General features: G+C 37.8%; 2 protein-coding genes and 1 long non-coding RNA gene across 4 annotated transcripts; all 3 read left to right on the forward strand.

The window, feature by feature from the left end:
• Nucleotides 1-942: 942 nt before the first annotated feature.
• On the forward strand, nt 943-45035 carry mta1 (metastasis associated 1). 2 transcript variants are annotated; one of them, XM_026285909.1, is made up of 18 exons: nt 943-1254; nt 13247-13314; nt 14345-14438; nt 27055-27181; nt 30041-30104; nt 30590-30707; nt 33455-33557; nt 33790-33889; nt 35625-35813; nt 37282-37356; nt 37435-37493; nt 37612-37739; nt 40136-40284; nt 40543-40732; nt 41585-41674; nt 41756-41908; nt 43494-43648; nt 44213-45035. In XM_026285909.1, the coding sequence occupies exons 1-17, from the start codon at nt 1227-1229 to the stop codon at nt 43601-43603; spliced, it is 1845 nt and encodes a 614-aa protein (XP_026141694.1). In that variant the 5' UTR covers nt 943-1226; the 3' UTR covers nt 43604-43648; nt 44213-45035. The 2 variants fall into 2 exon arrangements, with proteins under 2 accessions (XP_026141694.1, XP_026141695.1); XM_026285910.1 differs by lacking the exon at nt 943-1254 and adding an exon at nt 13004-13145.
• A 1715-nt stretch (nt 45036-46750) lies between these two features.
• tmem229b (transmembrane protein 229B) lies at nt 46751-56324 on the forward strand. Its single transcript, XM_026285911.1, has 2 exons — nt 46751-47163; nt 54498-56324. The coding sequence occupies exon 2, from the start codon at nt 54533-54535 to the stop codon at nt 55088-55090; it is 558 nt and encodes a 185-aa protein (XP_026141696.1). The 5' UTR covers nt 46751-47163; nt 54498-54532; the 3' UTR covers nt 55091-56324.
• A 1425-nt stretch (nt 56325-57749) lies between these two features.
• Nucleotides 57750-59585, forward strand: LOC113117909 (uncharacterized). The gene is made up of 4 exons (XR_003294228.1): nt 57750-57819; nt 58211-58270; nt 58441-58695; nt 58783-59585. It is a non-coding gene; the product is annotated as an uncharacterized LOC113117909 (long non-coding RNA).
• The last annotated feature ends 12504 nt before the right edge of the window (nt 59586-72089 follow it).

Below are 72089 nucleotides of genomic sequence, written 5' to 3' on the forward strand. Positions count from 1 at the left end.
ATAGCATTCAAACCAATTGGCAGCCAACTGATTTTCTCAACATTTATGTAAAAATCCCTATAGCTGGATTCAAAATCATACTGTCCGAACAGGTACAGTACTGAATTACTTTGTGACTGTAAAAAAAAAAGTATGTGATATATTATGAATGTAGGGCTATGAATGAAATTCATACTAAATTTCTGGCCTCATGGGATACTGAAGAATTAGATATGCACTTCTTGATATAAGTATTGGTCATCCAGTTATTTTTTTCAAATGTATATACAGTACCATGAACTCATACCTAGGCCTACTATTCTTTTCATATATTTTTCACCTTTTATAGGAAATAGCAATAGCCAATTATACAATGTATGGGTCAAAATGAGCAATTGTTCTTTTATGCCAAAAATGATTTTGATATTAAGTAAATATAATGTTTCATTAAGATATTTTGTACATTTCCTACGGTAATTACATCAAAACATAATTTTTGATTAGTCATATGCATTGCTAATGACTTCTTTTGGACACTTTTAAAGGCACTTTTAATTTTTTTTGCACCCTCAGGTTTCATATTTTTTTAAATATCTCTGCCAAATATTGTCCTATCAAACCATGCATCAATGTGAAAACTGCAAAAACTACAAAACTTATCTAAAGAGAAAATAATCTCAGCACCAGAATATTAGAGAATGGGCTCTTTCGGCTCCTAACGCAACATTGTGGTAGCAACTTTTCACATTTTCTTCTAGTTATTTAGACAAATGTTTCTCCATAGAGAAGGATGTCTTTCCTTGTTCTGTTATGCTAGTTTAGGCTATATTTTTGTTTCAAACTCAGTCCGGGAGCAACAGTTGTTTATTTGTTTCATTTCGCCTCTAGTGGGTCCAAGGTAGTACAGCAATGGTTCGGTCATCTGAAGTAGGCGGGGAAACGCGAGTGATGCTGCCCATTCAGACCCCTTCCCCTCCCTCTGGCGCTCTCTCCAGCCCCGTGGCCCGAGTCTCTGGATCCCGCTCAGTTGGGAAGGTGTTCCTAAACACGCGGGTGCTTCTGAACGCGATCGCCCACACCGCCCCGTAGAACGCGGCCGCAGAAAAATATGTGCACTGTCTCTTTAAGATCCCTTCACTGGTCCGCGTCGTATTGATCAATCCACCATTTTCCAGCGCGCAGCACTCAGCGGCGGCGGCGGAGAGAGAAAGCCCTACCTGGAGACGCCAGGCAGGACCGGGGCAGTCATGGCAGCCAACATGTACCGGGTCGGAGGTAAGAGATCACGCTTGGTAAAAAAAATGTCGTACCCTTTTTTGTGTGTCGCTCTTGTTGACGCTTTTTCGCAACAAGCCTTAGCAGTTTTAGGTCTGTCCTTCCTCTTTTATTTTTTAAAGTACTGTAGGACTACATAGTGAGGATGATGATGGTGATAGCGAACAGCGAGATGAAGATTAACAATCTCGTTGCGGGACCCCGAGGATGTTTTTAGTACTAACTCGGGCAACAATTATTGCCGTTAGCATGATGCAGCGCGTGCGAGTGTCATTGTGTTCGTAACAAGCGGGTAACTCTTGAAATTTACACAGAAGAGACGCGTTTGAGCTTTTAAAGTTGAAGTTTGGGCAGCACGCCACACTTAAGACACTCAGACGGCTCGGAAATACTCTGTTTGGACTGGATAAGACTGTACGGGGTCACATCTTTGTCTTGCATTTGACTTTTTATAGATATTGGATGTAATCGATGGAGGGAGAAAGTTTTGGCATAGACGTCAAACCTAGATTGAGTCCAGTAGTCATGGAGAAGCTTTAGTGTATGGATGGATAAAAAAAAAAAAAAAAAATATATATATAATGCATTGTGGCAAAGAATGAAATTAACTGAGATTGTATATTCCTCAAATTGATCTATTTTCATAAAGAAAGAAGATGCAATAATGTACTGCTCTTATTATAAATATGGGTCACATTTAAAAAGGGGTTCACAATTATCTGTAATTACCTGAATAATCTATTATGGCAGAAGCTAAGGTACCTAGGCTATTTAAAGGAACGGTTCACAAAAAAAACCTTGCCTTTTACTCACCCTGATGTTTCAAACCTGTATGACTTTCTTAAACAGAACACAAAAGGAGATTTTGGGCAGGATGACAGATTCAGTCACTATACAGTGAAGGTGAATGGTGACTGAGGCTGTCGTTCTGCATCCTTTTGTGTTCTGCAGAAGAAAGCGAATCATACAGGTTTGAAAGATCACGAGGTTGAGTAAATGATGCCTGAAGTTTCATTTTTGGGTTATCTATCCCATCCAGTGATTGCATTTGGCTCAGAAACTGATTCCCTGTTGGTATCAGTTATCCATTAGGATCCCGGCTATGCTGATTCAGTAAGAATGAATGTGTGCTTGCAGTGTCCAATGTGTAATTATTGGTATAATGAGAGTATTGGGAAGTTTACTATTGAGGCTGGAGAGCTGATGAACTTGGTCTAACCTGAAGAAAAGCTGATCTTTGATCAGGAGCGATTCTGCTTCACAGATCTGCTCGACAGCCCAGGCATTCCTAAATTAATTGTTTCGGTTTTTAAACATTTTCTCAAGTATGAAGTGTACTGAATACAGTTTTAAAGTGGTTTGTTTTTAAAGAGTATTGTGGTTGTTTACTATATTTATGAAAGTGCAATATACTGGTATGCAGTATCCATCTTGCAATGCAATGCACTTGACTGAACTTTTAATTTGCAGTGTTTCAAATGAGTAGAGTAATATCTACCAACATTTTTACCATCTTTTAAAGGAGTCTACCCAAAAATGAAAATTCATTATCTGCTCATCCTAATATTGCTCCGAACAAAGAATTTTGTGGAAGATGAAGATGATTCTCTCATAAATTTTGTCCATCCATTGAAAGTCCATCCATTTTGCAACCAACGTTTTGCTGCGTCAAATAATTTCCTAAAAACATTGAACAAGTAATCCGTATGAATTAAGAAGTTTAATCAAATCCTTCTGAAGATGAACAAATTTAATTTAGGGTTTATATAAAAACATTGATCAGTGAATATACATGCACCACATCACCTCTTTTGAACTAACCTCATTCAGAATTAGTAAATTATTTATAATTTTTTTTCTAGTTGAACTAGGCCTATCCCTCTAGAATGATCTTGTCTTTTTTTTTTAGGATTTAATTTAGACATAATTAAACATGGTCATGTGACAACAGTGTATCATACCATGTTATGAAATAGTTGGCTTTAAATAACGCATACAAAAAAAACTAAAATCCAGTATTGGGCCTGTACTGCTCAGTATGCAGTGCACTATATTCTAAACAGGCCACTGTTCTGGCTGGAAATCCTGTACAGAGATGAATCATGTGTTTGTAAGTGTTCGTTCAGGACTTTAAAATCATTGTGTAAATATCTGTTACTCTGTTAAACGCTCCTCCCTGTGTTTGCAACATCTTTTTGGCTGCTGAGGCTGAAAATGACCCCAGGCGCTCCATCCAACACAGTGTCTCCAAGGGCCTCCATACCTCTGGCTACTGCATCACCTGATACATATCGACATCTCCTGCGCTCTCTCTCCATTTCTCTTTTTCTTTCATTGCTCCAGCGTGGACCAAAAGAAGCACATTGACCAATCTCGGATTGGAACAAAGCCAGTTTTGCACTGTTTTACACCTCCAAGTTCAGACCTCTGCTGTGCACCCTACACTTAGCGCAGCCGTACTAATAGCTGATTGCTGAAATGCGGCATGACTATCATTTGGATCTCGTTAAAGCAGCCCATACACCTTCCCGCGTTGAAGCGTTCAGAATTCTCCTGATGCCTCCAATACAATCATCGTTTTCCTTTGAGTGGATTTTGGGGTATTGAATTTGGAAGCAGAGCAAAGCCTTAGCGTTCTTTTTCCTCCTTTGTCCTCCCTCACACTTGGAGAAGGTAGTCGGCCTAAATTCTCTCTCATTGAGCTAACGGCTTTTCTCTGGCTCTCTTTTCTTCTCCCAGAAGGGAGGCTTCTCCCAGACTCCAGCGTAGAATAAATGTGCCAAGAAAATCAGAGAAAAAAAAAAAATTCAAAACAGACCACCATGAACGGCCACAGAGACGATGGAAATGGGCTGAATCACATTGCGATCGGTGGCGTTGAACTTGGGATGGGTCAGATTTGAGTGTGGTGACATGAATGAGAAATGTGAGCCAATGGGCAGGACGCAGTTAGCAGATATACAGTATTTGGGAAGCTTTGCCAGGTGTTCGCTATCTCTAATATGTGTCTGATCCGTGCGGGTGTTCGCCTGCGGTTGGTCATGGGAGTACTTGATGTATGATGCCACAAAGCGAGAGGATTTCAGATTTTTCTGTCTGGTACAACAGTTGAAGCCTATTACGAGGTGTAGTTTGAAAATGCATTTGTTCCCCATCTACCTTGGGGAAAATGTGGTTGCTTTAAAGTTTTGAAATTTAGAAGCTTCTGTAAATCACTGGCCAGCAATCTGGAACTGAACTTTCATAAAGGGTCAATGGAATGATGCATATTTTCTATGAATCTATTCAAAATACTAGAAAAATGTGTGAACAAAAAGAGATGTGATTTGACTACCAATCAAATTAATTAATTGTGATTTTAATTAATAAATTCTAATTGATGATATTTGTAAAAATATATATATATATATTTTTTTTTACCATGAATTATTATTATTTTTTTATTATTAAAAAGTATGTTCACATGTATGCAAGGTGTTTTTTTTAATTCTTAGAATGATTATACAAAATGTTCTTGAAAAGAGTTTTGCTTTATTGTGGCCATATCTCTCTCTCTCTCTCTCTCTCTCTCTCTCTCTCTCTCTATATATATATATATATATATATATATATATATAACTCATTGATCCATAAAGCTTGAAAGATTTTATCATTCAAAAGTTCTACTCACAACAGGTGATAATTCTTAATTTGACATTGTGTATTGATGATCAATTCCGCAGAATTTCTCCACGATGCAATAAACAGAAAAAAAGTTCCTAGATTTTTCCCGGGCCTGTTCATTCGGTGTTCTGAGTTCTGTAATATTTAAATGCAGGTAATGATGTCATTACAGAATGTGCAAGTTGTCTTTGCAGAGCAAAGCATCAGTCCAGGCTGCTCTGAGCAATGCGGAGAAGCACCTCCCTAGGAGCAGTTATCTCTCTAGTACAGTTGTGTGATTGACAGTTAAAACAGCAAAATTATCATTTATTCAATAGTTTCTGAGCTGGCAGAGACTTTTTAACGAGATGAGTGGAATGGTGTTGTTTCTGAGAAAATGCTCGGAGGATTAGCTAACTAACCAGTTTCTAAAATACAATTCAAGTTTATTTGTATAGCGCTTTTCACGATACAAATCGATGATAAGCAGCTTTACAGAAAATGAAGTTTCTACAATATTTAGTAGTAGCTTATCAGTGGTGACGAGGTCAGTTAATGTACATGTCAGAAATGTGCGAAAAAATCTATTAAAGACATTATCAGACAATGAACAATATTTACAGCAATTATTATATGATGCAATTAAACTAATAGCAATATTTGTTAGTTCTGTATGTTGTTTCGGGGTTGGCATCATCTTAGGTCCTCTGAGGGGTTGGCATCATCTCTTCTCAGGTGTTCTGGATCCAGACTGAAGCTTGTGTAAATCCTAGTGCCAAAAACAAAAAACAAATACAGACATAATTAGTGTAACTGCTGTTCCTACCAAGCAAAATTGATTTGTTTAACCCAAGCTAAAGAATAATAATGTGCTTTTGATAAGATATAACTGCAGTCCAAGATTTCGAGATGCATCATTTGAATGCTTGGCCAAAGAGATGTGTTTTTAATCTAGATTTAAACAGAGCGTTATCAGGAAGGCTATTCCAGAGTTTGGGAGCCAAATGTGAAAAAGCTCTACCTCCTTTAGTGAACTTTGCCATCCTAGAGACCCTAGAGAGCATGATGCATTGTAGTGTGGTATAAGGCTAGTTGTCTACACAGGAGCTAAACCATTAAGTGCCTTATAGGTAAGTAATAATTTTGTTACTGATACGGAAATTAATTGCTAGCCAGTGCAGAGACTGTAAAGTTGGGGTATTATTATCTTTTTCTTGACCTGGTAAAGACTCTAACTGCTGCATTTTGGACTACCAGCTTGTTTATTGAAGATGCAGGACAACCACCTAGCAGTCTAGAAACAGGTAACATTTTTCGTAGCTTGACAGGGTTTCTTAGATGGAAGAATGCTGTTTTTGTAACATGGGGAAATATGATTAAAAAAAAAGACAAACAAACATCCATTACTTTTGTGGTAGCTTTATTTTATGATAAAGTGTTTAAATTAGGGATGTTCATTTTAACCGGTTTACCATTAACCGACCGTTAAGAATTTTGACCGATTAATACAATCAGTTAAACGGTTTAAAAAGTCAGTAATTTTTCAAAATATTTATAAAGGTTTGCTGCATCGTTAAAATAGGCTATGCTACACGCATAATTTTATTGTATTTTTTTTGAGAAAAATTCTTTTCCGTAAGTTATTATTCAAGTAAAATATATTTCTCGTATAGGCCTATTTATTTGTGCTATATAGCCTAGCTTTAATAAGAGCTTATGAAGCTCAGTGCTTTGTAATTTCTGTCCTAATGACTGTGATGAACAATGATACATTTTAGATGTCTTTCTATCATGTTGCACTGGGATGTTCCACCAATGGTGAAATCTAATTGGTTCAAATCATGCCAGTCAAAATTTATCCCATTTATTTTCTACTGCACAATCCTGGTCATATTATTTCAAAGAAATACATTATTGCTGTGCTTTTGAAATAACTTTCCTTCTTGGTTGACATCAGCTGTTAATTTTGTCCCTTCATTCAGCTTTTTTGCTTTTAGTGTGAACAGAAAACGGGTTGCTACTGAATACCTCTCTATTTTGGGGATGTTGTGTCAGGACCTTCGTGTACAGTATATGTAGGTGGGACAATTACAGACCCTGCAATTTATTGCAAAAAGCCTTGTTCTCTTTCCTTTAGAACGGTCTGGTCTAAACAACCACAGAGACATATAAACACAAATATCACTGCAGAAATCTATTAGCTCTTATAATCTGGAGACTAGTTAAGTGCTTTAATAAAAATTCTGATATCCCTTTTATACTGAAAAGTTGCTGGTACTGGTCCAGGAGCCAGTGCTCAGCCAGGGAACATTTGGACATTTCTCAAATTTGTTCCAAAAGTGTATTTTCAGAAAAGTTGCTTGGTTACTTGAAAGACTAGTCCAAAAAAAAAAAAAAAAAACCACCTAGTAACATTCTAGTATAGCCTACGTGTTTGTAAAGGTTGGGCTATTTTTTTTTTTACTTAATATCTTAACACCTCTTTTGGGGTGGGACGCTCAAGAAAACAGGCCAAAGTGATCACCATGTTTTACACATAGGCCTGATTGTTGCTTTAATGGAACTTCAGTGCTGAAATGATCTAAAGGATTCACTTCCAGAATAAATAATCAATAAATCTTGATAATTTTCTCACCCCATGTAACTCCCAAGATGTTTTTCTTTTTTCAGCCAAAAATAAATGAAGGTTTTTGGGGAAAACCTTCCAGGATCTTTCTCCATATAGTGGACTTCAAACTGCCCCCTGCACAATCCTATCTGAGGATTAAGAGTGTTATCTAGCGAAATGGTCATTTTCAAAAAAACATTTTATATACTTTTTACATACAAATGCTCATCTTGCACTAGCTCTGTGATGTGTGACTTCACGCATTATGCAATAACGTTGAAAAGCTCACACATGTTGTAGACAGTTCTCTGTCTACTTTGGTTCAAAAAGGTAGGGTAGGACAAAAAAAACGCTGCAGTCACTTCCCCAATGCGCCATGTGTGACTTTTCAAATGCGTGAAGTCCGGGATGTAAAGTTAGTGCAAAATGACCATTTGTGGTTAAAATGTGTATATGAAGTGTCAATTTTTCTTTTAAGAAAATGAGCAATCATTTTGCTAGATAAGACCCTTATTCCTTGGCTGGGATCAAGTAGAGCCCTTTGAAGCTGCACTGAAACTGCAGTGTGGACCTTCAACCTTTTAAAGTCCACTATATGGAGAAAAATACTGGAATGTTTCCCTCAAAAAACTTAATTTCTTTACCATTGAAGAAAGAAAGACGTGAACATCTTGAATAACATGGGGGTGAGTAAATTATTAGAATCTTTGTCTGGAAGTGAACTAATTCTTTAATATTAGAATTAATAAATAGAAAGAAATATGTGTAAATTTTATATACCGTTCAAACGTTTGGGGTCAGTAAGACTTTGCTAAATGACAGTATACATTTATTTCTTAATGACGCATTAAACAATAATAAAGTTCTCTGTCACTATGGTGGATTTCTGTCGACTACATTGTATATAGATCGGTGCATATGAGAGTCGGAAAATGAACGGGCTTGCGGCAAAAGTGAAACCAGAAGGAACATGGTTTCTGAACTAAGGTGTCTTTTGTGCTAATACTGTCAAAACACACAAGGTTTACATATAGACTCAGCTGGTTATGTCTAAAATGAAAGTAAACATATGAGGGGGAAAAAAGGATATGAACCTGTATATTAGATACATGCAGGTCTAAAGAGAGAGTATTAAAGTAAGCCAACTGTCATTAAAAGGGTTTGTCCACCCTAAAATGTAATTGTTCTTTATTTACTCTCTCAAATGTTGTCCCAAACCTGTATTGATTTCTTTTTTTTGCTGAATGCACAAGAAAATGTTTTGAAGAATGTGGGTAACCAAACAGTTGCTGGTCCACATTGAATTTGATAGTAGCAAAAAATACTATGGAATTTCCTGTGGATCAACAATTTTTTGGTTTTCCACGTTCCTCAAAATAGCATTTATGTTTGGCAGAAGAAATACAGGTTTAAAACCACTTTTGAGTGTGTAAATGGTATTAAAATAAAACTGACAGAATTGACAGACAGATGACAGCATTTTTATTTTAGGGCTCCTTTACTATTACTATTTCTTTAACATAAAACAACAAACATCAACATTCTTGACTGAAGAACTTTAATACAGTTGCTTTAGGAATCAGTTTATTTAGTGTTTTATTTCATTCAATTTCTCGAATGCTCCTGCTAAATACACCTATTGTACCTGAAAATAAAGCAAGTTTTGTTTGTATATTATGTATAGTTGCAATGTGTTTTTTGTTCTTATTTTTTTTTATAACAGATGAAATGACAACAATTATCTTTGCCCACTTTGACCTAAAAATCTGCCATTCTTTTTTTATTTTGTTACCTTGAAAGGTTTTGTCTTTATAATAGGGAAATTAGTTGCTCAGACAACTTGATAAATAGTAAAAGCAACATAACAAAGAATCGTGATTAAAATCTTGCTATGATATTTATTCCACATCGCCCACCCCAATCATATTTGATCATTGTTTAAAACCAGGTTTAAGCATCCTGTGTGTCCCGGCCCATTGACGTTTTGTTCCTAGGTGGAAAGATGAGCAGTGGTTCTGTATTTTTGAGAGAAGGTGTTGTATAACCCGAATCCCTGAGCTGGAGGCAGAGAGCAAGAATAACCTAAGAGCTGCACTAATGCTCTGTGTATGTGTTTGGCGCATAAGCTTGAATTAACTGGTATTGCCATAGTAACGGATGTCTCGTGGGTCCCGGTCTGATTGTCCTAAGACGGGGATTGAATGGCCTCTGTGCACTCCGAGGACCTGTGCAGGCTGGGCCATGGAGACCTCTTCCTCCGAGTCCAACTCGGGGCAGCCCACACTTCCTGAAGTCCAGCTTGATTGCATATGTTCTTGTGCAATTTCTTTGATTCAATGAGATCGACATGTTTGTGAATTATAATTTTTTTTTTAATGGAAATATATTACATTTTTAAGAGTGTTCATCCATTTTTGAATAATTTTTTGGCTTGTTTGTTGTATCTCTTGCTCTTTGTCTGTCTCTCTTCACTCAACTTCCTCTGGCCTGGTTAGACTAGTGCACTTAAATCTCTCTCTCATTCTCTTTCTGTCTGTCTTTCTTTCACCCTCAGTCTGAGTAAGGCCCTGCAACATGCACGGATTGGATCGCAGGATATTTGACTGCACTGTGATGTCACAGGCTTGTCGTGTGCTGATTGGTGGGGGGATGGGGGCACAGCGATCGCTGTGGGCACAGGCAGCCTGAGATGGCAGGAGGGTTGGCAGAAGCTGTGAGAGACAGTGGTGGTGATGCCTCCAGGTCTTCTGCAAGCTTTTCTTCCAGGTTCTGTGTGAGGTTCTGACTCCATGTCGGGTTTTCCCCCGGACCCTGAGGCCTCTGGTAGAACTTGTACTCATTAAATAAGCAGCAAAGAGGTGTGGTCCTAGTCTTACGCATACACTCCAATAGATATATTCAGGCACACATGGCTGAATGAATCTCAGATGGAGTGAACGATTCAGGACTGTGTATGTCAGAGGTTCCCAAACTTTTGTGGTTGTTGACCACTTTTTTTCAGGGCCCAAAGTTCCTGAAATCTTAACACCCCAGTTATATCACCGGATTTAGCTGTACACTGGATCTCGCAGACAAAAAACCTGTTACAGGAAATTTAGATCAGTATTTGGTCATAGTGCAGACAAGATCAGATTGCTCAAGTTTCTGCATTTTTAGGGCACTTGACTAGCGATGCTATATATTTACCAGTTTGCTTTTGTGCTCATGTTACTGTTGTTTTTATATAGGTATGTTTTTTTTTTATTTATTTTTTTATGTATACATGTATATATTTTTTTAATAAATGTATAGACTACTACCATTCAAACGTTTTGAGTTGATAAGATTTTTTCATGATTTCAAGATTTTTGTTTTCAAAAGTCTTATTTACTAAGTCTGCTTTTTACATTTTTTTTTTGATTTTTTTTACTAAAAATATGGTAAAAGTAATGATACTGGTAAATAGTATCATTGATGTCACTTTTGATCAGTTGAATGCAACATTGCTAAATAAAATAATTATTTTCTTTCAGCACTTTCAGTGGTAGTTTAATAATTCTAGATTATAGAAAAATACACATTCAAAATCTGAAAACAAGCATAGAAATGATCACTGAGCTTTTTTTTGAACAGGGCATGTTTATGGCCAGCAGTGTGTCCGCTCTAGGCCTGATGGTATAATGTGACGGGTGATAAAAGCTATCGGTTACATGTAAATCAACATTTTGCCCTAATCAGCTGTGGATATAAGGAGTGTTTCTTTTTCTGTGATATTGAGCTGGGCAGCACGGAGCTCATCCAGCATGAAATATCATTGGTCTGAAAATTCTGCTCAACATTAAGCGTCAAATATATTCTAACTGGATTGAATTAATTGACTGATTATATTACCTTGGAGTCATATTATGTTGCAGTTTTACTTTGATATTGTAATCTCTTTTCATATGGAACATGTCACATTTGTAATTTGGGAATGGAATAGTTCACCCAAAAATTGCAGGTCTGTTATCATTTACTCATCCTCATGTTGTTCCAAACCTGTTCTTTCTTCAGATGAACACGTGTAATATTGAAAAATATTGGTAACTAAACAGTTTTGCTTTCCATTGACTTCCATTGTATAGACAAAAAATATAATGGAAGTAAATGGGAACTGAAACTGTTTGGTTATCAATATTTTTCATAATATCTTTGGAACGACATGAGGGTGAGTAAATGATGACAGAAGTCATCTGTAAGTCCAGTTTGATTTGCCTCGTGTATCATGCCATCATTCTCATGCCATCTCTTTATTCTCAAAGTGGCAAAAAAAAAAAAAAAAAAACTAAAACCAATGTTTATAAATCTCAGCCGTCTGTCCTGAAAGTTTAGTCCCACTTGTTTTTTGCCCTTTAGATTCTCAGGAAAATCATCCTTTTTGATGTATTAGTAAACAGACTTCTCTCTGAAATGGGAACTGTAGGCTCGCATGGCTGTGTTACCAAACACCGAGTTTGCAAACGTGTTTTTGCCAGACTTGATGTTCTGTCTCCCCGCCCCCCGCCACCAAACCATGGAATTACTGTGCGTGTGTGTGTGTGTGTATGCCGTCTGTAATCTGCCAGAGGTCCTGGCACGCACAGGGTTAAGACCAGGCACCCCACCAAGCCTGAGGCCTGCGGGGGACGTCCCACAGAGCTGTAAGCCTGCACAGAGCCCACACACCCTGGAGCAAGGCCAACAGCACACGCACAAAAGACAGACACACACAAATACATTGGGAAAAGGAGGGTTGACACAAGAAAGAAGCAACTGAGAGAATTGGTAGAAGGGTCAATGGCAAAGTGGGGCTATGATAAAATAATCTTTTAAAAAACATGTTTAAAACCCATATGCCATGTTTTTTGATTTTTAGTTTTTAGAAAGTGTGTACATGTGTGTGTTGTACATTCAGTTTAATTTTCTTTTTTACACACATTTGAACTTTATTCATAAATATTGTTGCAGCACATAATGTTAAAGGACCGGAACTAACCTGGTCTTGTCATAAGTCAAATTATCTGACATTTTAAAAGGTTTTTTGACCTTGAAAGACAGTCATGATGTTCTACAGGGGTTGTCTCAATGGCAATTTCCTGTTTTAGGTTTTGTTTTTTTATGTTTCTCTGCTTGTTGATGGCACCACATGACTTTATTGGTCTCAACACATGACCTTGATTTGGTAGACAGTGTTTTTCAGACAATACTTAAGGCATTATTTTCAAGATTTTCATTTGTTTCTTTCATTATTACATTATCAGGATGATTGTATTGACACTTGTGGCGTAGTAAATTATTTGATTTTCATTTTGAAATGCAAAATGAATTTAATTCAAAAGCTAAGTACATGCTCATGATAGAAGAGATTTATTCAAATTGTGTATTTGATTTTTTTTTAAAAAGGTCTTGTTTGGGTTTAATGGTCTGTTTTCTCTCTGATAGTCCTGATACTGGCTTGTCGTTTGGTGCCAGGCAAAAGTGGCCACTGAAGGTTATCATTGAGGTGGAGTTACAAACACCATAGCTTTTCACAGTGTCAACATTTGTTTTTAAGTGTTGTTGTTGGGGAGCTCGCCAAAAGGCGGCGGCGCTTCTGTCATGTATCCCGGCGGAGAATGCTCTGTTTAGTCTCTGAAACAGTCCGGTAAGCCTCAGCAGGTGTGGGAGCGTGACAGGAGATGCTGCCTGTCGCTGACAGACTGTAGGTGTGTGAACAATAATGGTTGTTTCTTTCTCTCCTCACAGATTATGTTTATTTTGAAAACTCCTCCAGTAACCCACTGCTGATCAGGCGAATAGAGGAACTCAACAAGGTGAGTGACAGATCAGTCTGTGTGTGTTTGCTGAAAGCCAATCGAACACTACAAGACTGAAGCCGGTCATCCTTTAATGCTTTAAGTTTGCGAAAAAAAAGAGCTCGGACTGTAACCAAGTCGCAGCGTTCATTTTGTGTGTACTTGTGAGTGGCAGGTCCGAACAAATTGCAATGCAATTGCGAGAGATTGGAAAAATCTTTGTAATGTAATGAAAGAACAAGGACTGGTGTTTTCAGGCTCCAAAATGAGTTAAATAAATAAGTCCATACGGCTTTTGTGCTATATTCTAAATCCCATGAAGCAATTACTAATGCTTTTGTTAACTAAAACTATATATATTTTAACTATAACTTGAACTTGCATTTAAAAATGTAAACAAAATGTTGTTTTGACTACTTACAGAAATAAAAAGTTGAAATGCTAAATAGTGCCCTACCGATATATAGTTTTGCCTGAATTATCGGACGATATGAGCCTTTTGCCGTTATATTGGTATCGTTATCGGTAACCTTGTTTACCATTCAAGCATTGTACCTAATTCAGCTAATTCATTTTTTTATTATTATTTTATGGTGTTTTTTTTAAACTTGACAAGCCCCAGTCCTTTATTCACTTTTATTTTATTGAAAATAGTGGCCAGAACATTATTTAAAATTTCACCTTTCGTATCCCAAGGTGAGTGATCCCTTTAAATATGCAAAGGGTGACAAGCTTCATTTTAGTAGTGAGCACTTGGCAGAAACCCATAACTAATTGACTTACAAATCTCAAAGCTACAGCTTTCTATCTTTTTTTTTTGGTTCTGTGTTCACACTTGTAAGCCTTTAACATCCTCTAACATCACACTGCACCACCCTGTCTGCCCTCCTCGTCTTCTCTGCATCACGAAACCCTCTCAAATCACCCAGGAAGTGCAGAGGTGTTTAGGTCTTGGTTTTGATTTGATCCTCAATTTGCATACTGAGGCTTCCCCAGGAGCTGATTGGTCTATAAGCGGTTGCTGTGACAACTCTGTTCCATTTTGCAGACGGCGAATGGGAATGTGGAGGCCAAAGTGGTGTGTTTCTACCGACGCAGAGACATCTCTACAACGCTCATCTCCCTCGCTGATAAACATGCACGTGAGTAGCTGTCAAAGACTACATTACCCACAATGCTTTGAGCTGTCATTTTGAGCTGAAATGTTGGGCTAGATGGGGCAGATATCATATCGAGATCACAATGAAATTTGTGTTGATAAAGATGATAATCTCTGGATAGTTTACTTGATATGGATTAAAGTAGGGTTGTGCCGATAGACGATTGTATCGTGTATCGACGATAGTCAGAGATATCGACATAAGCAGATTTCCTTCGATAATAAAGACGATATTAGGCTCATTCTCCTATTAATGTATTAGATTATAATAATAATAACTATAATTTTTATTAGGCTGCTTATTATAATTCGGCGATCAAACTGCCCAGCTATTTCACTTCATCACCGCATTTCACACACACACACACGCACACACCACGCACGCGCAAGCGCAGGAGGATTAGAGCCTGTAGTCGTTGAAGTGGTCCGCTTTGACTCTGATAACTCATTAAATCCATGAAATGAAAGAGAAATGGAGTTGATGTCCAACACATTTAATGGCTGCTACACGGCATCGCGCTCTTCTCAAACATGAGAGATTAACTCTTTCTTGGCATTACAAATTAATTAAAGACAAAATAATAACAAGGCGGCAGAGCGAACTTATCATCCATAGTGGTAACCACTATGGATGAAAGTTCGCTCTGCCGCCTTGTTATTATTTTCATGCACACCGCACTATAATGTGATGCAAGGAAAATGCATAGTTTTGGTGTTACAAAGTCTTCATTCACAAACAGACGTACATCGTCTGCAGACATAAGGTATTTTATTGCACTTTAACAAGTAATCTGAACGGCCTATATATGTGCAATATTTTAAACGAGTCCTCATTAACTGAGTTCAATGCCACAGTTATGATAGAATGCATCTCTTGTTTTTGTGGTGGTGCGTCAGTCTCGTCATAAAGCGCGTGGTCCAGAGCGCTGTATGACTGATGCATCAGTTCAATTCAACTTACTCCAAACATATGAACTTACCGGTTTTAAATACTTTATATTTAATGTGTTCATTTATGCCCAATATTAGTGTTAAACTGCTGGACTTTAAATGATTGCGTCCGACTATATATGAACTAGCTGTTTTAAATACAGTATTTTTATATTTAACGGTAGTTTATCTGTATGTTTGAAATTATATTTTTTTGATTATTGGTGATTCCATAGGCTCTCTCTTGTGCACCTGCACGGTTTAAAACACCAAATATTTGCTATGACAGGAACAAAGAGTCTCTCCATTGCTCCACCCAGGAACGATGATATTGTGTATCGTCGATCTCACGGGCTGACGATATGACGATTTGAAAAATAACCATATCGCCCAACACTAGATTAAAGTGACGATCACACAGCAGAAATAAAGGTGACAGCAGCCCGTCAGTGCATCTCGCCTACCATAAACTCAAACACGCATGCGTTTGCAGTGTTATTTTTTTTTAGTAACTTGTCGTTTCATTATGTGACTTCACATGAGCTGTTCTGAGAATAACTTCATCAGCTTTACACCATTTAATTTGAGGAAAACCACGGTCAAACGCAAACTGAAACCGAAAGATCAAAATAAATGTTTGGTTTTACATGAAAAAGTTATGAAAGAAATATATTACTATTGTATACTAATGTATACTTCTCAATGTAATAATAATTTTGTTGTTAAGAAATATTTCACCCAAGATATTTTTTCATCCATATTTTAATTTATACAGTTCTTTTGTGCAGCATCTTATTTAAAAAAACAAAAATGCAGTTTTGTTGTAAATAATTTATTTTTGCTACTGATCACTATCGAACGATACTCATGTAGGGATGATTAGAGCCCGACCGATATGGTTTTTTGGGGGCCGATGCCGATATTAACTCGAAAAGAGCCGATTTATAAGCCGATATTTTGATTTTGAAAATAAACTGGATATTAGACCCATTTCCTATATACTGCACTTACACAACATTCAATAGCAAAATATCTGCCTGTTCTATGTATGTGGGCTGTATAAACCATTTTCCAGAAGAGATTATGTAAAAAAAATAAAAAGCCTTAGATTATAGTCTCAATGACTAAACAATTGCACATCAAAAGTATATATTTTTTAATGATAAAAAAACAGCCTGATTTTAAACATTTAACACTTTTACTTTCTTCCAGTTGAAGCTGGTTTTAACAGTCTGTGTGTGTTCTGTAAATAAATTATAATACTAAATTTAAAGTATTTGCAGAAGTAGTCCCACACTTTGCTGCTACAGCATGCCCTTTTTCAGCCATCTGTAGGGCAGAAAGAGACAGAGAAAGAATAAGCATGTGTATTAATAATATCACCATGTATCATCACTCGTGTCATCATTAGAATTAGAATTATAATAAACAGAGATCTCCTACATAGGCAAAAATGAGAAATATATATTTTATTTGTCAACCAATAGGTATTACCTATTACCTACTTCTATTTAACAATATTACAACATTTTCCTGTTATGTCTTTAAAGCTGCTTTGAAACAATCTGTAAAAAATAAAAATAAATAAAATAAAAAAAGCGCTTGTTCAGCTCACATTTATTTACATGTCCTATCTGGTTAATCATTTCTGACCCACCTACTCGAAGTTGAATGGTTAACGTTAGTGTCATGAACACACCGCTGTCAATTTTGAGAAGAACCACCTTCAATCAAGTTAATAGCAAGCATTTAAGGGGCCTGCTAAAAAGGAAGCTATATTAGCGTTAGAATAACATAAGGCTGTAGCTATCGAATATTTTAGTAATCGAGTCTATGATAGGCTTTTGTACATTCTGCTGAACAACAGTCTTTAACTGGACTTTTATTTTGACGGGTTGGCGTACATTTACAGTTCTGTGTATGTGATGCAAGGGGCAAGGAACTCGACCGGAAGTTGAGGTCGGGTGGGGGCTGCCATCTTTTAGCAGAACTTCACTTGCGTTAGCATTCCCATTGACTCCCATTCATTTTGGCGTCACTTTGACAGCGAATAACTTTACATCTGAGGCGTTTAAAGACTCGGTTTGTCCATTATTTATTTCTAAAGATACACGACAATGTATAAAGGGCTCCATTACCTTCTATGTTACATTATGGCCCCGTACAAACAGTTTTTGTAAAAATAGGCTAACGATTGCGTCATAACCACTCGGCTCTCTGTCGCATTACCGTACAGACAGGAGGAGAAGCTCGCAGGCAATTAACTTAATATGGCGTACTGGCGTTACATTTTAAAATACTATACAAAATAATTAATCAGAATACTTACTGCTGCTCACTCACGCCAAAAAACTCTCCGCTCAAGCTCGCCGTCTCTGCAAGATTAACGATGGCAGTTTGCACGCACAGCCACTTAGAAGATTTACATCTGTCAGACAGGTTGCTGACGTCGTCAAGCTTCGTTTGAGTCTGCGCGTCAGAAACGGAAATGCTAAAAAACGCTAAAACTGGGCTTCATTTGTCTCAATTGAGTTCCAATGGGGTCGCTGTGTCCATTTCTTTTACTGTCTATGATGTGATGCTGCTTTTACTTAAATCAAACGGTCAAATGCTCATGAAGTGACTGTCAGAGCAGTTCTGGGGATGTTGTTCATGTGTTCACGTGATTATTTAGTGAGACAGCAGACGCTGAATTCACCGCGAGCTTAATGCGCTTACGTGTGTTTAATGAATGAAGAGGCGCTTCTGCGCCATTCATTAACAGAGACACGCAGAACATGCAGGATTCATATTTAAAAAGACTATTCCGGCTTAATACTTACAGATATTCGTCCATATCGTGATTTGATGTAAGTGCAATGACCTATTTTTAATGAATTCATTCAATAACATAACAGCTGTTGTTTTTTCGAGGAACGCTGAACATAACTTCTAGTCATTGCCCCCTGCCACAGTTACGCGGTCATTATGTGGGAAACACTGCAGATATATTTAGAATAAGTTAAACGCTAACTTTATAGTTCGACCTCTTATTAACGTTCGCACTCTTCCACTGATAAACATGGTATTAGCTCTGTGGCTAATCTAATATAGCAATGCATTAAGCGGCTGTAAGTGATGTTACAGAATATTTATAAGTGATAATGATAGGACCGTTAGCTAGAACTACCACATCATTGTATATACAGTGTATGAACTAAATCATTTCACATGAAGAACGACAGACTCACCGTCAAAACAGAAAAAAAAATCTCCGTGGCTGGCTTGGCTGATCGCTTTCTTCGCTAGTGGATTTCTGGCGCTGTTGTCAACTCTGGAGCTGCAGAGCTCCCTCTGGTGGGTAAACTATGCAACACTCATAACATGAGTAAAGCATGAGACTGTTTCTCATCATTCATCGGCCGTTATAAACGCCGATGCCGATTTAAATGCAATAAGCTCATATCGGCCGATAATATCGGCCGGCCGATATATCGGTCGGGCTCTAGGGATGATTGATCGGCAGTCTCTAAAAAGGCTGATATCCAATAGATGATCTCAAGCTGAGGGCACTGTGGTGAGAGGTTTGGCACGACATTCAGTGGTGCCATCTCAGTCCCGCACAGGTAAAATAATTATAATGCTGAGGGTGAGGTACTGAAGTGAGGAACTTATAAAGTAATTTGAAAACATTGTGACAGAAGTAATCTATCAAACAGTGTGAGCGCGCAAGCTCACTCTCAAAATACGCAAATGGCTTCAGACGCTCATGCACACTCGCAGCTCACACACATAATGCCAGGTTCACATTAATCTGTTTGCAGTGGATATTTTTTTCCATTTTCATGTAACAGATTAATAAAGTGTGCACACTGAACATAGTTGCTGTCCGGCAGTGTGTTCCAAAGCGTTGCTTCTGCTGTAGTGTAGTAATTGTAATTACACCAGAAATGCATATTATTAAAGTAAAAGAAAAGAAAAGAGCAGCCTAGACATTCTTCAGAATACCTCCTTTTTTGTTCGATGGAAGGAAGTGGGTTTGGAAAGACAGAGGGAATTTCCATTTAGGAGTGAACTAATTCTTTAAATCTTGTTAGAGATTCAGGCAATAAGATATTAGTGTCATCCATTATGTCATGTTCAGATGAGTGACAGCCCTTAAAACACCCTCCTCTCTTGAATGAACTGTAGTTGTGAGTCTTTTAAAAGAGAATCTGTTCCTGCTGTGAGCAGAACCTTCCTCCGATAACTGTTGTAGAGCTTTATCAGCAAAGAGGTATCTGAGAGGTTTGTAAGTTCATGGGTTAGACAGTTGCTTCTGCGTATAAAAGAGATTTCGGCTTTGGTCCGCAACACACAAGTCTGATCTGAGACCGTGAAGCCTATTTGTTCATGTGGACCACACAGATGCAGTCAAGAGGAACTCTCTCTGTGTGTGTGTGTGTGTATTATGGACCTCTCCTTAATGCCAGCAGTCTCTCCGTGGACCTTCAGACATTTGCAATATGTGAGAAATGCATGGCAGGAATGGTTGTTCACCACATGGGTGTGGGCTACATCCTGTCTCTGCCTTTTGGAAAAGGGAAAGCGAGTGGAAGAATGAGTGGAAGAGTGCAAGGAAAAAGAGAGGTCACCAATTGGAGGGAGGATGAGGAAGAAGACTAACCAGTGAGAAGAGGGAGGACACAAATTCAGTGTCGGCTGGAGGTGGTCTCGTGTGCCTTCATGCCTCGGCCCATCGTGCATTACTAGTGTTGCTTGCAATCATCACTTTTGCTGTTGCACATATTTATATTAAAGAATTAATATTAAAATTCTTCTCATTCATTCAGTCATTATTTGTTCTTTAATGTATTCTCTTTATTTTCTTCTTTTCCTTCCTTCCTACCTTCATGCATAGTTTTTTCTTTCTTCCTTATGTATGTTTTGGCAAGTTATTTGTTCTCTTTGTTATTTGTCTCCTTTTGTCCCAAAAGATTTCCTTTTTTTTTCATTTTTTTTTGTCATTTTTATCTATTAGAATTGTTATCTTTCTTTTTCTCTTTCTCTCTCTCTCTCTCTTTGCTTCCCTTCTTCATTTTTTGTTTCTTTTATCTGTATTTATTTGTTATTTTATCTATGTTTTCTTTTTAATTCATAAATTCTTTTTTCTTTTATCCATGCATTTATCAGTTTATTTTTCTTATCTATTTCTTTTTTTGGTAAATGGTTTCCTCTTTTTTATTATGTTATCTTCATTTTAGTTCTCTTTTTATTTGAATTTGTTCTCTATTTTTTATTTATTTTTCTTATTTTCTTATTATGTCTTTTTTTGCCATTTCTTTAATATTTTCATACATTTTATTTTCATATTTCTTTCTTTTATTATTTATTTATTTTCTGAGTTCTGCATGGGCAAGTAAAACTCTAGCTTTCTCCCGAAATTGTAGAAGTCTACTTTCTAGTGCTCTTTGACCCTTGATGTAACCCAGCAGAGCTTGTGGTGTGTAAACTTGACTTGAGCGTTGAAGGAGTCAGCAGCTTGCGGGTGCTGTGACTCACAGATGAAATATTTAGGTCTCTGTGATGCTGGCTCCACCTCGCTGGGCCCTGAGCGCATGAGGCAGTGAGGCGCCATGTGTGCTCCGAGAGAGACCTGGCCCTGCTGTGAACTACTGACTGGAATCACCTCACTCGTCAGCCTCAGCCGCTGCACTTGTTTGAGCTTTCTGCTCGACCTCTCGGTGCCGAGCGCAACAGCTTTGAGTCACGGTTGTCAGAGTGAGCTGTGTTTGTGTGCTTTACATTTCTTCCTGAATTGGAAGGGCAAAATAAACAAACAGCGGTTGGAAAAAGGCACCGGAATTCATCTCCGTATCATCTCATGTCCTTATCAACAGAAATGCGCGTGTGTGTGACATACAAAGAGAAAATGTGTGTATCTGTGTCCACAGCTTTTTGGATGGAGGTTATAGAGTGTGGTGATGGAGGCTGTATCTATTGTATTTAGTGCGTGTGCATTTGAGAGTTGAATGAAAAAAAGTCTCTGGATCTCCAGATATGACGGATCTGTATGGCCTTAAACTTTTTAAGGATGTGATGCCATTAATTATCGTTTTTGTATGTTTTAAGTGTTTTTGGAAGAAGTCTCTAATGCTCAACTTGACTTTATTTATTGGATCAAGAATACAGTAGAACAATAACATTTTGGAATATTATGATTTAATGGATATTATGATTGAGGTGTTTTCTGTTTTAATATAGTTTCAAATTTTTATTGCTGTGATGGCAAAGCTGAATTTTAAGCAGTCTCCACTCCAGTGTCACATGATTGTTCAGAAATTATTCTAATTCGCTGATTTGCTGCTAAAAAAAACTTTTCATATTATTATCAGTTGATAACCATTATGCTACCTAATATTTTTATAGAAACTGTTCAACTTTTATTTCAGGATAGAAAAGAAAGATCAAAACAACATTTATTTATTTGGAAGAAAAGTATATATACGGTCTGTGTCTAAAGTGTATAAACAAATATTTTGGCAAGGCTACATTTTTATTTTTTTATTTTAATAAATTGTGAAAGTGTATCTGTTAAGTGTGTTATACTGATTCAGGATTCAAATGCCATGTCATTTTGGACATTGCAAAAGTATTGACTTTTTGCTTTTGTAAGTCAAACTTTTTTTTTTTTTTTTGGTTTTGACAACTTTTAAAATATGGCAGTGAATAAATGTTGATATTATGTGTTTTTAGTAAAAGGAAATGCATTTTATGTTCTAAGCTGTTATATTTAATAACTTGTGGTTAGGTTGTGAGTGGATCCTTGAGAGAATACACTACATTGACCATATGAGCAATGACTGCTAATGCCATTGACAACTAATATTTTACTTGTTGATTAAATTTGCATGCTAAATAAGTTACATTGACCATGTGCTGTGCTAACTGCTCATTTCATTTTCAAATAGATAAAATTAACTGCTTCCAGAGCCACAACTCAATTATCTTGTAAATTAGTAGCGACCTTTTTGGATAATCTACTTAGTTTGTGTTTATCTGCAAATTAAGTTACTCAAACTCGATGTAGTTTTTTTGGTTGAACATAATTTAACTAGAGGATGTCATAACTCAAAAAGATTGATCCAAACTTTTTTTTAATGTCGACCCCAAATATAGGTTTTTAGAGTAGTTTTCACTTATTTTTGTGTTTCTGTGTCCCCCAGCATTGATAACTTTAAAATAGAATTTCCTCCATTTCATCTTTCATCGGATTCACTTCAGACTGCATATTCACAGCTCTTGTTACATTTTTCTTTTGCTGTAGTGGTAGATTAAGTAGTGCTGCAGTGCCACCGCTGAGTAGTAGTGCAGAAAACACTGTCAGAGTGGTTTAGTACAGCGTTCTGTCTACATTAGAGCAAGAATCCAAACGTTGAAGAACAATTAACAGAATCCAATGTCCAGAAAATCCAGTATTTTTTTTGTAAATGAAGCTGAACAGGATTTCTAGATCGCCAAACCTACCTCAGTTTTAACTGTGCTTAGTTTTTTGCCCTGCTATGGACATAAATCGTTTGGTTTGGTCACTCTTAAAATTAAAGCTTCACGGTGCCATAGAAAAACCTTTTTTTTGTCTAGATGGTTCCATAAAGAACCTTTAACATCTGAAGAACCTTTCTGTTTCACAAAAGTCTCTTCATGGTGAAAGAAGGTTCTTCAGATTATGAAAAGGAAAGAAAGAGATGGTTCTTTAAAGAACCTTTGACTGAATGCTTCTTTGTAGAACCAAAAATGGTTCTTCTGTGGCATCGCTGTGAAGAGCCTTTCAAGCTCCTTTATTTTAAGAGAGGTGTGCTATTACTTTTTGGATATAAAACAAAGAATTAATCTGGCACATAATAAAGTCATTAAAAAAATTCATAGATTTACAGACAATCCTATCTAGAGACCAGAATATCATAGACATATGAGGGAAGACTCCTTCGACTTGGACCAGAAAGCAACAGTCAAGAACCACCCACAACACCCTAGTTTTGCATGGACAAGCATTACCATTTTAGTGCTCTTTAAGCTCTAATTCGAACCCAACAAATTTAGTCTCATTTAAGCTTCCATAGTTGGATTACAGTTAACTGATCCAAACGCCTTTTGAAAACATAAGCGCTGTGAGTAAAAATGGATTCTCAGCTCGACCTCCTTTTCTTTTCTTCCCCTCCACCTGGTAAGGCGATTCATTCATCAATAATTGATAATTGGTTAAGACAGGTGAAATGGAGAGGTAATTTGTTGAGTATAGGCAGGGTGCAGGCAGGGCCCGATGATTGGCTTTTTTCTCTCTCTTTCTCAGAACTCCAAGCAGAGTTTACTGAGTTCAGCTCCTCTCTTCTCGACGGCTCTCAAGAACGCGGCTGGCTGCTCATAGCCACAGGGCTGTTCCTCTCTCGCTTGTTCTCTTATTCCATTCACTCTCTTTGTTTCAGGCTCCATCTCTACCTCATCTCTCAGCAGGGGTTGTCGATACTCCACGCACAGCTGTAATAGAACGGTTACTGATGTGCAGCTCTTGTAAAGAGACCACCAGAGTTTCAGATTTCTTCATAGCAAGATAAAACCAGATAGCTTGTGACAGGTAGAAAGCAATGGCATACATGTATGCTGAATGTAGCAGCGGTTGAGGAAGAGGAGGGAATACTTATTGATTTCACACAATCGTCTGTTTTTTTTTTATTTGAAATCCCTTGATTCTATTTGTTCTGCTGCCTTTCCTTCCATCTTCATGTTTCTCCATCTGTCTCACTCTTTTTTTGCTAATGAAACTCCAAATGAATTGGAGCACGCTCGCTGGTTTCCCTCCCTCCCGACTCTCTCCCACTTATCATTCTCCGCTGCACTCTGCCTCCATACAGCACATATATGTGGGGTTTGTCAAGAGAGACGTCTTCTTTCTCTGTACATCCCCAGTAATCTTTTTAAGAGAAGGGTGATAATGTGTTTGCGTAAACCCAATTAAGAAAAGGCGTCTGTGTCATCTTGCTCTCTTTTGGTTGTTTGCAGTCATTTTCACGTTTGCACACAGTTTTTGATTAGTCTCTGTTTGAAGATGTTGATTTAAGTTGGATGAATGGCCATCACAAACTTATCCGCACCCCACTTTGAACTCTTCAGTCCTGTAAAGATGGTGTGATTGTCTGATTTGGGTCTTTTTAGTGCTTGAAATTAAATGATCAGAATATATTTATATATTTATTTTATAAAATAACTTATTTTATATATTAGAAATTATATATTTTATTAACCTTTTTTACAAAAAAAAATAAAATTAATAATTGCATGTTTTTTTTTATTTTTTCGAATCATATTAAACTGGTCTTAAGATGTTGCTAAAAAGAACATTATTTTGTGTATTTGGTGTAATGAAAGTTGTTTATGCGGTTTAAGGTAAAAAAAAACATATTCTACAAACTGTACATTATTGTTTCTCCTCTATGCCCTGTCTTTCTGAAACCTGTCGTTTTTTTTTTTTATAAAAAAAGCTCATTGTTCTTAAAAGTGAGGTGTGCTCTGATTGGCCAGCTATCCAGTGCATTGTGATTGGCCGAATACCTCAAGTGTGTGACTGAAATGTTACGGCCACTGATCTATATATATATATAACTGGATCGCTCATCACGGTCTAAACTGCCAACAGGCAGTGAAGCCACCGGAAGTGTTCGATCCGCCATCTTCCTAATCCCTACCAGCAGAGAGCACCATTGAGTTACATTCAAACCGCTGTCCTAAAATAACTCGATTTGTAGCTGATCAATCAAACGGGACTCGTTTTTTTGTTATTTGTAATAAAGTAATGTTTACTTCAGATGTTATCTGCAGTGTTTACGGTCTTTTGGGACAGGATAAGCGATATATTTAAATTGTGTAGGTGGGTGTGTCTGCTGCGCACTGGCGACACAGGTCAAACTGATCAAACACAAAAATGGCTTATTTCTTTATTAACAAGATTATTCAGGAATTATTAAACGAACGTTTTAGTATCAGAAATGGATTTTAATATATTACAATGAATTATACAATTATGTTGTTAATATTTCTCTATAATGAAATAAAAAAATAATAATTTACTATCTGGGAAATAAAGCTTTGTATTTATTTCCTTAAATCCGTACTGTATATAGTCAGTTATTTCTTTGAATAAATTCAGATTTCAGAACGAACACTTTGTAGTTTGTTATATGTGTTGAGGTCGTGTCCGTCTGATGTTTATCATGTTCATGATGCTCACTACTGTAATGAACATAGCTTTTTTATAAGTAGGGGATATTCCCGACATTTAAAAAATAACCGTTTACATGCATAGGGTGTTCGCATTGTAATAATGTACAGGGATACTTCATATTTATAAACACTGACTTGTTAGGTGATGTTTTCTCATTAAAATCATACAATTTCCTATTAATTCAATGGAACGTTTTCGCACACTAGGGATTCACTTTAATGACATCATGAGCAATCCAGTTCTATGTTATAGATCAGTGGTTACGGCCCTTAACATACTAAAGATAAAAGTCAAGACGAAAAAAATAATGTAAAATGCGCTGCACACATCTGAATATTTGGGTTGAACTGTTCTGGAATAGTGTTGTAAATACAACTTAAAGCGTTAATTTACCCAAAAATGAAAATTATGTCATTAATGACTCATCCTCATGTCATTCCAAACCCGTGAGACCTTCAAAACACAGTTTAAGATATTTTAGATTTAGTCCGAGAGCTCTCAGTCCCTCCATTGAAACGGTGTGTACGGTATACTGTCCATGTCCAGAAAGGTAAGAAAAACCTCATCAAAGTAGTCCATGTGAATTTGTTGAAGCATCGAAAATACATTTTGGTCCAAAAATAAGTCATTAATGACACAATTGTAATTTTTAGCTGAACTAACCCTTTTAACCACTGATTTTTAGTCGTGTTGTCTTTTGGAAGGCCAAAGTAAGTAGTTTCGCTTTCACAAAAGCAAGAATCAAGGTTATGCCTAGTTTCTTTGTGTGAACGTGGGGGGTGTTATGCAAATCTTCCAACATCATGATGTAGACATGTGAGGGCGTGTTTAAACAAGGTGTTTTAGGGGGGCGAGAACAAGTCTTAACTTTTATATCTGTTTGGGTTTGAGACTTTAGTCTTTGCAACTTCAGGGATCTTATCACAGATTCTACCGACCTAAAGAACCTTGGCATCCATCTAAAAAGCTCTATGACCAGAATCATATCAGAACATGGCTAAATCAAATCACTTTTATCTTCCATTGCCACATTTGCTCATTCCTGTTGCGTGTCCCCAATCTGGCAACCCAGTTGTGGAATAATGAGAAACGCTCTTTTCAGTATTTTTGATTTGAACCATAGTACTATTTTCATCCATTAGCTGCCGATATTACACACTGCACCTTTAAATTGTATCAAGGGTAAATAAATTTGAGTAAATAGTGTGAGTTCATTTTGAAATCTAAAAACGATAATGTTCCAGTAGAAGGGAGTCAGGAGAACTCCGGCTCCGGTGCCATTTATCATTTTTAACGTTATGGCCAATAACCAATAAATGGCCAATACTAAAAATGCTTACTATTTTAATACTAAAAACGAATTTTGCAATTAGCTTGCACATATGTAATATATTATCAATAAGGGTGGACAAATGAAGGTTGTTTATATTTTTAGGAGAAATAGAAGAGGAGATGGAGAACCCTGAAATGGTGGATCTCCCAGAGAAACAGAAGCATCAGCTGAGACACCGAGAGCTCTTCCTCTCCAGACAGCTGGAGTCTCTGCCCGCGACACACATCAGGTAACCTACAAAAAGCTTTGTCGATATTGTGGATACGCTTCATTCTGCGGTGTTCTCTCTAGCAGCCGACCGGCCTCACTCTTATTAGCGTCTGCGTGAGTCACACATCTCACGCACATACCGGCTCCCTTCAGTCTCTTTCATGTTCTGGCCTAATGGAATCTCCAGCACAGGAGAGTATCAACCTCTCGTTCATTCTCATCGCTACGAATTCAGAGGAGAGCAAGTGAAGTTTGAGTCTATCTCGTTTTTTCTCAAGAGCTTGTATTTTTTGTCAAGTCATCTATACACGTGAATAGAACCATTTAATGAGGATCATGCCCACATTTATTTTGGAAGTCGCTATGAAATCGATGTTCTCAGGAAAGCGCCCATTCAGCATGAGGCTGCCCTTTAAACCACCACATCCGCTCGTGTCCTACTTACAAACCTAGGTGCTGGCCAGGTCACGTCTGACTTATGTAAATCGTCTTTTGAGTTTGTGGAGAAAGTCGGACTTAAGGGTGGAGCGAGCTTGACCTTTCTGGATGAACAGGTTCTTCACTGTTTGGTGATGGACGGTGGGCGGTCAGCATCGACTCTCTCAGGGGTTGAAGCGATTCATCAAGTGATTCGAATTTTCCTTCTGTTTTACTCATTTGCAGTGACCCAAAAACACGGAAAAGGATTATGTTTGGAAGCCTCTTAATTTCAGAATAGAGCTAATAGTTCTTAAATGTTATTAAAATGTAACTGGCATTAAACACAACAACAGAAGAAGTTCAAATTCAGGATTTACTCGGATCTCATGCGAGGGCTTTGGATACACTGCCAAAATTTATTTCTTATTCAGCATTTTGTTTTGTTTTTTTGAGAAAATATCTAAACAAGATACAGATGATATTAAGTTTGGTTGTTAGAAAAATGTATTTAAGTTAAAAGGAAAAACAAATTTTCTCTGCTTTCCCTTAGAAACTGCTTCTGTCATTTTTCTGATGTTGTAAATTGATCTTGTTGTAAGGATAATTAGATATATTAAATAAGAAAAAAAAGACTTTTTCAGTGTAATATTTTTTAAATATTATTTTTGCCCATTTTGCCACAATTGATATACTGGAAAGAGGCCAGGATGTAAAATTTCCATATATATACAACAGCTCTAATGTCCTGTGTAACTTTGTTGGTTTGATGTTTTCTAGCTCCGTTTTAGCTCTGGTACTAATTCATGCAAACTTAATCAAATACAGTACCCAAAAAAACAAAAAAATAACTATTAACTAGATTAACCATTAACTTCTAAGAAATTCTAAGCATCGGTTCTTATATCTAACATCTTGGGGACCACTTTTTTTTTTTTTATATACTTTAAAAAAAATGTATACATATTATGACCTTTGAGAGGTGTACTTTAAAAAAGAAAACACCGTTGTTTTGATTGAAGACAAAACATTGTCTATGATTGATTTTTATTTGAAAAATCAAATAATCAAAATAATCATTACTTGCAGTTGGCGACATTTAAATGAGCTGCTGTGAATGAATACACCTGTTTAACTACAACCAGCTAGGAACAATGGTCTGTTTCTGATACGTTTGGCTTCAAATGTTGAATGAGAGTCTATGAAACGAGTTTTAACATTCTAAATTGTGTAATATGTTTTTAAATGTAATAAGTACTATAATGCCGCATTTCCACCGAAATTACCCAGAACATTTGTACCAGGAACTTTTTTCCCCCCAGACCTGTTGCTTTCTGCGTTTCCACCACGATGTAAAGTACCGGGAAGATTAGGCAAATAGTCTGTATTGAGGAACGCGCGCAGACCTACATCACCAAAGTACGCTGATTTTGGACGTGCATCGTCCTCGGTAGTTCAGACTTTGTGCATTCATCTCGGGAGTGTGATGTCCGCGACGACGCAAGTCCGGTAAATCTGCAAACGGTGTACTTGATAACTTCAGTCAGCTGACCATGGCTACTGCTATTTTCCTCTCTGTATATTTACAATAAAACGAAATGGGATATCAAATACGTCTGCCTCCTTTCGTTTTAATTTAAACATAATAACAGCTGCAGAAATGTTCTTAATTCAGGGAGATGTGTATATACAGCCATTACATTGAAACAAAATATTATAGAATTTTTTTTGTTTTCATTTAACACAGATAAATCGAATACAGACCAAAGATAACCTGTTCGATTTACCCAAAACAAATTATATGTTATGTTTAACCACTAAAGAGACATCCGAGCCAGCGGCACATATCAGAAGGTCTAGCCGAGGTGAGGCTGCTCTCTGCGGATACATGAGGACTGAGCTCCCGCTGATCATGCTTCATCTCCGAGATCGGCGGAACACATTTTTAAATAAACCACAGATTTGAGTTTTAAACCACTACATTCTCGCCTGAAATACTTAGAAAATTCAATTTCATGACACATTAACAGTAATATTTAGTAAATGTTGATCCGAATAAATGGTGGTTGAATCCAACCAATGCTGCGTGAACTCAACCAAACAGGATGTTTAGAGCCCAAGTCCCGCCCCGAAAGTTTGGGAACTTTGAAAAAGTACCACCTTGCCAGCAGGGACTTTCTGAGGGGGATTTTTTTTTAATTGTAACTTGTAACTTTAATTGTTAATTGTAACTAAACTTTATTTAGTTTCTGGTTCCTGCGGTGGAAACACACCGAGTACCAGGCCGAAGTCCCTAGTTCCTGGGTAAAGTTCCTGCGGTGGAAACGCGGCATTATACAGTAAATTCTTAACCTGAGCCAAACAGCAAAATTCTGTCAGTACTGTGAAGCAATTCAGATCTATTTAAAGGCATATGTGATTCAGTCCACCACTAAAACTGTGCTTTATGTTGTTCTTTTAGAGGGAAATGCTGCGTTACACTTCTGAATGAAACGGAAGCCCTCAAGTCCTATCTGGACAGAGAGGTGAGTGTCAAAGCATGCCGATGTGTTTTTGTGCATGTGCAAATGCTTTTGTTTGCATGAATTTGCTTTTCACTCTCTGTATCTCCATTCACAGTATGTCTGCAAGAGGGAAATGTTTATCTGACGTGTGTGTGCGCCTGCATGTATGAGAGCTAGTTTGAGTCCCGATCCAAATGAATAATTCAGTGTGTTGACCCAGTATGTTCCTCCTCATATTTAGTAATGAGGAGACTGGAGACTCTACAAAGAGTGAAGCCGGTCCTCTAAAATCTCAAACACTGGCCTTCTCCGGTTCATTTGTCTGTGTTTATACTAAAGGCCAGGAACATACGTTATGCACAAGCTTGTTCACCACATTACTAACGTGCTGTACTTGGTGTGTGTTCTTGTCTTTGATGCAACAATGCACAAAGTTGAGCTTAGCATTTGTTACTGTACTTTAATGCAGTGCAATGTTCTGGCCATAATCAAGTGTCTCTTTGCAGGATGCCTTTTTCTACTCTCTGGTATACGACCCTCAGCAGAAGACTCTGCTGGCTGATAAAGGAGAGATCAGAGTGGGAAATAAGTACCAGGCTGACATCACTGACCTCCTCAAAGAGGGTAAGATGTCTCTTCGCCTTTTTGAGTTAGACATGGTCAAAGCTCTGAGCTCTTCAGATGAGACCATTAACACGCCACATATTCAGCAGCTGTTTTCTCATCTTGTTTTTCTCTCTTGTATCACTCGTCAAGTGTGTTCACATTTAAAAATAATACACATCATTTCTTGAGTAGGAAATGTGCATATTAAAATTATTTCTGAAGGATCATGTGACATTGAAGACTGAAGTAATGGATGCTGAAAATTTCAGCTTTGACATCACAGAAATTAATTACGTTTTGAAATATATTTAAGTTATTACAATATTACTTTATTTTAGTCAAATTGTTGAGGATAAGAGACATCTTTTACAAAAAGCTTGGTTATTTGATACTTTTGGTAATGTGTATTTTATAGCAAACATTACTTGAATTCTTAATACACACTAGTGTACTAGTGGTTTTTAAGGATTTGTTTTAAATACAAAAACATTATTTCACGGGACACAGACGTTTACTTTCTTTAACATACTGGTTGCTGATTACTGTTCAATTACACTGAATAGAAACTGGAGCTTTCCACTTTACAAATTATTCAGACCGTTGGGAAACCAAGCTTGCTTTTCCCAAAAGCATCATAAAAATAAATAGATAATAGAAACCATTGCCACCCATTGCTTTGTAGAAAACACCGCTCAGAACGGTTTAATTTGTTCACAAATCATTTAGAGCAGTTTGTGAGAACTGAATCAACTGATCCACTGAAAAGATCCAACTCAAAGCAACAGTTTGATCATGAGTCACCACAATCAATTGCAGATAGATACAAATTGTTTCTTATGTTGAACATAAGATATTTTGAAGAATGCTGGTAATCAAACAGCTGATGGTCGTCACTGATGTAATAGTATTTCTTTCCTGCTTTGGAAGTTGATGGGGACCAACAACCATGCCCGGACTGGCCACTGGGGACTCTGTTCAGGTTCATTTGTAAATACGCTAAAGAGCTTTGTTTATTAAAGTAGTTAAGTATTAAACTGTTAGTATCTGTTAGGCTATAAGCATCCCATTATTATGATCATTATTCAGAATGCTGTGCTAAAGGACATAAATATCCATTGTAAAGTAACATAAATAAAATGTAGCAGAAGTAGATATTCACATGGATTTATTCTACAGCGAGGGAGGGAGCTAGAGCAGACAACAACACACAAATGATATTTTTAATATCAATTAATTCGTAATTAACTAATTATTAGTCACAGCCTAAAAATTCAATTGTGTGTTCAGTTTTAGAATTTTTCAACAAATATATTGTACTAATTTTGACATGTAGGCACTTTAGAAAATGTGTTGTAATGCACTACCAGTCAAAAGGTTTTGATCAGTAAGAGTTTTAATGTTTTTAAAGATGTCTCTTCTGCTCACAAAGCCTGGAATGTTATTACAGCAAAACAGTAATATTGTGAAATATTTTTTGTTTAAAATAACTTATTTCTATCTGAATATATTTAAAAATATCATTTATTACAGTGATTACAAAGCTAAATGTTCTGCATCACTCCAGTCACATGATCCTTCAAAAATGATTCGGTTGAACTATTCCTTTAGTGATGGACAAAATCAAGTCCCGTCCTTGACTGTCGTTCCTTCTTTACTCATTTATTATTGTATGTCATAATACAGAAAAAAGATGATCACAAGTTACAATTTAATGTCGACTTCAATGCCCAATTAGAATCATCTCAAAATGCCAGATAGAACCCAATTCATAGCTTTCAGTCACATGAGCGGCTTGAAGACTTGGAGGTCAGAACATCCATAGAACTGTAGTTCTCCATCTATTATTTCCATCATAAAACTCTAAAATAAATATCAAAGAAATAACAGTTAAAAAAAAAGAGGAGGCTGAATAAAAAGGTTAAATCCACCTCGTCTACAGGACGCGAGAAATGTGGTGCGACGCAACAAAATGCTAAGCTATAAAACTCATCAGTGATGCTACACAGGATGCAGCACGACACGACAAATCCCATACAGTAAACTGCCTCGTTCTGTTAATGAGGAACTGAGACAGAGTTCAAATGTCCTTTAGACACAAGACCGACTCAACTTGTTGCAACACAGTGCTGTTGTGTCCGGTGTTAACACGGTTCACTGTTTCGCAATAACTCCACGTATGTATGCGCTCTTTTTGAAATGGGAATCCTTGCCACATTTCTTGTTAACTTCTTCAGTTTATCCCGTTTGGAGAAAGCCTTACCAAACCTGACCAACCAGGCGTTTGCAATCACCGAAAATTGAAGACACTTGTAAAAACGTGGATGGGTGAATGGAGATGGCTCCAGATCGGCGATGTAGTATTTGGTTTCCCAACAAGGTCCATCGCCCAACAGAAAATTAATTTTCTGAATACAGAATAAGCTGTATTTTCTTGCACTCAAACCTGCCAATCTAAATGAATCACTGTGTATGGGTTTTGAGGTAATTTGTAAATTACCATAGACTAGACTTATAGTCTAAATAAAACAATTTGCAACTATTACTGTTGTTATACTTGTCTACACTAGTTCGTATCATGCTTGTTATAGATTGTGTGATGTCAAGTGCACAACCGCCGGTGACAGTAGAAAACCATGACGCGGTTGTCATGATGACGCCACAGCCCTCATTAGATGAAGGATGGTTTCAGGAAGAAAGTGAAACAGAAATCTCATTTCAAAGTGGTGTCCTGTAGTGAATGTGATCTGTGGGTGTTGGTTTGTCAGGAGAGGATGATGGTCGGGAGCTGGAGAAACTGGAGGAGAAAGTGTGGGATCCCAGCAGCCCCCTCACCGAGAAACAGATCGACCAGTTCCTCGTCGTGGCTCGGTGAGGTTCCACAGCGTGAACACATTTGCTGTTTTGTAGCGAACAGAACATTGCGGTTTAAAGACAATAAACAACAAAATTTCTGATGATGCCTCCCAAATAATAGCAATTTTTTAAACCACTCTATACCCTGTTATTTCAAACTGCATATTTTGCTTGCTCTCACTCACTCATTCTCTTTCACATTTTTCCCCTCTCTTTCTCAAACTTCCCCCACGCCCCTCCCCTGCAGGTCTGTGGGTACGTTTGCGCGGGCTCTAGACTGCAGCAGTTCAGTTCGGCAGCCCAGTCTGCACATGAGCGCTGCGGCAGCCTCCAGAGACATCACACTGGTGCGGCACATCTCACTTTCTCACACTCTCGCACACTCCACACGCTGCTGGAAGACTTCACACTGTAGTTAAGCTCAGCAGCTTCATACTAGTTAATGGCAGACATTTATAGATAGAAAAAAGAAAACTTGAACCTTTTTGGATCAATAGTCCACTTCTAAAACTGATTGTAATACCCAATTTTACAGTATTATATGTAATAATATAATAAAAAGCTTTCCATTGATGTATGGTTTGTTAGGATAGGACAGTATTTAGAAGATATAACTATTTGAAAATATGAGGGTACAAAAAAACTCTAACACTTACATGAGGCACAACTAATGTCTTTCCTCATCTTATTTTGCAGTCTAGCTAACACAATACAACATACCATGCTTTTTTATCATGATATTATTTATTTTTTTATTTTTTGGTATGCTCCTCTATTCAAATCTCATTTTATCTTTGTTGGTGGATGTTATTTAGCTTTTGTTTGATAACCTGGACAGAATATCAGACACTGGAAACTCATGTTTGTTTTTTGTCTAAAAGAGAAAGTAGATATCTAATAACAGTATTTGATGAAGCAGGGGTGTATGAAAAAAAAATCCAGTTTTATTGTTAAAGTCACAGTTTGTGTAAACGATGACCGTTTTAGGATGATAGATTGACTGAAAAGAGATTACAGTGAAGCATATTGCAGTCAAAATTCATATGCAATTATAAATTCAGTTTGTATCCATGAGCTAGTGCAGAGAGTGAAAGGCCATTTAAACCAACATCTTGTGTTGCATTAAAAAAAGGAACCAGCTCATGTTCCTTTCTTTTAGAGCTGAAAAATAAACCTTTTGTTGTGTAAGAACAGATGTGTTTAAATCAGTCAAAAGTCAATTTAAGATTTGCAGATTGTTGATACTATTCTGTCATAATGGTCAACAAAAACCTCTACTCGGGTTTGTAATCGTTTATTTAAAGTCGAAATCATATTAAACAACCCCGACTGAATAATTATACATGACTAATGGTACTGTTTTGAAGTTTAGTCTAAATGTTACTTTCATTGACACAAATTCAAGGACAAAACGTGTAATGAATAATAGAAATACATTAGAATGGATAGTTTCATTAATTTAAATGTATAGATATTTCAAGCCTACTTTTAAAATTAGCATTTTTTGGTTTTGGCGTCAGTCTCAGCGTTTTGCGTTTTGCGTAAAGGTAAAGTGTGCCAAAGTTCATCAACAGTAATGATCAAAATAAGAACTGTTACACACAGCTTTCACGAATGCCATTGGTCAGTCAAACTCAAGCCATTGAGTCATTGCCACTCATCATTTGAGTGGCAACATGTTATTAGAATTTAATGTGCACAGTGATCACAATCATCTCAAATAATCACAGATCAAATAATCTCCACCAGGCGATCATGTAATAATTGCGCCAGGCTTATTGCCAGCTCAATGTTCAGTTTTAGCCTATAGGCAGTTTGAGAAGAACATCAGAGCACTGTTTTCACTCTCCAGCCACCCAGCTCTGCCCTTTGTGTACAAAAGATGAAGGAAAGATGCCCGAGGGCAACATCCCCACGCATAAACACACACACTCTCATGCTGCCCACACAATTCATCTAGTTTCGGTATTGTGTTGTTCCCAGGATTGAGCAATTCAGATTTCCAGCTGAAAACAATGGACCGTTTGGTGATGAATCTTGGATTTGAGCCATCATTTCTGATGTGTTTTTATTTCTTTTCAGTTTCACGCCATGGATACGTTGCATAAGAACGGCTACGACATGACGCGGGCCATCGCGGCGCTGGTACCCCAGGGTGGGCCGGTGCTCTGCCGGGATGAAATGGAGGAATGGAGCGCCTCCGAAGCCAATCTGTTCGAGGAAGCGCTCGAGAAATACGGCAAGGACTTCACTGACATCCAGCAAGACTTTGTAAGTTTGTGTTTGCACAAGCAGAAGGGCGATTTCTTCAGTTTGTACTACAGCATAGCGTGGCTTTGAAAAGATTTGAACAGCATATGCTTAGATAATTGTGGCAGTAATGACTGATAAACTGCCTTTGTTCAGGGGACAGCGAGTGTGCCAAGTGTGCGTTTAACTCTGCCATCTGCTGGTCGATGGGTGTATGTGCTGCATTGAGTGTTTCAGCTCTGGGGTTCAGTCAGAAATCTCTACTTAGAGAAACAGGGAGGAGCCAGCCATGGAAAATGGGCACACCCTAAAGAAGTCAACCAGATCATTCAGGGACACAAAGGATGGGGAATGGAGCTGGAATTCTGTTTGCCATCATGAGCAGATTTTCTTTAAAAAGCTTCACCAAAAAGGAAAACAGTCACATTTAATCAGTTTTTTTGATGTTGCTTTCTAAATCCATACAATTTCCTTCTAATGGTTAAGAATTTTCATGCCAAAACGTTTGTCAAAAAGTGACAAAAACAGAAAGAGTCTATATGACTCATTTCAAATCTTTGTAAACCATATAAAAAACTATGTATGAAACCGACCAAAATGTTAATTATTATTCATTTATAATCTACACCAACTCAAGCTCCATCATTGAGTGATTCAAACAATTATAATGTGTGAGACTCATTCGTTCACTGATCCGTTCTCAAGTTCAACTTTATGATCTGACTCCGTGATCTGGGAGTTAAAAGGTTTTAAAATGGCATTCCAAACATAGATTATTGTTCATATTCCAAACATAAAGGAAGATACTTTTTTTAATATTCTCCATTTATTGAAAGTCAAAAGATGTAACCAAAACTTTAGCACATTAGGAAGACATTGGCTGCATCCGAAAACTGAAAAATGCTGTCTTCGGAAGTTCGGAGGTCACATTCCAAGGTCGCGAGGCATCACGGCACGTCCGAAATCAATGTCCGCTTCATTTCCTGTCTCCTGAGATGCCTTCATCTGGCCGGTTTTTGAAGGCAGCATAGATGTATCCTTCGCTGCCTTTGATATCCCACAATCCTGTGCGTTCCATTCTGTGCCAGTAAAGCCAAAAAATAAAGATGGCGTCTGAAAGTTGCGGTCGGTGGTCAGTCTGTGTGTAAATGTATGTTTCTGAGCAACACTTTTTAGTGAGAAATTAATATTGCAGTAATAAAAAAAAAAAGCCTAAAATAAATCTGGTAATTTTGTAAATTATGTCTCCTCTGAAGACTTTAATTAAACTGCTCAGTTTATAGAGATTGCTATTACAATGTCTTTATAAGTGTCAAAGTTTTGGTTTGCGTGGATGTCCTATGAGTTTGAAAAGACATGAGGATAACAAAATTATCATGACCTGGTAACCTACCCATTGTAAATACGGGGTAAAATATAATAAACAGCAATTTGTTAATGATTTTAGTGAAGTATTGATTCTAAATGATCTTTTATTTTCCTGTTCCAGCTTCCTTGGAAGTCTCTGACCAGCATCATTGAGTATTACTACATGTGGAAGACCACAGACAGATACGTTCAGCAGGTAATCCAACACGGCTGTCTGAAGTAGAAAACCTAGATAGCTTTCACATTGAGACTAACTGGATCTTGTTTCATACAGAAACGATTAAAAGCAGCCGAGGCTGAGAGCAAGTTAAAGCAGGTTTACATCCCAAACTAGTGAGTATTTCAAAAGGTTGAAGTTCAACCCTGGATTTTGCATTTCTCCATAAGCTTTGAGTGATTGCACTTTGACCAGATGAAATCCAGTAACTGTCATGGGCTTTTTTTCCTACAGTAACAAGCCCAACCCTAACCAGTTGAGCGTGAACAGCGTGAAGCCAGGCCTCGTGAATGGAGCAGGGGCACTTCCAGGAGCACCGGGCCAGCCTGTCGGATTGGGCAGAGCATGCGAGAGCTGTTACAGTGAGTATTTGAGATGCTCTCAAGGACTTCAGATGTTAAAAGAGATTTTAAACTGAAAGGACGAGTTTTATTTTTATCCCCTGATAATGTTAGTCAAGATTTCTCCCATCACAAACAGTCATCATGTAGTTTTCTCTGACATAGATATAAAAGGGATATTTCACCCAAAAATGAAGATTCTGTCATTTATTACTCACTCTCATGTCGTTCCAAACCCATGAGACCTTCATTCATCTTTGAAACACAGATTATGATATTTTTGTTCAAATCCAAGAGCTTTATGACCCTGCATAGACAGCAACACAACGGATATGTTCAAGGCCCAGAAAGGTCGCAAGGACATTGTTAGTTGGTTCAACTGCAGTTTTATGAAGCTACGAGAAGATTTTTGTGTGCAAAGAAAACTAAATGAATGACATTATTCAACAATTTCCTCTTTTCTTTGTGAATAAACCTGTAAGAATATTTTCATCTGTACAGTAGAACACAGGAGAAATAGGTTCAACACTCTTAACCTGTTATCCTGCACCCTGACGCCCGCGTCCTCAACTCCCCTCAACTCGCACGTGTCAGTGTTTATGAATAGATTAAATGAAACGGGACAAATTTAATCTTGACACTATATATCATTATAAAGATCTAAGCCTCAAGCATCGACGACAGATCGCTGTTTTTCGATGGAAAGCTTATAAAGACTGTATTTGCTACATTTGTGTAAGCAGTACACATTAAAACATGAAAAATGAAAACGCTGTACATACCAGATCCGTCGTAATAACGAGTCATAAACACATCCACAGGTTTAGTTAGAAAGATTAGGGTCCACTGAGCGACATCTCATGAAGCACTTTTAGTCCAACGAAGCAATAACGTTGTAATATGGATCATAATTCCTTCGTTTACATTTCAGTTCTTCAGCGACTGAACTGTTTGCGTCCGTTTTGGAATGAGTCACGCTAAGAAACTATGTCTTGGAAGTAAAAAAATGGCATGGTTTTGCAGTGTACAGTGTCACAGACAGAATGAGAATGTAGACAGTCCCAGAAAAATATTTGCAGGAATCTCATTTTTCATGATATCTTTTTCAGAAAAAAAAAAAAACCCAATGAAGCACAAGTGTTATTTTATCTAAAGTCATTTTCACTTATTATCATGGTTGAACTAGATCATCAAAGGTCAGCAGCAAAGATAGTAGTTAATAAAATGGGATAAATCTGTGTTATTTTTGCGTCATATGCTGAGTTTGCATTTCACTGTTTTAATTAATTTTTATGTATACTAAAATCAGTTTGTTTTTTTTCCAAGGGGAATGAATTAATGCACATTCACATTTAGTTAACACAGCGCACACAACCCCCCTGTACTTCTGATTTCTCCCAATATAGGGACAGAAGACTTGTCAGTCAATAAATGGAAAACAAAGTAAATGACATTACTTTTTTTTAAAAAGTAACTCTCATATTTTCTTGTAAATTAAAAAGTAATGCTCTACTAGTTACTTGAAAAACATAATCTGATTATGTAATTCGTAATGCGTTACCCACAATGGTGCTTTAATGGTGCTGCTTTTTAGGTAACATTTTCAAACCCCAAAAATGCCTTTTCATGCAAGTGAACAGAAAACTGTTGTTTAAACGTCCCCTCAAATGAAAACTGTTACAATGTGTTCTGTAAGTTTAATAAAGCTTAAATATGAAAAATAAATATGTATGCACACATACATTCGTGTATCAGATGCACGTTGATATTCTGATGTTTTTTTTTCAATCACATTTTACTAATTCCAAACCACATCAATCGTAAGTACTATTGATTTTGTATTTTATCATTTATAAGTTAAATATAATAATCCATGAAGACTGGAAGTGAAAAACTGCTTGTATTCAGGTGCGCAGAATAATTAGGCATGTTTTTTTTTACTGATAAATTTAGCCAAAAAAGAGGTTTAACTCGGACTGAAACGTAAAGAATGATTAAATCCCCATGAGAAATATTCAAAACTAATGCAATACAGAAATTGCAAAGACAAGACATGACTGTTGGACAACAAAATGCTCACTGGGATTTTGGGGTAAGAAAAAAACACAGGTGAAGAAGAAACCCATTACATGCTGAATTATGATGCAATACATTTGACTAATATTTTATAGGCTTTATGGACAGATAGGTTTTTGATTGACATCCTCTGTAACACTTTTTGAAGAATTTATCTTCCAGAATCTGGCAGTAAGTTTTAGGAGCTAATTTTTAGTTAGTACTGCAAGACAAACTTTTCAGGATAGAAGATGGAATAAAAATGAGCTCCTAAAACTTACTGTGTGAACTATCCCTTTAAACTACAGCGAGTAGAGCAGAGTGGAATTGGAAGGAGCTTGACGTGTTTTGTTTGTGTGCAGCCACTAGCTCGTATCAGTGGTACTCATGGGGGCCGCCCAACATGCAGTGCCGACTGTGTGCCTCCTGCTGGACTTACTGGAAAAAGTACGGAGGTCTGAAGATGCCAACCAGACTGGATGGAGAGAGGCCCGGACCCAACCGCAACATGGTGGGTGTAAAGTGAATTCTCTCCGAACATACTCCACGGGGCTCCGAGTCAATTCTTCACATGAAATTGAGTTGTTTTATTTAATCTGTTTTTCTTGTGCTGTGCAATTCTGTTTTATTATGCCTCTTTGTGAATGAGCGAAACTTTCTTTCATTTATGTTTAAAAGTGAAATTCATGGACTTTAACAGAATTAAAATGCAATATTTAGATTTCGCTGTCACCCAAGACTTGACTTTCATCTCTCTGTCTGTGTTCAGAGTCCTCACGGTCTGCCCATGAGACACAGCGGAAGCCCAAAGTTTGCTGTGAAGACCAGACAGGCTTTCTACCTTCAGACGTCTCAGCTGACGAAAGCTGCTCGGCGCGTCTGCCAGGACCTGCTGAGATCCAGATATTTGGCCAGACACCCGTACACTCCTGTCAACACTGCCGCTATCAAAGCAGAGTGTGAGTATCTGCTGTGAGATATGAATGTGGTATTTTAAGAATAATACCGCATTTAATAACTATTTAAATAAAAGTTTATACTTAAAGGCTCAAAAATTTGATAAACGAGTAAAACAAAAAACAACAAAAAAATTAAATTTTAATATTTAGATTAGAAGGCAAAACATTTTTTTCAACTAATTAACTAAGTTGGGAGGTAGTGCCATATGACATTTTATTTTATTTTTTGCAACCTTAACATGTCTCAAAAAGATCAAATATTTCATTTTAATGTTTATTAATATCTGATATATAAGATACTTATTACAACTGTCACAGTCTCGAGAATATACAGGGATCCTAATATAATATAATATAATATAAAAAGTCTTTATTATAATTTTTTTCCTTCATGTTTCCTTATAGTCGTTATACCACAGGACTGATTTGGTAAACAAATGTTAATGGACCAGAGCTAACATGGACTAACAATGAACAGTTGTACTTTTATTAAAAATAATAATGTAACAAATGTATTGCTAAGTGTTAATTAATGCATTAAATATAGTTAACAAGTGGAACTTCGTTTTAAAGTGTTGGAGTTCAAAAAAAAAAAAGAAGAAATTTTATATAATACAAATTATGCTAAACTATTATTACTGCATTCTTTGAAACAGGCTTTTTTTTCTTACCCCCTGACGAACACCCAAAACTGAACATATAATGGAAAACGTTCATACAATAATCAATCTGCTTTTTTTTTTTATTATTAAAAGAGTGTTGTGTCATTGACCCTGTACTGAATTACCACAGCAATTTAACCCTGAGTAGAATACATTCTTTTAATAGCATTTCTTTTTTTACATATTTCAGGTGCGGTTAGGTTGCCAGATATGTCCAAGAAGCTTCCATCTCTAAAGCAGACTGTAAGGAAGCCTTTAGAGTCGGTGGTTCGATATCTGGGTAAGTGAAGCTGTCTTTCCTTCCAAAGGTGTTTTTTCAAGCAAACTCGATTAAATCATGTCTTTTCACACCGTGTTCCAGAGGCCCACCCCCTCCCACCCAGATCAGATCCTCCACGAGGACCCACCATTTCCATGGGCAGCCTGACACCCATTAAATCCACACCCATCCTCAACAACGGCTCCCCAACCATCCTGGGCAAACGCAGCTACGAGCAGCACAACGGTTTGGATGGTAAGCCATCGTCGGGTTTCTGAGCTGCCCACACCACACACTCTCTTCCTACTCTTCTTGCAATGTCTTATTCACTTGTCTTAAACTCTCCCACTCGTATCTCCACCAGCCCTCATACAGGAAATCACACATACACTACTTTAATCTCTGAATGGCTTTCATGGTTGTCATGGTAACAGACCAGCAGTGACTCACATGGATCATTAGTCCTGCGGGAGGTCAGATCCCAAAACACAGACTAAAGGCACCGTAACCGTCGATTCAAAAAAGGAGGGCTTCCCGAGCACGTGGCGCAGATGTTAGGATCACTTATGTATGCTCCCCTGTCACATTGTGCTTCATTACCCTCTAGTCTCTGTGAAGGCTTTGGAGGGAAACCAATGTTCGCCTGTTATATAAAATCCTGAAGAGCTTGGCACCATTCTGTCCAAAGCAGCAAATCCTTTTTTTCTTCACCCCCATGCTGCTTTTTCAGATTGCTTTTACATTTGGGGTCTTAATGCACTTGTTCTTTGGTGGTGTGAGCCTCAATTATAATGTAAAGGATGGGGTTAGCAGAAGAGTGCATGTAGTACCTCTTAGAACCAGTAGGAGACAGGTGAAACTGTAGAATGGAGCAGTGTCCTGAGTCTCAGTGACGGTAGCTTTTTTTTTTTTTCAAAACCTGGTAGGCTGCTCTGATATGTACTTCCTGCCGCATAGGCAGCTGTCTTCTAAGGTAGCATCCTAACGGAAATGAAATATCATAGGAGACTATTTTTGTGTGCTCTTCATAGGCAGCAGCTCCATGTGCCACACAAAAAGCTCTCTTTATTTAAGCACACTAGAGATTCACCTTCATTATTATCCTCTATCACAATTAATATTTACAAATACCAAATATTCTATATACAATATACGACACAAATGTGTGTTCATATTAAACCAGTTATTTACATTTTATGATTTTAATTAGTTGTCAAAATAACTTCTTTTTTTTATCAATATACATATGTATATTCCCTCCTGGTGGAATGACCTGCCCAACTTAGTCTGAGTTGCTGAGTGCTTATTCATCTTTAAGAATTGACTAAATACACATCTCTTCCATCATTATTTGTACCTTTATCTCTCTATTCTATATATATTCTTGAATTATTAATACTGTGTTCTTCAGGTCCAACTAATTCTTTGGTTTTCTAGCATTTTTGCATATTTGAACCCTTTCCAATAATGACTGCATGATTTTGAGATCCATCTTTTCACTCTGAGGACAACTGAGGGACTCATATGCAACTATTGCAGAAGGTTCAAACACTCACTGACGCTCCAGAAGGAAAAAAAACATGCATTAAGAGCTGGGGGATGTGTACAGTTTTCTTATTTTGCCTAAATATCATATTTTTTAAATGTAGTACTGCCCTTCAGAGGCTAGATAGTTACATGTTTCCCAGTAGACAAAACAAGTTAAATTTACCCTGATCTTCAAATGCAAAAAGTTTTCACCCCCTCCCCGGCTCTTAATGTAAATTGTTAGGTGTAAATGCATTTTACCAAAATGTATAGATGGATTTATTTCCTTTCTTTCTCTCTATGTGTGTGTCAGGGTCCAAACCCAAAGTTCTGGTTCCTCAGTGGGAAATAATGGCCAAAAGGGTGTCTGAACCAAGCCGAACTTCCTCTGGCCTGCAGGATGAGGTTCATGAGCTGGACTGACCTCTGCTTTGACATCTGACTGCTACACTCTGACCAGATGAGCAGGTAAAGCTCATGACCATTTCTAACGCATATATTCTCAAGCGGTACATTTAGTAGCTATTCTAATAAATTTGATCTTTAAAAAAAAAAAAAAAAACTTGCATCAGATGTAAAATATGTTTACTGTTCAAAACTGACAGTAAAGGCATTTATAAAGTTACATAAGATTTCTGTTTCAAATAAATGCCATTCATAATCTTGAAAAAAAGTTTCCACAAACGGTTTAAGCAGCACAGCGTTTTTTTTTATTTTTTTATTTATTTTTTTTTTTTTTACATTAGTAGTGATCATTACTATATAATAACATACAAAAAAACCCTCCTAAATTTTCTTAATTCTTGTCCATATATATTTTTTTTTAAATAATGTAACCCTTCAAACTAGGGCTGTTAATTAATTACATTTTTAATGTATCAATTTTGTTTACAACTTTCAATTCTGCAAATGACTTAATTTGAATAAAATGTGATTTATATTGTTTTTAATACTCTAAATCCAATATATTAAAGCAATAATTGGTGTCTTGTGTTGTACTACAAACTCTGACAGCATCTCTTTAATGCTCAGGTGACTCGAGAGATTTTTTTCAGCTCTCAGTGACGGATGGACCTAAGAAAGGATCTGCGGTCAGAAAGCCATGTCCAGGCGGCCCATTTTTACAGCTGAAGCCATTAAAATGACTGCAAAGCCCTGACGTCTCCATGGGTTAAAACAGCCTGTGGCCAATCGCAGGACTGATCTGATTGTACAGGACTGATTATTATTATTTACCATTGGCTGTTACTTCTCTCCATGTAATTATAATTATTATAATTATTACAATTATTATCACTGTTCTTTTTTTTATCAAGTATAACCATTTTCTTTTTAATGACTTGAGAAAATGTAAGAATCTTGAACGTTTCTATGGCTCTCAAACCATAATGTAAAGGTGGAATGAACTGTCATTTTTGTCTCTTGCGTTGTTTTGTAACATGACAGCTCCACGCCGACGTGAAGGACTATATGACGTTTCTCTTCGTTTGGATGCTTGTATTCTCCGGTTCTGTTAGACCGTCCTGCCACAGTGGTTTAAATTATTCAGAACGACAACAGAACGTTCTTTTTCTACCTTTTTCACGAGTATTGCGACTGCTCCTATGTGTAATTTCTCTTTTGTGAATATGTAAATGAAAAAAGGAGGGAGACGTTATTGTACAGTGGTGCATTTTGGGCCATTGGTGGTTATCAAAGCTTGTTGTAATGGATTTGCCATGCACACAGCGTATTCTTTGAAATGTCTTTTTGTAAGGAAATCTCCCCAGCTCTCTCATGCATACACGGAGAGGTGATGCAAGGGTTCTCTGAAAAGGTACTTCCCTATTAATACAATGATGCACCTTCTTAAGAATGAGCTTGTATGGCAGTGGTGTTTTTGGTATTTCCTCATGTATATGCATGCAGCAAAAAACGGTGTTGCTTCAGGCCAGGGATATGTGATACAACCCAGTTTACTCTGCAGTTGGCTTATCAAATATTGATATCTTTAGACCGATGCAGAGTTTCGCACACTCTTCACACATTTTCCTTTAAAACAAACAAAACAAATTTCAATGACATGGATGTGTGTGTGTATGATATATATATATATATACACACACACACACACACACACACACAACAGACTGTAGTTGTAAACATTTTTGGAAAATCTCAAACAGTTATTTGTAATTTGACACTTGCAACCAAAGATACAGAGATTAGCAGTTTAAGGGATGTATTTTTGGGGAATGATATTTTTATAGTTACGTTTTCATGAACTGCCATAATATCTCAAATGAAATGGGTAGAATATAGGCTTATTTCATTCCTTACAAAAATAGCATCAATTTGGAGTCACTTGTGGTGGGGGAAAAATTATAACCGATAACAGGCGAACTATATTTTAATGATTTCATTTGTTATTAAAGGGACATATAATCCAAAAATAAAAAGCTATCGTTTACTCACCCGCATGTTGTTCCAAACCTGTATAACCTGTATTTTTTTCTGTGGAATATAAAAGATATTTTAAGAAACATTTCAGTGTTTTTTGTCCATGCAATGCAAGTCAATAGTACCAAACATTTGTTTATCAGCATTCTTTAAAAGCGTATCCTCTTTTGTATTTCATTGAAATAATCAAGTTATGTGGGTTTGGTATGACGTAGCTAATTAACTTTGATTTTTGGGTGAGGTGTCCCGTTAAGTGAGGTTATATTTTCTAGAAAAGATAGATAATGGTCCTGCAGCCACAGGGTTTTATGTCCCGGATTTTAATATAAGACACCCAATACTTAAATGTGTTAATTAAACTTAATTTTGATATTAATATGCACCTGTGACTTTTAATTGATCATTTGTTTTATTGTATTCCTGCCACATAATCAAGCACTGTCTATAAGTTTGACATTTGCTGTGCCTCATGTTTGGTTACATGAGCTTTTCAGCCTGCAGCCTTCGAGCTAGAGGCACTTGGACTCGTATCTGACACCGAATCTTATATTCTGAACTTTATATGAATTAAAATTAATAAGTACAAACAGCGTATAATTAATGGAAACATGATTTGGTTAGGGACCTAGGCTCGACAAGGTTGACTCGGACCCAACAGTAGCCAACCTGGAGCACTGGCCCCACTGGCTGTTTTCCAGTCTTATACCACAGTACTCAATATTTCAATTATGGCCGTGGTACATTTTTTACCATATTAACACCCTAACAATGTTATCAATATGTAAAGGGGGTCATATGATATTTAGCTCATAAAAATATGATCTAGAAAAATATATTTTACATTTTAGCCTACAATGTAAATTGTGTAGCCTATTACATTACAATACTATGATTCTCTTACATAATTGATTACATAATTGATCTCTTACAAAGAGATTTCGCACGTTTTAATAAACCGCTAATAAAAATGTCAGTTTCCAACGCTTTGAATTGCCATAAAAGTTCCGCTATTGCCATTTTACAGTTAAATCGTTCGATCACCCCGTTCTCAGAATCAAATCAGGTATGCTCGAATGAGTCGACTCGAGATTCAGTTTAGCCAGTGAACGATAGCAGCAGCTCAGACCAGGGGTGCGTTTCCCAAAAGCATCGTTAGCTAACTGGTCGCAAGTTCTATTCAACTCTCTCGGTAACGACGGAAGTTGCGAACATAGTAGCTTTCGGTGAACAAATATTTAAAAAACCAAACGACACATCACAAAGATCCGGTTCAAAAGCATCATTCGATGCCGAATCGTACGTCACTACTAGGCAGGCTGCTCGCTGTGTTTTGAAACGCAGCCGGTGTCTGAGCATGTGCTGTTACTGCTGCAGTGAAGTAAAACATGTCAATTATCACCGGACAGCGGCGAGAGGACAGAGAGAGCCGGCTACAAATGTATTCAGAGGGGCAACCGGTGTAACGGTTTTCTGTTTAATTCTTCTGTTTAACACCAAAACGAGGCCCGGCTCCTCTACACATACAGCAGCGGAAGAATAATAAGGTAAGTCTCGCCAGCTTTTACGATGTTTCATTAGACCCAGTCGAGTTTCCTGCATGGGCTACCCCACAATTCCCACGAGCTCGAGTCAGAGTAAACCGGTGCACCTTTCTGAACGTTTATTTACTCGCCCCACCAGCTCGCTGTTTGACGGACTGTTATCAGTTATCACCCAAACATGCGAACGAGGAAGTCAACGCTGTCATCCCCATCGCACGTTTGATCCTAAACGCGTTAATTTGCGCGCAAATCTTTAATTTAATCTTTAATCTCTAAAGGAACTTGCTTAAGTTTGACCATTTGCAGTTTCTTTGTTGTTCGATATAAAAACGACAGGAAACTTTATGCAAGGTTTTCACTAGAAGAGCGAAGTGTTGAGAGTCGGTCCTGCGGTTGTGGAGTGTGTCTGCGCAGCGCTGCAGGGCTCGGTCACCATGGAGACCTGCGCTGCGGCTGCTGTCACGACTGCGGTATATTCGGTCTCACGCGGATACCCCTCCGATTCACATATCACTAACATTTCGTGTTATGGTGAACATGTCAGGTGCCAAACCAAGTCGCATCATTATATTTGACGACACTTCATAAACAGACAGTATTTGGAGTAAACCGAGTTCACATTCTTGACACGTATTGGGGTCACTCGCTATAAACAGACCTTTGGCACTGGCTTCTCACTTCTTCCGTCTCAGTCACCCAGTACACAATACCTATAGAAACACGATACGTGCCCTTTAAGAGGTCGTTCCGGGATAATTCGGATGGGTCGGTCGATATTTACTACGCTGACTCTGTGCTCATATTTCAGACCGCTAAGCCGAAGCCCCGCTTACATCAGCAGCGCGAGATCAAAGACACTCAAAGCTTACTTGATTAAATCTGGGGATTTGGTGTTTAGTGTGTCAGATCGGCTCCACTGCCCTCCACGCAGTCTCACTTGCCCAAATCTCAATCTTTCTTCTCAAAATAAGACGTGCAATTATGGTAAATGTCGGTTTGTCGTTATTTTATTCTTCAGAGAAGACTTGCCGGGTCAGTCTTTTTTAACATCACTGTGGCTTGGCCTCTCTGTTAGGGCTCAGAAGTTGTTCATCTCTTGGTGCTGATGACCCATATGTTGGCAGTCTGGTGGGTCTGGGACATACTTGAGGTCCTTTCGGGGGAACAAACTGAAAGGATAAGCTCTTGGGCTGCTTCATAATCACTTGAAATAAAAAAATAAAAAGGTAAATGAGGACTGATTGCAGAGAGGGACTGGGTGGTCCTGATCCACCTAATCATGAGCTTGGCCCACCCTGAGAGTCCTAAGGCCAACCGTATTTTAAAGCAGCTTCCAGACCATATTCAACTACCATATTAGTAGCCTTGAGTTATTTTAGAATTATTTATATAGCCTACTTGTAGTATTTATTATTATTTTTGAATTCATTTTTACATTTTCAGTTTTAATTTTAGTAGTTTGTTTAATGTAGTTTAATGTAATCTTTTTACCTTTTAGTTTTTAGTAACATTTAGTGTATTTCTATTAGTTGCCAAGTCCGCATTTCTAATGTTTTTATTTATTTATTTTATTTAACATTTCCATTTAATATTTTATTTAAAAGTTTTTTGTGTTTTTTTTCCAAGTAAAAAAAAAAAATTATTTAAAAGCTTTAGTTCACAATAACAATACTGGTAGCACTACAGTACTTTTTCCATGTTAAATTATTTAAGACAAAAATTATTTATAAAAATGATAATCCAGATAAAAAAACTCACATTATATAAAGGTTAAACAATTTATTGGAAGCATTTAATGTTGACATTCACGTACAGTATGTCTCTCTCTCTCTCTCTCTCTCCCCGCCTTTCAAAAACATATCAATTAACCAATAATTATGTGACTTATTTAGCAACTCCTTATTATTAACAGCTTTCAGCTATTGTTTTTCTTTTCTTTTTTTAATTTGTGCCTCATTAACGCTGATGAGTGAAACTCTGGATGAATTATCCATCTCATGCTGAAGAATTTAATGAAACTGGTTCTGCCTCTGTCATGAAACATGATCGTCCTTTAACAGCTCTGAGGAGGCTTATCAGCACTTCTTGCACCTGATGAGAAGAATAAAAGCTGTGTGCGGGCTGGAGCCAAGGTGATGTCTACAGTAACTGAGCTGTGCGCACTATTGATCCATTGCCATTTATATTTATGCAGAGTGGAGTGAACTCATGGCAAGAGACCAGAGCTCTCACAGTCACCTCTAGAAATAGCAGTAATAAGAATGCATCAGAGCCGGTCATTCCAGTGCGTCAAAGGAGGATGTTATAGTATATTGTCAATGCCGTTGATGTGTCTTTGTTCTCTTGGCAGGTGTGTGCTTGATATTGACAAAAAAAGGACAGAGTGGAAAAAAAGAAAGAAAAAAAAACACAGCAAGTTGGATAGTGTAACCTTTATGATGTCTGAAATGCCCATAGTACTCAAATAGGCACTTAAAGGGACAGTTCACCATTTTTTTTATGCCATGCATTTAAAAAAAAATAATGTTCCATGAACCACAAAAGGAGATATTTTGTGTAATGTTCAAGCTGCTCATCCATATGGTGGAAACAACAACCAACCTCCAGAAAAATGCACAATTTAAAATAAATAAATAAAAAAGTCCATGCTGTGTGTGCTTCTTAAGTGAATCAGTATTATTTCTATACTATTATAGTGTTTATTAATATTTCGGCTTTTATTTTCAGTTCACAATTTTGTGATTTTTATATATTTCTGTATAGCTTTAGATTGACTTATTTTTTTTTATTTTATTTTTTTTAAGTGCTTCAACTTTCAATGATTTTTTAATAGAGTGAGTTAACAGTAACAACATTAAAATAAATGTTGTGGGTTCAGTACAAGTTAAGCTTAATCAACAGCACTTGTGGCATGGCGTTGATTACCAAAAAAAAAATTCCACATGTCCCTCAGTTTCTTAAAAAAAAAAAAATATGGGTTACATGAGGCACTTATGGTGGAAGGGAATGGGGTCAATCTGTATATGTTAAAATAATGTTGTTAATGTTTTAATTGTGTAGCGACACAATGTTGTTATATGAATGTTTGAATATTCAACTTTTCAACCAATTTATTGCCATGACAAGCTTTTATCATAATATGTACGAATAAATGTCAGTTTCACATTTCTGCTTTTGAATCCACCAAATATTGCATTTAATTGTAAGTGACTCACGTTGTAAGTGTCTTTCAGTTAAAAAAAAAAAAAAAGACAGAAAGTGAGACGAATACAATTCCTGATTGAAGTAATTAACCCTAATGCCATGAATGCTTGAGATTGAGCATCATTTGCTAAAACAACTTTTAAATATTCCACTTATTTGGCACACATATCTGAACTACTATTGCATGTACTTTGCTCTTACTAATAGACTAATTCTTCAACCAGTTCCTCTTTATTTGCACATAACACAGTGATTCCCTGACGGCTAGACAGAAACAATTCTTATCATCCAATGTCACACAAAGCAATCGTTCTGCTTTGATGCTGCTCTGTGCAGCTGAGCTTGCGTGTCTGTGTGGTACAGTGATGACCGGGCTGTCAGCAGTGGCTGGTCTGTTCAGGTTGCTGAGAAGGTCAATAGAGGTTTGACAGGAGGGAATCAATCGCTTGGCTGACAGCAAGGCCAGTAAATGGGGGACATGTAAACACTGTACCAAGCACTGGGCTTTACCACAGAACTCTTAATGCGAGGTTGTCTGGATGACTGAGCACTTGTGTCTTCTATTGTGGCTCAAGAGCGGTCTTATCTCAAAGTATATATTAATATTTCATAATGGCCTTTCCATTAGAGTGCAGAATATCAGCCTTTTAGCAATGTGTGCTGCACTCTCATGGAGTTACGCTGATAAAACCTTTGGAGTTTCCAAGTATGAAATGCAATTTTTATCAAGTGTTATTTGTATCACCTCTCACTATCTCTGTTTTTTTATTTTAAATTAACAATAGACAAAACTATGTCTGTTAAAACAGCATTGTTCAATGTCACAAAAGTAAAAACAATAATGCAATCAGAAATAGAAACGGTAAGAACGGGTGATTCATCAAAAGTGACACTGAATACTTTTTACATTGTTACAAAAATGTGTTGCAAATAAATGCTATTCTTTTTTTAAAACTTGATATTCATCAAAGAATCCTGAAAAATAAATGCGTCATACTATCTACAAAAATCCTAATCAGGACAACAGAAATTCCCATGGATGCTGTTTTTGACCAGTCTCTTTCTCATTGTTGAGTCATGAACACTGATCTTAATTGAGGGAAGTGAGGCCTGCAGTTCTTTTTGATGTTGTTCCTGGTTCTTCTGTGACCTCCCGGATGAGTCGTCGTTGAGCTCTTGGAGTAATTTTGGTAGGTCGGCTAATCCTGGGAATGTTCACCACTGTTCCAAGTTTTCTCCTTTTGTGAAATATTGGCTCTGACCGTGGTTCGCTGTGAGTCCCAAAGCTTTAGAAATGGCTTTATAACCCTTTCCAGACTGATACATGTCAACTATTTTGTTTCTCATCTGTTCTTGAATTTCTTTAGATCCCGGCATGATGTGTTACTCTTTAAGCATGCTTCACGTTGTCAGTCAGGTTCTATTTAAGTGATCTCTTGATTCAACAGATCTGGCAGATTTTGCTAGTGAAATTTAACTCGGCTTTCTAAAATAATGTGCTTTGTCACAGTTCTTTCATTACCAATAATTGAGACTGTATCCCCTGTATCCATTACTATGCCATAGGGCTGTATATTTCTTCATAGTGTGTTGAGATGCTTGTAACACCAGATGCTCTTTCTTTTTGTGAAGATATTTTACAAGAGCTGGAAGTATTAGATAGATTCTAGAAACAATGGCTGGATTGTTCTCAGTTACACTTTTGACAGCTTTGATGTGTGAGGCTTTTATCATATGTACGGATTTTGTGTGATTAAAATTCCAACACTTTGGAATTCTCCTTCTTAGTGTTAGGTTAACAGAATTATTCTATAATGCACTATAATTTAAAAAAATACAATGGAATAATATTAATGTGTACTGTATTACAAAATGTGTAAAAAAGTTGTTTTGCACATGTAACATTCCTTTAAAACAAATAAATCACTCAGTTTAACAGCACTGTATGTTTACATTTTATTTTTTTCATTTTAGTACATGAGAACCACATTAGCATTAACAAATATTACTGTTTTTCATAATATCCCACTCTTGTTTGTTTCCCTCTCTATCCATTGAATCCTCAGTCTAGTTTAATCACAGTACAGGCTATATTAGTTCTTGTTTTCCAAATAAGACTAGCAGATCTATTTTAAATGTGATGGTACACTTTGTAAAGGTTTGTATTCGATCTCAGGAGGTGTGAATTATAGAGTCACTTGAGTTCCCATGATGCCTTTGGAGCAAGACACTTAACCTTTATGTGCTCCTGAATGACAGTCCCCACAATTAGCCTACAGTAAGCAGCTTTGGCTGAGAGAAACGTCTGCTAAATGGCAAGTAACCAAAGTGTAATTGATAGGCCATAATGAGATCACATTCACCTCTAATTCAGTTTCACACACATCTTCAGCGGCTGTTGAATGTCAAAACAGCCAAGAATTGATCAGCCATCTTTACAGTTTCAGTGTGATGTTAGTTGTACACAGATGAGCTGTTTTAGGACTTTAAGATCCTTGGAGGCCCTCTGATATATGATACTGTATTTTAGGCTGTGTACAGTGTGTGTGTGTACATGGATTCACAGCAAAGGACAGCTGAAAGTGTTTGTTGGCTCATGTAACTAGGATCAGTTTTTTTTTCCACTTACGTCTGCAAGTGACCCCATTCATCAATCCAGCTCATATTCTCCTTGAAATTATATTTTTATTATTAATAGTATATAGTAGATGCTTCTACTGTGTGTTGTCATGCAGTGTTTGTGTTTTGTTGGCTATGTTAGGTGTAGCATACTCTTCTCTTATTTTTTTCTTTTTCTGCAATATAAACTGCCGTTGAAATGTTTGGGGTTGGTACTATTTTTAATGTCTCTTATGCTCAACATAGCACTCATTTGATCATATATATATTATGAAAATAGCATAAAAACTGTAAAATTATAAAATATAGTAATAATTTAATATTCATAATAACTGCTTTCTATTTTAATATATTTACAAATATTTAAAAAGTCATTTATTCCTGTGATGCATAAGCCCATTTCTCAGCAGTCTTCAGTATCACAAGATCCTTCAGAAATCATTTTAAAATGCTGATTTGCTGCTCAAGAAACATTTATCCTTATTATGAATGTTTAAAACTGTAGTGCTATTTAATATTTTCGTGGAAAATGCTGCTTATAAAGAATACTTTCTTTCTTTCTTTTTTTTTACCTTTCACAGCCACAAGTTAACACATGTCTTAAGATTTGATAAAAAAATAAAAATAAAATAATAATTTCTTGATATGATAAATCTATGCCACTCACTAAATTTTAGGGTCAAGATCACTGGTTAGCTGGTTAGCATGACCCCGTTAGCCCTTACTTTGTCCAATGTTGGCCAATCAAAAGTGTCTATGTTTTTTCACAAAATAAAATATGTTAGCAATGTATATGGGAAATGTTTCATTTAACTATAGCAAATATTTTACCAGTGACCATTTTTGCAGGGCCCTTTAAAAATTAAATATTTAAAGTTGATATTTTGTATATTTTCATTTAATTTAGCATTATTATGGTCTCACTAGCCAGTTTTCAGCATCTCATGATGTTATTTCCCTGCAGCTCCTTAACCTAAGGCCCGTTCACACCAAGGACAATAACTATAAAGGTAACGATTCGAAAAATCATTCTCAATATTAAAGAATAGCAGAGTCCACACCACAGCTATAATGATAAAGGCACAGAGAAATGATATCGTTGGAATCGAATGATACGATACGATACGATAAAAACACTGACACCCAATCAGAATCCATCCTGCTAAAACAAACTTGAGAATTTAAAGCAGCAGACGAGTGTGTGCTTAGAATGGACAGACGATATCGTCTGCTGGTGTGGACGCTAATATCTTCATCTTTACAGTTATCCTTACAGTTATCTTTACAGTTATTGTTCTTGGTGTGAATGGGCATTTAGTCTAGATTTGCTGCTCAGGTAGTTTGTCAAAAAAAAAAAAAATACTGTGCCAACGATCAAAGATACTGCTGTTTTACATACTATTTTGAAAAACACTAGGCAGTATTCACTGTATACTGCACAGTATGCTAGTCTCTGTTGCAGCGTATGCAGATTTGTAACACTTTATTTTTATGTTATTTTTTATCTCTTGAAGCCTATTAACTCCACACGTCAAAATCAAAAAGGAAGATGGTGAACATGGCAAACACGATGACCCCTGAGCCCCTTACGGCCCTCTCTCGATGGTACTTGTATGCCATCCACGGTTACTTCTGTGAAGTCATGTTCACGGCCGCCTGGGAGTTTGTGGTGAACTGTAACTGGAAGTTTCCCGGCGTGACGAGCGTGTGGGCGCTCTTCATCTACGGAACCTGCATCCTGATCGTAGAGCGCATGTACCTTTGTCTACGGGACCGCTGCAATGTGCTGCTCCGCTGCATCATTTACACACTGTGGACGTACCTGTGGGAGTTTGGCACGGGTTTGCTGCTACAGCAGTTCAATGCCTGTCCATGGGACTACTCCGAGTTTAAATATAACTTCATGGGCCTGATCACGGCAGAGTACGCTGTGCCTTGGTTCTGCGCCTCCTTTATCGTAGAACGCCTAGTGATCCGCAACACGCTCCGGTTGCGTTTCGACGAGGCCGTCGATCCCAGCCAGGCTCAAGAGTGTTTGGACAGAGGCGGCGGAGGACGAAGAGCACGAGGGGCCACCAGCACAAACGGCTACGTGAAGGTGGATTGAGGATGATGTCAACACCCATCCCCATCTCAAAGCTCCCGTCACCCATGACTCTCTCCGCACATCTCTCAATCTCTCTCCCGCCTGCTTCCAGGGAAAGAGTCGCTCAGACACAACTGGAGCAGCTCCAGCAGAGACAGTAGCACAACTGTGAAGAACTTTCTGATTTATTGTTCAACTGGCGTTCTTCGCTCTTGTGAAGGAACGTTCATTTGCCATCTCAGTGCTCTGCGTTTACTGCCCTTGCTTTGGCCGAGTAGCTGTTAAGTAAAAGGTTTGTCTGGCTGATGGCAAAATGAGAATTAACCCTCCATCTCTACCACCATACTGTACCTCCCAAACCAGTCCATCCACTCCAACCCTCCGGGAGGGGACAAACTAAATGACTCGTGTTCCTTCGTCCAAAAAAAACAGGAACACAAACACATCACTTGTAGAGAGTCAAAAAGATATTTATAACCACCCCCCCTCAAAATAAAGTCCTTTTAGATTATAAACCGTGTGTATGATGTATATGTAGTAGCAAAAGCAACTAACTGTTAGGATAGCTTACCTTTTGAATGCTAGTTTGTGTTATTTATTAATATCTAAAACGTAGTTAAGAAATGTCATGATAATATATAAGAAATGTATTGTGTATATATACTGTATGACCTAAAGCTATGCCTTGTACTTGAATTTGGTGTTTTTTTACATTCTTCAAAAACTCCAGTGCTTGAACATGCATGAAAGTTGTCTTCCAGGAGATTTTTTCAAATTCAGACTGATCTTAAATGTTGTGTACAATTTATTTCATCCTTCTTTTTTTTTCTGTGGTCATTTTTCTCATGGAGATTTATAGAGGCCTGGTGCTCAGTACTGAAACCAGAAAAGCATCACAGTTTCCTGTGTTTTCAGGGGAGAGAAGGAGTTGGTGCGGTAAATGTGTCGATGAACTGGTGCTAGATCCTCATCGAGTCTTTAAGGGATCTGATGATAGTCACAATAAAAGCATCTAGTACATAGGTTCACTGACCTCAGGTACGTCACTGTTAATTATTTCAGCTCCGTCTCTCATATGTCATGAAGTAACGGATGAAGATTAAGAGAAATATTGTGGCAAATTATTTAAAATGCCAACAACACCTTGGTATTACCTGCATGGCTACAATTTCAGGTTATGGATTTGCAAGAAAGTTTTGTTGTATTGGTTCTGTTGTTCCTGACCAAACAAAAAATGTATTAAACCCACACGTTTTTGAACGAATCTTCTGTCCAATTTCCCTTCAATATTTTTTCAAGTTTATTTTGTCTTCTTCTCAACTTAATAGAAAAGTTGCAATTCAAATTTCAAATGTTATGTTCATAGCTTTGACAGTGTAGCTGTTCAGCCATTGTTCTGAAGTTCATTGTAACGTTTGGCACGCCTGTCTCTTTGGAGTGCTGGATGATTGTCAAAGTTATAAATTTTAGATGATTATCAAGTGCACTTTTCTGTTCCCTTGAAATGTTGCGCTCCTGTTTGTAAGCGGTGTATTGCCATTGTTCTTGTATTGTAATCGCTCTCTATAACATCATAATACAGATCAGGCCATATCAACAGATGTACAGCGGTGATGGAGATAGTCTTCAATGCCATGTCTGCTCACCTCTTTATACAGCCGTGCATTCAGGCATTAATAATGTGATATGCGGAAGGAATGCAATAAGTGTTGTCATTTGAATTTTAAATGTGTGATTTAAGCAAATAACACCCTTACACACATTCATTTAACATATTTTTTTTTCAGTTCATTAAACCACTGAAGGTTTTACGTATAGTTCTAATTGTTAAAAGGCATGAAAATGATCCTTCTCTCATCCAAGTAGAATCACAACGATTAAGAGACTGGGAGAAGATGACCACCTGGCAGATGACCAAAGTGTGGCCATGTTTATCTCTTTCTGCTGGTCTGAACATTCACCTAGTGGTTGTTTGGATATATTGGCATATCTTTCAGAAGAAAAAAGACACCTGACCTACAAATAATTTGTTTTTCTACAATAATCGATATAAAAGCTCACAACCCATTAAAACAATATGGATACTATGTAGCCTATACTCTGATAATTGCGCAATTGGTGAATGCATTGTCCTAATATATGAATAAAAACAAAATCTGTAAAAATAGTTTATTTTTGTAAAGATAATTGAGGCTGTATTATGGTGTTAAGAACATCACGAGAAGAAACCCAAAATGCACAATGACAAATGATTCAAAGGTAGGGCCTTCGGACACCAAATTTGGAGTTAAAATATATATATATATATATATATATATATATATATATATATATATATATATATATATATATATATATATTACTGCTGTTCTCACTGAAAATTCTCGTCATTTTCGCATAAATGAACGTTTCTTCCCCCAATATTCGTAGTACAAAATCTTACATACTGTATAGGTGTTTGCCATTAATTCTCAGATTTTAACATTTGTTGAGCTGCACCATATTTTTTATGAAATAATAAGTGAACATGTGAACCATTTCTCATACAAACACTTATCGAAACTAATAATAATAATAATAAACAAGCATTTAATTCATTGCGGCTGAACCATCATCTACCCTGTTATTTTACACTGAGAAGGTTAAATGCAGGTTAATATATAAATGCGATGTTGCCCTTTGACCACTAGATGGCGTCCTATCACCACTGCAGAACCCGGATTTGGAGCCTTTACCAACAAGCGTTGGAGGTAACTTGCTTAATGCTAACAAACCACAGTTGCTACACTCATTGTTACGAATGTAAAATCATTATAAATTATTATGGGATTTCCTTTAAGCTTATCAGTTTCCAGCATTTGCTAATGCCAAGTTATCACATTTGTATAGTAGCAACCGTAAATGTAGTTTACCACGATACATTTCTATTCTGCTACCTCAGATTTCATGAAGTGTGTATCAAATGTATCAGTGTACATGGTATGTTTTGTTAGATTTCAGATAGTATGATGTCTTTGGGCTATGTGAAGTGTGTTTCTGTGTCAGACTGGTCCACACCTCACATCCAAATCAGTTTATGTCCTACAATGGTTGGAATCTATAGAGTTTATTATATGAACATAATATTTTTTATCCATTTAGGTATTTTTGCTTTCTATCAATAGGCCAGAGCCTAAGGCCTGATTATACAACTTACAACAGGTATATTTTATACAATATTTATTTCAGAACTTCAGAAAATTCACACGCTCATTTAGTTAGTACATTTGATTGCATTTTGTCACCTAATCCTAACTATGCATTTTAATCCTTGTGTCACCACATATCATTTAAAGGCTTTTCAATATATGTGCTTTCTTTCTTGTCTCCAGTTCATTCTTTCCAAAAAACAAAACCTGTGGCTATCTAGGGCAATTATACATCACCTCAAATCCTTCAATTGCGATTTGGCAACTCTTCTCTCATCGCCATTGGTTGGAGTGACAGCACTTCTATGAGCTCACCTGACTGTAGTGGGTGTGGCCTGCGATGATGCCACAGCACCTAAACTCCACCTCCAACAGCAACACAACCAATCATCTGTCAACACTCCAAATATGGAAAGGTCCTAACCCTTTAAAGAGCAGGTGAAGCATAAATAGCCTTTATTTCCTGCCGATGTGTTTGTAGTCTCTCTGTCTGATTTCTGTAATGTTCCTCTGATTTCATTCCAGCTTAATGAAGCAGCAAAGCGGCTCACAATCGGAGACTCCAGCCCAAACAGCTCCAAGACTAACAGCCCAGGAGGGCTCTGGTTAAATGAAGTGTCTTGCATGGGAACCGAGTCAGTGGGGAGGGCTATCACTACAGTATTCTTTACGCCTGTCAGTCATCAAAGCTGTCAGAGTGCAGTGGAGCAGACGATGGCTTCACGCTGCATTTGAGGGGTGTGTCGAGAGTAGCCCATGTTGAATAGATCTGAGTGTCAGGGCTCATATCCATTCATAAAGCAGATTAGAAATGAAGAAAGAGTACTTATAAACCATACAATGGGGGGAAACCTGCTTTACAACTGCGCTTATGTTGGGATGTTTCAGACAGATGCAGAATGGCTGTGCCTAGAAAAACTGGCTTTGTTCAAACTATTTATTCCCTGTATTTAAAGCATTTTAACTATAGGCTAGTAGAGCAGCTGGATGTTCAAATTTTAGCCTTACAGAATGGAACTGCTTTTTTAAACCTTTTTTTATAATCTTGACACATGCTACACAGTGATTGTAATGACACAAGGTTATAAACGAGGCAGTCAGATTAATTATACACACAAAGGTTATTGAGAAAAGTATAAAAAGTGAATCATGATCTCTGCAAACATGTCTCATGAATATTAACCAAAGTATATTAGTTAATATTCAGTGTTAGTTAAAGGGGTAGTGTACCCTAAAATGGCAATCTAGTCATGATTCGCTATTATGTCATTTTGAGGCTGTATGACTTACTTTCTTCTCTGAAATATCAGGTTGGAGAGCATAGTGGAAAAGCGATGCTATGGTTTGCAATTTATAAAAAACATAGAATAAAAAGCTTTTCGTCTTTAAAAAGGGTAATTTTTTAAATCCTTATGTTTAAACGTGTTCATATATCAGCCTGAAATTTGTTAGTAATTCACATTTAACTGTATACCTTTACCAGTTAAGTTCTGGAGCTGGGCTTAATAACCCAGGGTTAAGTGCTGCTTAACTTAAAGGGTAAATGTGGCCTTAACCATGGGTTTCAAAAAATGACTGTATCTAAGGTTTGACTCTAGTATTAAATAGTGTAATATTATTTTTTTTACTATCGCCTTCCGTTTTTTTCTCCATGTGAAGCCTGGTATCTATATCGTTCGCCTATAAACTAATTTTCAAAAGCCAAAACAAACAGCCACCTGTAAGACTGTACTTTGAGAGTGCTTATGACAGTTTTTTTTTAAACGGCGGACAGCTGTATCTCTCATTCTGGCTGCTTGTTGCCGTTATGTAAACGGACATTGCTTATCTCCCACTCAGCTTTGCATAACGTTACACAGAGGTTTCCCACACTGCTTTGCATTTTTACCAGGGTATTTGAGCAGCAGGTTATTCTGTTTTCTTTCTCTATTTTGAGATAAGAGCAATAACTCTCCCCTCGTTTTTTCTTTCTGGTCTATGTATCTTCTGTTAAATTTAGTGCTTTGCTGCTTGAGGGTGAGGCTTCAGTGTAAACATTAAAGCAGATGCCAAGTGGTTGTCAACCGCTGTCACATCTCAGAGTGACTGTTACAGAGGTGTAGCTCCACTGCTTCTGTCTGTGACAGAACAGATGAGGATGGGGAAGAGGAATTTGCACGAGCATGGATGGAAACCTTGGTTTATCTCTTCACGGTGTGATTTAAAGGAGGTGGACTCTATGCGCTATCTTGCAGATAGTATTGTCAAAGCTACTGCCTGGTGAAAATATCCCCAGTGTTCATGGCACATTTAAAGAAATAGTTCCTAAGAATGAACTGCCATTAACATGTCATTCCGAAGTCGTTCTTTCATCTGTGGAACACAGAAGGGGAAATTCTGAATAACCAAGTCAGTGAAAGTCAGTGAGTTTACCTTGAAAACCAGATCAGTCTGTTTACTGCAGTGAACTACTGCATACTTTCTGTAGTCTGAAAGTGCATGTTCATTGCACTTGATTGGAAATCAGTGTCATTTACAAATCTTCTAAGTCCATCCGAGAAAGAAAATTACACATATTTGGACCGATCCGGGAGCCTCTGTCTGTTTGGTGTGTGGCTATACTCTAAATAGGCGTAACACTTCGGGTTCATTTCTCTCCTCTCTCTTCATTTCTCTCTTTTCCAGACTTTTTTTGAATCCAAACCTTGTAAACCACACTAAAGCTCTCCAGGTACTGTGCAGAAAGTGTGAATTATGGTAATGGCTCCTGGCAGGGAAGAAAATAAGTGTAGTTATTAAAATGAATAGCTGCCGCTCATCCTGCGGTCCAGACCCCAGGCAGAGGTGGAGAGCCAGGCCTCTCAACTTTCTTCCGTCTCATACCTACACCTCCATCACTGTTGTGTGCGTCTTCCCATTATACGTCAAACCCTCTCTCTCTGGACTTTTCCATAGTTGGTTTGGCTCAGCACGATGGCATGGTTAGGCGGTTTGCCAGGCACTTGATGACCACAGAGTCCTTGGCCCCATTCTGCCTAACATCCCTAACAAGCTCTATAAGGCTGCCAAAGGACCCAGTTTGTTCCTGAAGAACAAATCCACCCCCAACTTTGGCCTTTCAAGTGGGAATATGAGTATTTGGTACAACTTGACGTCATAGAACCCAAAAGTAAATCTAGCCTGAATAGGCTTAATCTTTGTCTTTGTCTCCATTTTCCGAAACATTTCTCCAAGTCTCTCAAAGTTCCCGTCACACAGCATTATTATTATTTTTTGTCCTAATGACAGATTCAAGCCACAAGACATTAATCCTAACCCCTTTAAGTTGAGCAACTGTGCATGTAAGAGCAGGTAACAGATTTGCTTGTTCCGCTCTAGGCTATCCAAACGGTTGCTACTAAACAGCTGTACCGGTATGTTTTCTTTGATAGTCAAAAGGTCATGTCGAAAAGATCATTTTACAGTTTATTTTTCCCATATACCCACAGATCATTTATCGAAGGCACTTCAGGAAGTCGTTAGTTTTTGTTCGGTTCAGTGGAACTAGATTAGCGTAAATATATTACTATAATAAAGATAAAGGTATCGGTTATGTTCTTAATGAACTACGGATGGGCGTCTCCTTCAAAGCAGCTGCTGGCTGTACAAACTTTATGATTAGTAACCAAGTTTTAAGCGTAATGGGTGTGTGTGGTTTTAATAAGGTATTAAGGCGAACAGCTGGCAGTTGTGAGATCTATGCATTTTTTCCCATCCAAACCAGCCCTTGACGAGAAATGATTTTCAAGAACCCTAAACTAGCATTAGCTGATTATTTACTAAAGCGTGTGACTGTGTATAAACCGTTACGCTTTTTTCTGTATGATTTCACTAGAGTGGTCTGATCCTGATTTAATCCAGATTTTAGCTGTGTCCAGGAATGCAGAGTGAGGTGGCGAGCGACGATGAGGCCTGGGGACAGAGTTACGGTATAGCAGTCTTGGCTGGGGTGTTTAGTGTAAGAGCACACCGCTGGGGTGTACCATACAGTGGGAACCGTGTTATTGCAGGTGTGTGTGCATATTACATCTGATCATGAAATATGTGGGACGTTTCACTACCTCTGTTTTTTCAACTGCCTGGTTGGTGTTAAAGTGGCCATTTGAGGCTTTAAAGAAAGCAGTGAAATTTCCGTTCCTCACACGAGAGCCGCGGAGAGAGAAAATGTGTCAGAGTGCGTCTAGCTAAGAAAAAGACATGGTTTATTTTAAGAAATGTTTGCTGGATGACGACTGACTGCAGAGGTGTATTATGGAGTCTAAAGGTGGGGTCACCTATGATCTAATCTCCAAGTCATGTGTGTTTGTATATAAACACTGTCTTTGTCCTTAATGTTAATGAAAGTTCATATACCTCTTGATCCAAACAGGCACAATACACTAGGGACGGGTCACAGTGGTTGACTAACTGTTCAGCTAGTTCTTATTTTAATTCTTTTGTAGCAATGCTTCAATGACCTTCCTTTAAAGCACTGTTGGTACAGCCACACACATACAGATAGACGTCTGTGACTGTTACATTGTGATTGTAATTTGAGCGCCTCGTCTCATGTCCTCAAGCCACGTCGGAATGCCAAGAAAATATTTAAGGATACAAAAAGCATGCAAAGTTTTCATTTTGTCACCATTTTGGTTGTTAAAACGTGACATCACAGCGGTCAGGTAGTCGAAGTTGACCGAAAATTGAGTTGGCAACCTTTAATTACAACGTTGACGCAGGCGCAAATGGGTTTTTACAAGTCAGAAACTTTTAATCACAGTAATTCCAACATGATGCGAACGCATCATTACTACTGATTACTCAGCTAGTCATTCAGGCAAACCACCAACTAGTTGATTTAAAAAAATCTGTAGTTTTGTAAGTCCCTACAATATAATAAAACATAAAGCTATTATTAACAAATCGCCTCTCCTATAGGGGGTTGGTCTTCATTCGCTGCTTCACAACTTGCTGAATCTCTTGCGGTCTAGGTGGTTTTCCTCTCTAAACATAGTAGTCCCAATGGGCTCATTGACTCTCCATGGACCTGTAAAACACACTGGAGCCACAGGAGCCCAAGCGAGAGGCTCATTTGGATTTCTATAAAAAAGTTTCAGATTGTAAAAAGCATGATTTAGTTTGGTAAAAAAGACCATGCTTGCATTTGGCATGTTGTTTTTGGACCTGAAGCAAGTTTGAGTTTGGCTCAATGTTGGCTGTTTTCCCTCAAGACCGGTTCTTTCTTGCTGTCACTCTGTTTTCTCTGAGCAACTAGTTGTGCATCATCTCGTTTCACGTTTAAACTGCTGACTAAAGTTTTTCGCACACTTTTGTCTTGGGTATCTACACACTGCACAATTGTAGCAATCCTATAAGACCACTGCAGATCACACTGTGCGACATGGATCTAATAAACTTGGGTACGACGTGTGCAGATTGTATGATGATAACACCTATTGACTCATACTCTACAATGCAATAAAATGTAATCAGCATCCGCTAATGGTGAACAAAAAAGCATGATGAATCACACTTTGGCAGTTGGAGTTACATGTACTGTAGTCATTGGCCAAGGCCCGCCCATGAGGCCGCTTGACCAACATGTCAAAGTGTCTTGTTTCGGGGCGTGGAAATGTCGCCTCAATAACAGACCAGTGTGGAAAACTCTCGAACGTCTTTTAAAGATTCTATACCGTGAACTTTAAATACTTCACATACTTTTGAGAATCCAGCATTTAGTTGATCCTGATAAGTGCTAGTCATCACAGTTGTAAACACTATTATTGCTTTCTTCTTTCGTGAGGGGTTTGGCACCATAGCATCTTTGTTTCCAGGCAGAACGGTAAAGAACGCGACACACATCTGCCATAAATCCTGTAGAATTCAACCAATCCGATGACGACTACGACACTCCTGAGGTGTTTCCACTTTTGTGTCCCATATGCATTAGACGTTTAGCCAATGGTCCATGGCTATCTCTGGCTTAATACTCAAGAAGACTACAAAACTGAAATGTTTTGAAACATGCACACCAATATTTAGGTGCAAAACCATATAGGCCTTTTTTTATTGTCCTTTGTGTGTGCACGCATGGGACTGGTGAGGTTGTGATTTCTTCCATGTGAAAGAACCAAAGCTGTCAATAGGTTCTGAACATTTTTATCGAAATGACACAATTAACCCAAGTGTAATAGTTTCATCTGTTTATCATTAAGATGGATTGCCATAGCGAAAGCTGTTTGTAAGCCAACTGATCTACTCAATGTAGATCATTATGACTATAACAGAAATCTTGTTTCTGTAACTAAGGCTCTGAAACATGCCTTTACATTTGCCTGCCAATAGTTGTGAGGCTTACCAGCCAATGAGGTGCTTTCCAGCGGGATTTGATTGAATGACAGCTGGTCACCAGACAGAGCAAAACCTAACTATATTATGATATAACAGTGGGAAAACTCTTTTCAGATGGCTCACGGTCACTCTTTTATGGGCTTTTATTTCATCAACTGACATCTTATTAGTAAGCTTGCTACACCTTCTCATTCATGTTTGCTCTTGCTTTTCTGAGATGCCAGTCATCTTATTTTCACCCCGATGAGAATAAACGGAAACTTGGCTGAGTTGACAGAGAGGGCAGGGAGCTATGAAAAATCAATTTCTTACTCAGAATTGTGTCATATTTTCCAAACTAAACAACAATTAAATCAAGATAAATGTTATGTGTAAGATAATTTTCAGAAACTAAAATATGTGTAATTACCCCCCCCCATCATAGTTTTCTGATTCTAAACATATCTAACAATTAAATGAAGTTTATACTCAAAACAAGAAGAAGAAAAAAAAACATAAAAAGAGAAAAGTTCTCCAGAAAACTCTTATCTACGCGTACAATTTATCTTGATTTAAAGTTGTTTTTACTGAAAACAAGACAAAATATTTTCACCAGTTTAATGCTGCCTGACCTTGTTCTTAGTGTGATCACAGATGATGTGGAAAATAATACATCTGAAAATAGTTAAGAAATCAATGAGCTATAGTCACAACCAAACAACGGGGGGTTTTATGACAGGAGTATAAGGACAGATTTGTCCTAGACAAATGAAGCTATATGCTAAAGCAGCTAGCTTTAAGAATTAGGCCTTGACTCTATGCTAGTATGTGAACAGGAATGGCGATAGTTGCTTAAACTCAGTTTCACAGGTCGTTGTCTTTAAAAATGTGTCAGAAAATTGGTGTAACCACAAAAGGAGCTATAGTTGACATTAGCATATATTGTCTTTTATAGCACTTTCTTTTACGTCAGCTTTACTCACCCTCATGTCGTTTCAAACCTCTATGAATTTCTTTCTTATGTTGAACATAAATGAAGACATTTTGAAGAATGCTGGTTATCAAACAGTTGATGGTCCCCACTGACTTCCATAGTATTTATTTTCCTACTCTGGAAGTCACTGGCGACCAACAACTGTTTTGTTCTTCAACATTCTTCAACATCTTCTGTTCAACATAAGAAACAGGTTTGGAATAATTTAAGGGTGAACTGTTTCTTGAACTCAATCATGGCAGAGCAACATTTGAAAGAGTCTTGCTGAGCAAGTTATGGGCATCTACCTAATAACACAGACATTTAGAAGAATATTTTGAAGATTTTCTGTAGGAACACTTTTCAACGCTCATTTATTTGGTTCATTGATAGTTCTGTAACTCCAAGCATGTGGGTCATATTGGGGTCAGATATTGGTGGTCATATGTTTGCACTTAAGAAGATAGCTGGCTGAAGCTCTTGACAGTGGCACCGTGGGTGGGTGGCTCTTTCTTCCCGTGGGACCCTGTAACAGATCTGAGAATGGCTGCTGTGTTTCAACCAGCAGCAGCTTGAGCAGCGTGCGACCAACATATTCTGGGTGATACACACAGACGCACACAGGCTGTATCGGGTCACCTCTACATTAGGCCCTCCTGGTCATCACGTTTGATGTGGGCTCCTCGGTTTTCCTGAGCATCTGTTCTTTTTGCGATCCTCAAATTCCTCAGCCACATAACAGACCACCCGGTATTCAGATCACTCAGGTCTGCGTATATCTCTACCGTGTCTTTTCCTCGACCCCTCGCCCCTAACCCTCAGGCCCATCTGGATTCACGGTAACCTGCCCGTTCACACCGTCTGCGTCGTCTTCAAAGTATATGTGACCGGTCTAACACTAGACACTGAATCTGTCCTATCTAGTATCTATGGCCTGGACAACAAGGGTCTGTTGCCTCCATTAAGAGGGATCAAGACCTTTCCCGTCCTGTTTGGGGTTTTTAGGGTCGGATATGAGATGTTTGTGTCTGTGGATAGTGTAGCAAAAGTTGCTGCAATGATGAATCATGATTTCTTGATAAGGTTTGCAGGAATGTTACCACAAAAGATAAAGAGCGCACATCAGTTTGTAACGCAAATCCAAACAGCGTCCTTCTGAAGCCAAAACTTTCGATAACATCTTCCAATGTCAGCAGTTTTGGTGCTTGAGATGTTTTCGTAGACTCACCTTTGACTCGAGCCAGAGTTTATTTCCTCATATTGTGGACCAACGATCACATCCAGATGGATAAAAAAAAAAAAACATCTGGTACACTCTCAAGAAGTTACATGCATGCACAACGTGACTCCTATTAGATCAACAGTGTCCGAGAGAATCCAGGAGGCCTGTGTTTTGTTACTTAGCGTTCATAAGAACGCTGTTTCCTTTTACACAAAGCAAAAATAGCTGAGCTGTATATGAGAGAATGCATGGATGCCTGGAGCAGGTGTGAGATCAGAGGAGTTGTAATGAGGGTGGTATAACCATTCCCGTGTTTGGTCAGATAAGACTGCAGCCATTATCTCATCTGTGCACCCTTTCAACATGACCGAAGTGTAACCCGCTTGTGCGTAGGTTTTCTGATTACATAATATAGTAAAATGTGAAGTTAGATGTTCAGTGGTTAAGTAGGATTTGTGGTAAGTGAGTCGAAAGTTTCAGACCATATGTCAGCCCGGTACACGCTGGGTCGTTCGTTTGAAGATTCACAATGTTTGTCCCTGTCGCTTTCTTTCGCCAGCTCTTTGTGTTTTGTTGTGGCTGTTTGCCTTACACAAACTTTGTCTCAGTTCTGAGCACTTGATGAGTCACCATACCTGAATGGGACGCACTCCGACTATGCTGGGAAAAACAAATCACAGCATTGCCTCTTACTTCCTTATCAGGTAGTGTTCTCTTCTACCTATTGTTCTCTTGGCAATCAGGCCATCAAACCAGTAAGCACATGCCTTCTTAAAACCACTGGGGAATCTCCAGTCAATTCATTACGGCTCATCCATTATTTTGTCAGACCGACTCGCTGATTGACAAGTGAACAAGCCAGAATGTTTGCTTGTAACAAAGGCTTTTTTTCCACCATGCTTGCCAGTGATAATGTTTCTTTATAAAAGCGAGAAAAAGATTTGGAACAGACTGAGCATCTTTGTGTGTTCCAAGGTCTTTACTGAACAGTTTCATGCTAAAGTGCATGTAAAACTTGGTGTGAGATCTGCCTTTAACTGAACGTAATTTGGGACTTTAAAATAAATTACAATATGATTACCTTCAGTGGCTGCACAAAACTGGCTGTAGAGATTTATGAGCTGAAACAAGAGCCAGGGCCTAGATTCAATCCATACTTTCTACCATACTGCATACTAGTCTTAAATACAATACTCAATGCAGTATTGCATTGCAATTCACATTGAATACATTTTTGTTCTAATGGAGAGAAAATAAATTGCTGGATGCAGACAGAATGTTTTTAACTACTTATAGGATTATTCAAATTTACACTGGTATGCAGCTCCCACAGCGATAACCATCTCATGACAATGGGGAGCCGGGGAATCCCTGCCATCAGACAACTCGTGAAGTCAATGAAATAAGTGCCAAAACGTAAAGTCCACATGCTCTTGAAAAACAAATTGGCCAGAAATTCCCGTACACCTTCTGTTTTTAAAACACTGAAGCAGAAGTGTGGCGATACACTGCGAAGAATCCTGCTCTTCACAAATATTGTTTTCACTTGAAATAGCTGAACATCCTTGATCCTTAATCCTTGAAACAATATACATTTATTTGAGAAATATCAATGCATAAAATAATAAGAGTTATTTTCAGAGAATGCTCCTTTAATACATAAAAATAAGTGTTGTTTATTGTTGTTAGTTATTTTCCAGAAGACATAGATTCATAGACATACGTTATTTCATGTTTTACATGCTTGACACTTACTAAGAAATATGTGTATAAAGGTTTGAAACTTTACAGCTTAGGGGCAATTCCAAGTTTCGCATTGATGTCTATTCAGGGCAAAATACAGCATATCTTTACAACGATTCTAATATAGCTGAGATTATTGCCCCTTTATGTTCAGGAAAACTAAATGAGGATGTGTGGAGTTAAATAGGGTGTGGTGCACGTTTGAGGTGTCAGGTTCTCTTAGATTCCTCCATTCACCTTCAGGGAAAAAGAGAGATGCATAGCTAGATACTGAGGAAAGCAGTGCAAATGACAAAACCATTCTCCAAACGCAATCCACTGTTCTGGATGCTCCATGTGTCCTCTGTCTATCTCACTGAGATATTTTATAGCCTGTGTGAAGAGCTGTAAAATGTGGAAAAAGTCATTCATCATATTTTTGAGAACGCTTTGTTTAATAACTGACAAATTACTGTCATGGGCTGCTTTGAGACCGTTTACTGAATCATGTGATGGAACTCTTTGCAGGACAAAGGCTGAGTGCTCAATCAGTGTGAGAGATATAAAAGGGTTTTTTATTATGTCTGAGAGACTGACAAGAGTTTGCCTGAAGAAAAAAAGAGCTAGTAGCAGTTGATCCAGTAGGGGGCGATGTAACAGTTCCCAGAGGAGATTTAAGGGGGGGATCTCTCTTTGTAGACCATCAAGTGAAGTATATACAGCTTTCGGTTTTCCATATAAATGACAAGTCTGACATTTTCATGTTCATGATCTCAAATTTTGTAGATTTTATGTCTTATAACTCTCTTTCCACATGCCTATACATTTTCTAAATGTAAATGTCACTAAAAATTGACTCCTATAGTAGACCACATGCTTCATACATTATGCAGCATCATAATTTCCTTTTTCGACCAGTTCTTCACGCAGTGACAATCTGTGCTCACAATCACCTGCTATCTGGGCTGTGCATTTGCTTTGCTCACCCTTCCACAGTTTACAATCTCTGAAGAGAGGTTGCTATTACAAAATGTACGTGTCTGCAAAATCCGTTTTTTTTTTGTCTTAATGAAATAGCTTACAAAATCATTTACTGAACCTCATATGATTCTAAGTGCACCTGATATCTTTGGTGAAGCACAAGGAAAGTATTGTGAATAATCTTTCCCATGTAACTACAGTAATGGACTACTTTTTGAAGTTTTGAAAACTTTTTGAAACCTGATTTGGTCCCCATTTGAAGTATGTTAAACATGATCCATGCAACTTCAAGGTTTTTGAAATCATGTGATAGCTTTGTGTGAAAAACAGACCAAAATCTTTCCATTCCAGGGAGTTGGTATCCACTACGACCAGATCATTGAGTCAGTTTGTCATCGAGGTCTGTATGATTCATGAACAAATCAATCTGAACCAAATCAGTTTGGTCCCTGAAGAAATCAGTTAGGATGCTTTTGTGAACGAGATTAGCAAACTAGAGCATTGAAAAGACTCCAAAGGACTAAAAGTAATGTTCAAGTATGTACTGAAGTGTTAGGTGTAATTAGTCTGTGTTTGTGTGAATATGTCTGTGTGTTCCCTAGTGTGTTTTCCGACACTGATTTCTTGAAATGTTAGAACATCAGAATTTGTGGAAGTGAAAGCCGAACTCCAAAAAACTGTCATTTACTGCATGTGATTCATATGTTGTGCGCACGCATTCAGTCTGCTGAGGTTTGTCCAGTAGTGTTTGTGTGTGTGGTGAGTTGGTGGTTTGGTTGTCTGGCTGAACATGGAAGTTGATCGCTCTGGTGGGGACCTCCAATCGTTCCCGATATGGTGAAAAGTGCAGTTCTGCAGAAATGCATTCCAGCCTGGAGCGAGAGCAGCGCGGGTTCCACGACTATCAGATTCTCCTGCACGCCTGTGGCTTTGGCCCAGCACAGCCGCTGTGGTGGAGAGAGCGGTAAAGAGTATTCATCAGTCGTTCTGAAGTGGCCAGACCAGACACAAACGTGGGCTCTCGTTGAAAATGAACAGTTCTGCCAACACCAAGATGAAAGCGGGTGATCAGCGAGAAGTCCAGTTATTGCACTTCACTGTGCTGCCTTATGTGTGTGTGTGTGTGTGTGTGTGTCATGTAGCGTGGGCGTTTTGGGCCCTGTCTGCATGTCCGTTCTCTTGATGCAGTCCAAACAGATGGATCAGCTTAAGTTAACCTCTGTTCACTCAGCTATGTATGCGTGCAAGCTCTAATAAAACCTGAAAAGTCTGTAAAATGTCAATCTTTGTTTTATATAATAGCAAAAACTTTTTTTTTAATCGAATGTGTGTTTACATTATGTATTTTTTTTATTCTCATTAGCCCATCTTTTCACTATGACAGCTTTTGAACAGTTGAAGTCACCATTTCTGTCAAATTTCGCATATTGACCATTGTGGCGTGTATGAATTATGAATGAATAGCTATCTGGGACAGTTAGCTGCCAGTACTTCTGGAGGAAGTCTGGAGGAATATTGTTTAGTCTCACAAGATGACAAATTTAAACACAGAGTTCAAATTGAATTCGGCCCGTGTGTGACTCTCTGTTAGAAATAAATTACTTTTTGTTTCAAAACCAGCATATGCTGGTAATGTATGTTTTGAAGCATGACTGCTGGTTTGAGCTGGTTTAAGCTGGTCCTTAGCTGGTCATGAGCTAGTTTGAGCTCCTCAGGACCAGCATATGACCAGCTTTAACCAGCTCAAACAAGCAGTCATGCTTCAAAATACCAGCATATGCAGTTTTTTTTTTCAACAGGGTGCCTGTATGGTATTGTGATTGTTAGCTTAGCAACATGCTAACATCATTTCCATTTCATTTGCTGCCTAAGAAGGCAGCTGCAGGCAGTAGACAGCAAGGCACATCTCTCTAGGTTTTTCAACAGCTAAAGAGAGCATGTATGTGGAACAACAAAGCAGTGAAGGAGGCATAGAGCATCTTTGGACTACTAATAAGGACACCCACATGGTAAAAAAAAAGCCCCTTGTAGTATCGCAGCTATGCTAAATCACATTTGACACGTCTAAACCAAGAACTGTGCTAAATCAAACTAGTCAGTTGAGTTTATAATACAAATAGCATCAATACTTTATTTAGATATTTTTTTAACAGATCGCAGCCACAGCACAGGTTGAATCTATCAGGCTTGTGTTTCCAGGGGCAAATGTCTTTCAGACTGGGAGGCGGAGCTTCACTGGGTTTTTTACCTTTGGCTGAACGCAGGAATTCTTTGTGTAGGACTGAGTTGCCAAGAGAAGGGGAGGGTGAGCTAAGAAGGAGAGATGTATGTGGGTTTGAAGCAGGCAGAAGGGGGCTTTCTCTTCCTTGCTTCTTTTCTTGACATGGGCCCTCGTTGCTTCTTGCCTTCTCCCTTGAAAATGAAAAGATAACATTGATTTTTGTCACTCCCCTTTGTTATTCTCAGCGAGAGCGACTCCGTCCATGCCAAATCAGATATGGAGCGTTGCCTGTTTACTTATTAACTCTGCTTTCTATGCGTCCACATGTCCGTGAGTGCCTTTGTTGGTGTTTGTATTTTTTGGCCGTTTTTGACCCGTAGACAAAC

The sequence above is a fragment of the Carassius auratus genome, chromosome 17 (genome assembly GCF_003368295.1).
Source record: "Carassius auratus strain Wakin chromosome 17, ASM336829v1, whole genome shotgun sequence".
Lineage (NCBI taxonomy): Eukaryota > Metazoa > Chordata > Actinopteri > Cypriniformes > Cyprinidae > Carassius > Carassius auratus.

Bases quoted from the DNA above. Each gene is read 5' to 3' on its own strand.
- tmem229b (XM_026285911.1), top strand. From the start codon at position 54,533: ATGGTGAACATGGCAAACACGATGACCCCTGAGCCCCTTACGGCCCTC.
- mta1 (XM_026285909.1), top strand. From the start codon at position 1,227: ATGGCAGCCAACATGTACCGGGTCGGAG. The intron at 33,890-35,624 runs GTGCGGCACATC...ATTTCTTTTCAG, and splicing joins CCTCCAGAGACATCACACTG to TTTCACGCCATGGATACGTT. The intron at 35,814-37,281 runs GTAAGTTTGTGT...TTCCTGTTCCAG, and splicing joins CTGACATCCAGCAAGACTTT to CTTCCTTGGAAGTCTCTGAC.